This window comes from Periophthalmus magnuspinnatus, chromosome 5 (genome assembly GCF_009829125.3).
Source record: "Periophthalmus magnuspinnatus isolate fPerMag1 chromosome 5, fPerMag1.2.pri, whole genome shotgun sequence".
NCBI lineage: Eukaryota > Metazoa > Chordata > Actinopteri > Gobiiformes > Gobiidae > Periophthalmus > Periophthalmus magnuspinnatus.
Window position 1 is genome coordinate 2,128,072 of NC_047130.1, and position 62,957 is coordinate 2,191,028.

The following is a 62,957-nucleotide window of genomic DNA, read 5'->3' on the forward strand; positions in this document are numbered from 1 at the left end:
TTACAGCGTACAGTAAATCAAACAACATTCTTGATTGCTGTGATAATTACTTTTGTTGATTTTCACTGCCTTGCCAACTTTGTCACATTTATGTACAAGTCTGAATAAGAAGTGAGTGTTTTTCCAATTGCTGCAGCAAAGGGTGCCAATGTTTGTTTGTTTTTTTTTTGTTTTTTTTTCCGTATTTCTTTCAAGGAATTAAAATGTTCCAGCTCAAGTCTTCACTGTCTGTTTTTTATAATAGTGCTAATGAGAACATAGGTAGTATTGAAATGAGTTGTGATCTGCACAAGCATGCCCCTGTGCAGCTCAGGGAATTAAAAGCAGTGCTCTTCCTTCAGCTCACCTCTCACTCAGGTCTTATGCCATACCATTTCCTGCGTAGACCTAATTCTGTCAAAGGCTAAAGCCACGTGAGTGAATCAGGTCATTCTCATTCACACAATGTGATCAGTGCAATAAACAAGATTTACATTAGACACTCACAGAATATTTTGACTTCATACATTACTTTTCATTCATATTGTAATATTATGCACCCAAGAGTTGCTCTGGTAGCTTGAAACTTCAAATGTAGAATACTCAGAACAAAAAGAAGCAGAGAGCAACACCTGATTTTGTGTATATACTTACGAGGAAAGAGTAGGCGCAGGCATTTTGTTACACTTCAGTAATCTAAACTAACACTTGATAATTTGGCATTGTTTTACTTTCCTACAATCCCATTGTACTGTAGGATTATTACCAAAATTAGTGTTTAAGGCAAATAAAAGTATGATAAATCAGGTACAAGTGTGCAACACGTTTTAGGGAAAGTAATATAAACTTTAGGGAATGAAATACAAATGAAATGAATGCAGTGTTACTTTCTTATCTTTCTATTGACCTATTCTATTACAGATGTTACCTATTCCCCTGGTGCTAAGTATATAAAAAAAAGCAGGGCATTAAAATATTTATGTACATGTCTATATGTCTATGTAAAGTATATACTTTCCCTGTGTTAAGACATGTTATTGATGTTAATAAGGTTTGTATAGTGTGTCTAGTGCAATGCTGCCCTCTGGTGTAGAGGTCATATACTGCTACTGTTTCACTAAAATGTGTCATCTGCAAACAGTGCACAGAACCTTCAGGCTCAAATGCTGACAAGAACACCAAGTGACTTGAGTGGAAAGAAGGAGAAGAACTGCCTTAATGACTAAAAAGACCTCAGTGGTTATATGCTAATGTTAAACCATATTTATATTTTCAAGACTTTGATGCCATTTAGTGCAAAACAATGACTACAACCTTACTTCCATTGAACTAAAACTTTCATCACAGTTGTTCCAGGAAAAAGCATGTTTTTACTTTAAACAGATTCTCAAATGTTTAAAAAATGTATTTAAAATAGCACTGTGGGTTACACAGGTTTGTGACTAACTCATCACAACAGAAAAGATAATAATAAAAACTACCACACAATAAATTAACCAAACATCAGAACAACAAGGCAAAACATACCTGTCCATGCTCTGTTAGACAGAAGATGTACTATTGCAACTGCTGTTGTTCCATCTCTACACTGTCCCAGTCACTCAGAGCACACAGTCACTCAGAGCACACAGTCACTCAGAGCACACAGTCACTCAGCGCACACAGTCGCTCGGAGCACACAGTCGCTCAGCGCACACAGTCGCTCGGAGCACACAGTCGCCCAGAGCCCACAGTCACTCAGAGCACACAGTCACTCAGAGCACACAGTCACTCGGAGCCCACAGTCACTCAGAGCACACAGTCACTCAGAGCACACAGTCACTCAGAGCACACAGTCACTCAGAGCACACAGTCACTCGGAACCCACAGTCACTCGGAGCACACAGTCACTCAGAGCACACAGTCACTCAGAGCACACAGTCACTCAGAGCACACAGTCACTCGGAACCCACAGTCGCTCGGAGCACACAGTCACTCGGAGCACACAGTCGCTCAGCGCACACAGTCACTCAGCGCACACAGTCGCTCGGAGCACACAGTCACTCGGAGCACACAGTCGCTCAGAGCACACAGTCGCCCAGAGCCCACAGTCACTCAGAGCACACAGTCACTCGGAACCCACAGTCACTCGGAGCACACAGTCACTCAGAGCACACAGTCACTCGGAGCCCACAGTCACTCGGAGCACACAGTCACTCAGAGCACACAGACACGCAGAGCACACAGTCACCTGTAGCACACAGTCACTCAGAGCACACAGGCGGAGGTGAGAACAGTGCTCACTGCACCTTTATAGAGCATGTAGCAGTGAAGAGCTGCAGCTCTGGGACCGCGGGCCAATAACATGACAACATATGCACAGCCATCTGCAATGGAAAAACAAATCCTCAAATCCTGTCAAAGATGTAGTGGGTTTGGCCTGTTGAAGGAGTGTTTGGCCTGTCGAAGAAGTGCTCTCCAGCTGCTCGGAATCCTAGTAGATCCTTTCTCTGCTCTCTCTCACTCTGAACACTGCCTCTGTCCTCATGTTCATGCTCCTCCACAAACATTCCACCTGCAGCGACTCTCTGCCTAATACCAATGACACAAATATATGCTGACTACTAATGTGTGCATAGTAATAATCCAAGCAGCCACTATTTTACAAAAGAAAATTAGAACATTATTATCAGCATCTTTACATTACAGTGTTTATGTTCCCCAACCAGGTGCTTTCTTTTGTAGTCTAATCATTTTGTAGTGTGTAAGATAAGCCTTACTAACTTTTACCTCTCGTTCATTCACCTTTCCACCCAGTATGTTCCTGACATAGCCGTCAATGTTTATGCAATGTGAGTTAACTGTTAAAAAACTCTTAAGTAGTTGTAAATATTAACATATTTCTGGTGAAATAAGGTTGTTTAGGTTGCTGTATCCATCAAGAATAACACAAAACACACACATTTATTACGCCCCACACCATATATACCTGCCCCTGTTTTGCTGCTCACCTATAATCCACCCATTGATAAAGAGCAGCAGCTTGGACTCGGCACAATGCCACGAAGCATATGTTTCAGCATCTGCGACTCTCAGACTTTCCTGCAGGAGGATCTCAGTGTCAATCTCTCATTCACAAAAATCTGATCTAAACTCAGCCAATATGTTGTCAATGAACCAGCGCCTTCTCGGGTCACCAACTGTTCACACCCAACAGCTTTCATTGCACGACCTGCTGCAGCAAAAGGCTCTGCTTATTTTTATATTTAGAGTCAGCGTGATGAATTAATTGAACTGTTACAAAAGTGGGCTAATTGTAGGCTAAAAACACAGGATATTAGCAACTGTATGAGAACCATCTATCAAACAAGTCCTAAACTTTCTACGAGGCGCTTAGTTGTTATAGAGAAATTACTCATTAGATGTGTAAGTAATTACAGAGTTAGCATCTGTTTAAATAGTTTTATGAGGTGGTGGTGAGCTAGATTTCTGACTGGTTGTTGTGGCAAAATCTATCTTTTTTAACTTACATATTATTATAATTTAGTGTTTTATGTTGCACTTTATCAACGAAGAAAGTTCCTAGTTTGTGAGCTGTGTTCACTGACAATGACAATAAAAGTCTTCTGATTCTGAAAAGTGTAAATTAACCAGCAGAAAAGTAATTAGTAATTATTGTAGTATTACTTAATTAATTCAGTCAATGCACAATAAAGCCAAGTTATGTCTGAAAACACCTTCCCTCTCAATACTATATCTCAGTTATTAAAGATTTGTTAGAAGTTAGGCTGCAAATCTTGGATGTCATCATTTGAGCACGCTGAATTAATTGATCTGCTGCACAAGTGGGCTATTTGTAGGCGAATTAGGCATGCGCAGTTTAGTTTATGAGCAGACACATGATTTTTGGAGTCTGGTTGCATTACGGCTGCGCACAAAAAACAGTAACAATGTGCAAATTTCTAATCCAACTTGTACTGGGACAAACCTGTTGCTTTGCTCCGGGTCCAGAATAATGAAGTCCAGTCCAGGGTTTGAGTTGCACTCCACTGGCACAGCGCAGATCTGCAGCATCCACACACGTCGCAGGCAGCCACACACGCTGCTATGGAGTTACAGCATTAAAGTAAACACTGGGATTAATTGACGCATCATTTCATTCAGGAACATTTGATATAGATAGAGCCATGTCTGTGCAAGTGGGCTGTCAGCACGTGTGTAGGACGTAGTGTCTTTATGTAACTCTTTACTTCTACTAAACAAACGTGCAGGAATTTGAAACAGACAAGACAAACCTTAAAAAGATGAAGCCTTTATATTTGGTTCGCCCCGTGCGTAAAAGTTGCAATAACAATAAGAAAAGTAGCATGGACTTTTATAAGAAAAACAAAAAGTGAACTTCCTGTTTCGGGGTGGTCCACAGACTGAGGAGAAAGGGAGGAGGAGGAGGGAGGGGAGCAGGGGGTGCAGCATTCCCGCATTGGCTGAACAACTCACTCCAGGGCGCTGTGCGGGACTCCAGAGACGAACATGGGCTTCGGTTTGGTCCCGTGTGCGTAAAGTGACCAAAACGAAGCGATGGAAGAGAAACGCGCGTGAAACGAGGATAAAGCGGTGTTTTTCATCTCCATCTGACCCGAACAGGAGAAAGAAGGAGTAAGACAGAGACGAGGGGAGAGAGGGGGGCTCCTAACTGGAAACTTTCACAGCCTTTCTTGGACCCTGCTCCCCTCCACGGATTCTGGGAAACAAGTCAGAAAAGAAAGTTTAATGCACAACATCACTGCATGAAGCAAAGGTAAGCGCGTCTCTGCTGGTGTTTATTTATTTTTCTATCACACACACTGTCTCTCACGCTGATGCACAAGTTTCTGATTTACAACTAATAAAAGTAGCGACATGTTTTGCCAGTAAATAATTCCCAGTTCGTAGTTGAAATGAACCAAAATGTACTTTAAATGCGCTTCGATGATGGTAAAGTGTCTCTTTGCTGAAGGGATTGGCTGACCTTTAGTGTCAAACAGGGGTCATTAACTTGTATTAATTTAGACACATTATTTATTGACTGGGTTGTCTGTTTACTGGTGTTTTCTGGCAGAGAATGGATTATTTAAAGGTGTTAACTGCTATTGTTTATTGTACATTTACATAACAGTACATAATTTAAAGTTAGAGGAATTATTTAGATTGAAATGTTCATCAATTTCAATGTTTATTAATCTAAAAAAATAGAGCAGTTAAATAAAATGCCTGTCTAAATGTAATATGGAAATCAGAATTGACTATAGTTTTCTGTGCAGTAGTTTGTGATGATCAGATGTTGGGCTGTAGGTCAAGCTGTAGGCCTGTAGCTGTGGTCTGGTCCAGCTTGTTCACTGGTAAAACCTGGTGCTCCCGCTGCTGCTAGTAAGTTTTGAAATCATCTGGCTCAGGCAGCCCAGGGTCGCTGGGCCACCCGGGAACAGCTGTTTCTTGTAACCTGACATACTTGAGGTGCCAATATCTTTTCCAAATGTGAGTTTCAGTAGGACACCCACAAACAACATCCTCTGACTGCACTGGACAAGGAGCGGACAGCAGTGTGCAGATTTGTCTGTGAGGTTTGTGATTATAATGTTCAACGTGCCAGTGCCATTTCTATATGTGAGTTTCTAAGGTTAAAATGACAGGAAACATCTTCAATCGTTAGAAGTAAATGAGCTTTTTAGTGAAATTACCATTCTAAGACACAGGTCAAAGAATCTACTTTTGCCCACTGAGTATAAAGCAGCACATTCCTCACCATAACGCTGCAACAGTTTTGTGGATCAGTGTAAAGGTCATTGATGTTTCAGTGCTTGCCGGTCAGGGTAATATATTTTTAGCATTTCAAAATTAGGACCAACATTTTGATACATTTTGGCTGGATTGCATATCACTGTACAATTTATATACATCTTCTTGGTGTCAATATATGTAATCTAATCATCACAGGAGCGTTTTAACTAATGTGCGGAGATTAGCAGCAGCTCTTAATGCAGTGGATGTGTAGAGACTAAAGAGCGTCAACACTGGACTCAATGGACTAACCAAAGCCTTATTTCTTCCACAGTGACAGTGAGAAGTGTTGAGCACACAAACGCACAGTCTGTTTACTCAGGCTTTCACTCAGAATGAGAGCATCATCACCGGCAAACACGGGATATTAGCAACCGTATGAGAGACATCTATCAAACAAGTCCTAAACTTGCTACGGGGCGCTCAGTTGTTATAGAGAAATTACTCATTAGCTGTGTCAGTAATTAAGGAGTCAGCATCTGTTTAAATAGTTTTGTCAGACGGATGGTGAGTTGGATTTGTGGCTGATTGTTGTGGCAAAGTGGTAGTAGGATTAACCAACAGAAACAATGTAATTAGTTATTATTGTAGTGTTACTTAATTCACAGTGTCACATCAGCCAATGCACAATAATGTCAAGTTATATCTGAAAACACCTTCGCTCTCAATACTATATTTCAGTTATTAAAGATTCATTACCAGTTAGGTGGCAAATCTTGGGTGTCGTCATTGTTTTACATGTTTAATTAACTGATTATTGTTAATGATGAGGAGCAGTAGCAAATAAGAACCATCTAAAATGTCAAGAGTTCAACCAACGCAGGACCTAAAGCAATGAAACAGACGATTTAAGGCTGTAGTGGAGTAGACTAGTGTACATGGTGCTGATGACATCTCCAAGTTGTAGCCTTTGCCATGTACTTCTTAAAAATTGTGAAGCTCATAAGATTGTGTGTCATATTTTTGCTTGCACGTTAAATGTTATATTCCCATTGGCTCTCTCAGTTGCACGGGGAGAGAGGGAAGTGTACTTGTTCATTGCTGAGGTGTGAAAGACTCCGCAGGGTGCTTCCTTGCTCTGGCTGCAGCGTATAAAGTGTGGTATACGGCCAAAAGGCTCCTAATGAGAATTCTTAAACAAATAGAGCAGAGAGGGAGGGGCCAGTGTGATGTTATCAGGGCCTGTATCACCTGTGATTGGTCAGGAAGAAAACAGTGCAGGGATATGTCCTGTGTGGTGTTGGGAAATAGTTCTGCTAAAAAATGTAATGTCACAAGTAGGTAACAATATCTCATATATATTAGAACTAAATAGCATTATTTTCATAGTAAAATATATTGATTTATGGGTGGAATAGTGATCTTTATCATCTTTTAATGAAATAGATTTATTGTATTTCATAATTCAAATATAATCCAATATGCTGTTCCCCTGTGTTTTATGCATATGAACTCATAATATAATATGCAGTTTGTGGGGTTGTGTAATTAACTGGGATTAAAATTCAATCATTTCAAATCATGAATAAAATACTTAATAATATATTGGTCAAGAGGTCTACTAGGTCAAAATTCAAGATTCAAGATTTCTTTATTTGTCTCCCTTAGGAGAAATTTTTCTTGGACCAATGGGCTGCCCCATTGGTCATATGGATCCTGTGGTTTGGGGCAGAGTTCAGACTTTGGAGGAAGAAACTGGACTATTTTTATGTTAAATGCCTTTTAGGAAAGGCAATTTTATTTGTGTTGCACAATTTATGCACAATGTAATTCAAAGTGTTTTACAGAATAAGAAAGACATTAAAATCACAATAGAACAAATCAAAGCATAAATAATCATCATAAAATCAACATTAAAAGAGAAGGGGGAAAATTGTTTCTTGTCAATGTTACAGAAATTGATATTTAAAGCCATTATTTTTTGTTTTTAATAAAACAAAATATAATTCCACAGAAAATTCTGATCAATCAGTATGGGAGAAAAAATTATATCATATTCCCCAGCTCAAAATATCCTCTAAAAAAAGCCCAGTAATTAGACAGAGTTGCAAAAAGAAGGACATATGTAAAATAAAGTTAAGGCTTCTTTGTTTTCATCCTTACTTTTTACCTCTTCATTATAATATTGTATGATTAAGTCATAATAAAAAATAAAAAAAATTAAAAACACTTAACATTGATTATATCAGAGCAGGGCCACTAGCAGATCACATGATGTCAGCCGGCAGCAACAAGTGGTGTGTTTTTGTCCATATTCCATTTTGGGACGCTCAGCAAGAAACCAGTGTCACGTGACGCCCTGCAATCCTCCGCTGACCCCCCTCCCACCTTAGACCCCCCTCCCCACCTCGGACCACCCTCACTGGGATCACAGCCCCTCAATCAGGCCCTTTCACACTCGCTGAACCTGAAACAATCAGGGTTTAATAGCAGCTGTCTGTCTGTGCCGGCCTTGGCTTGCAACCAATGAGGGACAGGACAGAGAAGGCAGGACAGGGCTGAGGATGCTCCAAGGGACACACGTTTTATCCCATGTCTCCTTTCTCTGCACTTTTCTACTGTTGTAGTGCACTCTTCAGATGGGCCGCTGCGTGTCAGGGATTGGTATTCTGAGGTTATTTTGGGTTCAGTGGGCTGAGCGAGTACTGTTTTCAAACTATTGTACTATTCTATATGGATCCTTTAAACTGTTAAGTCTGTTGAGCTGTAGGTGTAATGAGCACACATTTGGTGGATGGTATTGTTGTCAAATAAAGGATAACTGTCTTTATATAATTTTTCAGTAAATGTAATCTATCCCAAAACTAAAATTCAGTAAGTATATAAATTAACAAAATACTTTTACTTGAGTACTTTGGTAGAGTCACAAGGCTGGTATTTGCAGGTAAAGTAAATGTCAATAATATGGGCCATGGTGGAGCAAAATATTAATACTTTGGATTGATTAGAACCTCACCCAAGTGTACTGCTATTGTGTCCTGGGGCAAGTCACCAGTATTCTGTATGACAGTCACATGTGGTACAGCCTGTGTGGCTGGTTAGGACAGGAAGGGCATCCAGTGCAAAACCCGAGCAAATCACCATGTACTTCTTAGTGATAACTCAGGAACGAAATGCAGACTATTCAAAATCTTTTGTGATGAGGTTGGAAGCGTTAGCAGTGACAGCAGTAGTGATGTTTATATTCTTAAGGAATAAGAATAAGAAACAAGAAACCTACTGAAGTCACTATTTTGGTTTTACTGAAGAAGCTGCTTGGATGAAACGTCTGCACTCAGAAAACTTTTGTCCAGTTGGCAGAATAGAATTTTTCTTATTATTATTTTGGATCATACCTGGACGACTGAGGGATTACACAGACATCTTTTAAATGGTTTTAAAGCTTATGGTAGTCTCTCGTCTCCATTCTAGTAATATCCGAGTGAACATGTAATGATGCTCAAAGTGGATTGGGGAGGGGCTCATACTAAGTAGTGGGTTGACACCAGAGGCCAAAGGCATTACGGCTTGAATTGAGTCAGTCAAAGGGCAAACATAATGAGGGGGAAATGTTGCAGTCATGGGAAAATCTGCAAAATCGCTTTTCACAGAGGGTTTTCTTAAAACATGCAGACCATCAGGAAATTTTATTGGATCAATAGATCAGCGGTGTACATTGATTACTGTTGTTTAGTGATTAAAATAGAATAATTGTTTTTTGTACTCATGTAACAATATTCATATTTTACTGTCTATACGTCCATGTACAAGTGTGAATGCCTGTGATCCATGGTGCTCCTCATTACATAACTTCAGAGAGAGTTGCTTGATGGGTGCGATCACAATTATTGTAATCATAACTGAAATCACAATTTATTTCAGAGGTTCTTCACACAGAAAGTGCAGTGGTGCATCAGCAAGCTTCAGGTTAAGAGAATGAACACATGAAATAAAGAGACACATTTAGCACAAGTATGTGGTTTTGTGATGTTGGATGTAACAGTCAGTTAAAAAATTGAGGCCATGCTCGATATGAAAGCTCAAAATCTGACGAATGCACTCAGTGAGCTGCAGAGGCTGCACTAGCACTGACTCATGATTGGCTGCAGGCATTTGGGTTTAGGTCGATGATTCAGAGCAACTACTTTTAGATATATTTGCAACTTGATTTGTTTGTTGGATGTGAGGCTCATGCAGCTTTCTTATCAAATAATCATCTTAGAAAAAAATTGCAACATAAACAACAGTAAAAGCAGTATTTACTTTTAACATGTTTACCTCCTATTTGGGGACACAGATTTTCATGACTTTTTAAAAATAGTCTGCATATCTTACTCTATCTCCTCTCTGTATGTATAAAACCTGTAGACCTCTATTTGATTCTTGTAATAGTTTAGCTTGTAATACTGTATATCCCTTCTGCTTCTCTGATCAATTTCTCTGACCATTTCCTGCAAAATTCAAACTACTTTTGCTTATTACTTGTGAATAATATTAACAGAATATGGCAACAAACAAAATGCCCCCCAGACCTATGAGCAATAAATCATCTGTTGCTATTTTGGCTTATTCTATAATTGCACAAACTGTTACATAACTCAGTTCATAAAAGTAGAAAAAGTACTTCTGAATGCAAAGGTTTCATTGAGATACTATGTAAATGTATGTGCAGTTTGTGAGAGCATGAGGCCTTCTGTGAGAGGCTATACTGATTACTTGACCTGTTCTTTGACTTTTTCGTACATATTTAGCAGATTTTGTAGTGGTTCTGTTGACAAAAGATCACCTGAATGACTTCATGTAACCTGTGTGAGAATTTGAACGCGTGTGCTGCAGCTTATGACTCATGGTGGGTCCAGTCGTCAGGCAGAAAGTGGCGTGGGGGCGGTGTTTATTATTGCAGCCCGTTGCCGTGGTTACGGTGCATTTGGTCGCCGCCATCATCAACAGTGTAATTACAACATAAGGTTTACAATCCGCCTCGCAACGCACTGGGAAAATGTCAGGTGACCATAGACTTTGTTCTACATGATCAAACTGAATATATTGCCTCATGAGAATACTGCAAAAATACTCAGCCATTGACATCTATTGTACTACAACTTTTAGCTGATATTACTAGAATTATGTTCGCTGTTAATGTAAGTTGTATTATTTTACTGTAACAGCCACAACAAGTTAGTCAAAAGCAAATCATCTTTTAAAGTTGCTCCGGAAAAAAAAAAAATCAGAGATTTTTCATTTGATTTTGTAGTTGTGTCTCAATAATGTTATCTGAGAGGAGATAACATCCTGCCCTGGATGGCAGATGTTCCAGGATTCTTCCACATACCGCACACCAGCTCATTAAACCAGGCCTTATCTCAGATATGGAGCACATGAGCTAAGAAAGCAAAGCAGTTCTGAAATGCATAACAACAGTGAGTATTTGGGGCATTGCTAGACAGACTGTTCTGTCAACTTAGTTTTAGTCATGTTTTTTTTTTTTTTTTTTTTTTTTTTTATACATATTGCTAACTATTTGACTAACATTATGAGTAAGCCATTGAAAGCTGTTTTACTTTGTGTGCGTGCTTGTTTTATTGTTCATTTTTCCTCATGAATTAATTGCAGTTTATTGGACATGTTCACTAAGTTGCACAAAATATTCAGTTCTACCATTTACTATGTGAGACTGAACATATACATCCATCCATCCATCCATTTTCTTCCGCTTATCCGGGGCCGGGTTGCGGGGGGAGCAGTCTAAGCAGGGACTCCCAGACTTCCCTCACCCCGGACACGTCCTCCAGCTCCTCCGGTGGGACCCCAAGGCGTTCCCAGGCCAGAGAGACATAGTCCCTCCAGCGTGTCCTGGGTCTTCCCCGGGGCCTCCTCCCGGTGGGACATGCCCAGAACACCTCCCTAGGGAGGCGTCCAGGAGGCATCCTGAGCAGATGCCCGAGCCACCTCAGCTGGTTCCTCTCAACATGTAGGAGCAGCGGCTCTACTCTGAGCTCCTCCCGTGTGACCAATCTCCTCACCCTATCCCTAAGGGTGCGCCCGGCCACTCTGCGGAGGAAACCCATTTTAGCCGCTTGTATCCGCGACCTTGTCCTTTCGGTCATTACCCAGAGCTCATGACCATAGGTCAGGGTAGGAACGTAGATTGACCGGTAAATCGAGAGCTTCGCCTTTGGGCTCAGCTCCTTCTTCACCACAACGGACGATACAGCGACCGCATCACTGCAGACGCTGCACCGATCCGCCTGTCAATCTCACGCTCCATCCTTCCCTCACTCGTGAACAAGACCCCGAGATACTTGAACTCCTCCACTTGGGGCAGAGACTCACCACCCACCCGGAGAGGGCAAGCCACCTTTTTCCGGTCGAGAACCATGGCCTCGGATTTGGAAGAGCTGATTCTCATCCCAGCCACTTCACACTCGGCTGCAAACCGCCCCAGTGCCTGTTGAAGGTCCTGGCTCGAAGAAGCCATCAGGACAACATCATCTGCAAACAGCAGAGATGAAATCCTGTGGTTCCCAAACCAGACCCCTTCCGGCCCCTGGCTGCACCTAGAAATTCTGTCCATAAATATAATGAACAGAACCGGTGACAAAGGGCAGCCCTGGCGGAGTCCAACATGCACCGGGAACAGGTCTGACTTACTGCCGGCAATGCGAACACAGCTCCTGCTCCGGTCATACAGGGACCGAACAGCCCTTAGCAAAGAGCCCCGGACCCCATACTCCCAGAGCACCCCCTGAACATATACAGCTTATTGGAAATATTAAAACATAAAAAGAAATTCTTCTTCTTTTAAAGTCAATATGATCTAAATTATTATTTTTTCCCTCTCATTAAATACATTTGGAGGGTAAAAGCTCCATAGGCTGTTTGAGGACACATATTGTGAGCAGAATATTGTCTATTGTGTGTGTACCCAAGCTGTTTTACATTCATACAATTATATAATCTGTCGATTTGTAGATTTTAATACTTTGGCACATTTTCTTGTTAGCTTTAAACAAGCTCTTTGTTCGGGTGATAGATTTATATTTCCTTGTATGACACGGTAACCATGACAATTTAAAACAATTTCTGGTCCAAACCTCACTTACCACAGTGACATTGTTGTTTCATAATGCTTGTTTATAAGAATGGACTAAAGAGGTCAGCCTTTGGGAGCCACCAGCCGAGATGAGGATTTGTTGTTATGATTCTTTTGTTCCTCTGCAGTTTTTCTCTTCTTTCATTCATATACAGATGGAGTCTGAGTGTCTCCTTGGCTTGCTTCTATTCCTGTGTGTGTGTGCTGTGTGTGTGTGAGCTGTCACATGTGAGGACTTGGAGAGGCTGGCCCATGCCACGTTAACCAGATCGGATGCCATAACAGGAAGTGGGCACATGCATAGTGACACACGTACATGACTTATTACCACTCCAGGCCAAATCTAGGCATCCTCGTCACTGATACGCTGACATGAATATCTGCTCAGGGTCAAAGGTAAAGGCGCCTTCCGTCAAACCGAGCCAATTTACAACCCAGGTTTATCAGGATGTCCTGTCTGCAGTGGACTCTGAGGGAGAGAAGGTGGAAATACTTCAAATTTGCAACAGTTTTCTAGAGGTTTAAGACAGAACTGTCTGTCTGGCAGCTACACGTGTGGATAAATGTGTTTCTCAGGGACAACAAAACTCAATACAATATTAAATCATTCAATATGATCCTCACAAAACAATACACACAACTCAATACACACATGTCACTACTCTTCTTCTATGCGTTAAACTATAGTTTAACACATAGAAGAAGAAAGCAGGTCCATAAAGGTCTAACTGCTATATTTAAACAGAGAAGCCTAATTGAATTAGATGTTATGTTTATATTACCATAAAAAGAATACTGCTTTTGTTCTTCTGAGGCTTAAAACATATTAAAATTACACTGACGTATCGAGATGCATTCTGAGAATAGTGAGTAAACTGTATGGTTGCACCTCTTGTGTTTATTAATACACCTGGCCTAATATTATTTGCATATTCTTTCAAACTTCATAATGTTCTAGTTCCACACCAAATATGAATTGCTTTAATTAGTTTCATACCCACATCCATTATTAACCTGAATAATCTATAGACCACGAAACTCTGATAATTATTATGCACTTTTATAATGTCATTTACTTGCCTTTACTTTACTTTTTTGAAAAACGAATCATGACCTTAGAAAAATAATATTACTGGCTCCCAATGAGAAAGCGCTTTGAATTTTCATTACTGGTGGAATTTAGTTGGAAAGAGGTGACTACAGTGAGTAAAAGGCTGTACCGCACAGACTGGAGCAGTGTGTGTGTGTGAGGAGAGAGATCCAGATTGTTTTAAATCCACAGCCTCTCAAATTTATGCCCATGGGCTGCTTCTTGGGTGGGCTGTAGAGGGAGGGGGAGAGGGGGCGGTGCTGCGTAGGGGAAAGTTGCCGACTCCAGTCTGCTGCTCCGCGCTTTGGCTTTTCCTGCTGGAACACATTTTCAGCTCAAAGTGCCGTCCTGCCCTGCCCTGCCGCGATTCCACTATCCACGCCACCTACTCCTCTGTGCTGCTCATTCAGTTACTTCAATGTGTCGGATACACTTTGGTTTCGCTGGTTGTAGAGAGGCTGAAGAAGAGAGTTGTGATTGTTCTAGTTGATGAAATTGAGTAAAGTTATTAGATTATTTACTCCTTCTGCAATTACTTATCACATTCTGCTCATCTTAACGTTATGTGATTATGTGACAAGTTAAAAGGCTACTTTGGCTCAGGAACTAACTTTTACAGGCACAATATCTATAAAATGAATGAATAACTGATCATAACATGCAACGGGAAAATTAAATGTGTGAATGAAATTTGGAAAATGAGAGTATTTATGTTTATCTTAGCCCATCCATTTTTGTGATTTATGATTGTTTTGTTTTTTGTTTTTTTATGTTCCTCTGCGAAATCCCTCTACACCATCTTCTTCCAGCCCACATCAGCTAGTTCCTCTGCGGGTTGTGTCCTAGTTCAGAGTTTGTTGGCATTGGTTGAGAGCACGGAGGCTTCCGGTGCCTGCGTAACAGCACAGGCCTGAATCCTCAGAGGGATGACATCAGTCGCATGTAAATCAGCCCCACACCGTCAGAGTTTGGAGGATATTTGGAGCGATAACGCAATGACGCACACATGTCCACACTCGCACATGACAACAAGGAAATGGATTACAGCACTTGTTCTGTGTCTTGCAAGTGTTTTTGTCTTGAAAATTAAAAGTACTCAACTGTTTCTTCCCAAGCAGTTCAGTCTCATTTTATTTCTGCGTAAGGCCGCTAATTCTTCCTGAAGGTATTATGGTTATTGGCGGGCTTGTAAACCATTAAGTCTTTATTTACAAGAGAAGAAGAGAGGGTCTGGTCGTGGCAGTGGCGCTGACCCCGCAGTGAACGATCAACATGAGTGCGTTTCAGTCTAAGCAGGCCCAGGGGACATCTGGCTGTGTTTGAACCCCTCTGTAGTCTAGAGACCCCCCCTCCTCCCTGATATAATTGCGCCCATTAATTACATGAGGTGGGGCATCGTTTCCTGTCCCCCAATAACAGACCAGTGCAGAGGGTCTCCAGACTCACTAGTGCTCCATGGACTCTGGTGTGGGAGGACTCGTGAGCTATTACTGTACTGTACTTATTGCCCGAATAGTAGCAGCAGCTTCATAGGACAAATAAAAAAAATGTATTGAAGGAGGCCCATGAAGGGAAAAATATAGGGCCACACTATTATTACTATTATGAATTTCCCCAGACTGCGCTACAGTTGTGTCTTGTTTTTTTCAGTGACTGGATTGTTCACATACGGTGCTTTGACACAGATATATTGGGACTGACCTATAGCCACTCACCTGTTCCATTTATAAATGACTGTGATTATGATATATTTGTATTTCTGAATGTTTCTCTTTGAACTTTACATTTCATTTGGCACACTGATTGGCTGGATCCTTTTTAACCAAAATAGTGAGTAAACATGTATTAGTTAATGCATCTCAAGCCAATTTTTTAGTACAGGTAATGCTGATATCTAGTGTAATAAAACAGAATCATGTTGTAAACTTAAATGTAATACTTTTCCATTGAAGAAAGCTGTTTGGTGATTTCTATTCATTGACACTTTAGAGAAAATAAACAAAACAAAAAAAGATGTCTGTGTAATCCCTCAGTCGTCCAGGTCTGATCCATAGCAAAAGACAAAGTTTAACAACAATTTGTCCAGTTGACAGATTTAAACTTCGTCTTTAGCTACAAAACAACACACAAAAAAATAAAAAAATAAAAAAATACATTGACTACATGACACTATTGGATGTCAGGGTAAACGATGCCTATAGATCATAGACTGTAGAAGGAGTGGACTAAGTGAGTGTGACAGTTATAGGGGCCAATTTGGACCTCCGTATTTGTAATTCTCACTGTGAGTATCATAGCAACCAAAGACCTGTCAATCAAACCTGTTGCTAACTCTAGCTGGAGCGACCTCAGGGAAAAAAGGACTTGTCTGTTATTAATGTTTATTTGTTCACGCAATAGAAAAATAAAAATACTAGGATCATGTAGAGCGTGGTAATACAAACATTTTAAGTCCAAAATGACGAGGCTCACTGCAGCAGTTACAGAGAGAGGGGGGACAGTTTTTCAATGTGAAGTGTGTTGGAGCCAAGTTGATGGAGCCGGAAGCACGCCAATGATCACGTCCTATTTGGAACACAACGGAAGCCCATTTATATATACAGCCTGTGCTATAGCTCATGAAAGTCTAATAAGATCTGAAAGATGAACCAAAGATGGCGTTGTGTTGCTTTCAATGGCCTGTGCTCATTGACGCAAAATTCTCAGAAATATTTTTTCTTCTGCATTACTTTTCAATAGGGGCAAGCATCTTCCACCCATATGACCACAGAAATGTGCAGCACAGGACCAGTTCTGACCAATTAGAGCGAGAAAAATCACTACAAAATCCAAAGTTTGTGAAAAGGCATTGTGTTCTGTGGGAGAATTCTTTGTGGGCCCAAGCTCCTGGAATCTATGGAGCAGTCACTAGTCGATCTCGTCCCAGGACAGAGGGGACAAGAGGATCTATAATATAAACTGTCTTATCCAGTTTATATTATAGATCCATGCTGTAGATGTATACGGCTGGGCTATGTCATTATGCTAGTTAAAAATAGTGATACAAATGGAGATTATATGAAATTGTGAATATTCTGTATATATTATCATTGAATAGCACATGCACTGGAGCTGATTTTCTTCTCAGTTTGGAGGCGCTATCACTAAACCATCGAGTGATTGTGGAGGCTCTTCAGAGGCTACAAACTCTTGTAACAAAAGTGACATGAGGAGTACAAATATTGCAAAAGCCACTATTAAGCCGGTTTAGATATCATAGGTATTTTAAGCAGGTTTAGGTATCAATTACATCATTATCACAAATTTTCTTTTTTTATATATTAAGGCCATGTCGCCCTACTTCATGTTTCTAGTATTTCATTGTTGTTGCACCAGTTCCCAGTTAAACAGCTCTTCTCTCTGTTAAAATATGGAGTTTGTTTGTGATTTGTCGTGGCCCACACACACACACACCTACACACACGCACGCACAGCGAAGTGTTGCAGAGGACTAGTACATAGGCCCCTAACATGTTGTGACTGTGGTCTGCAGGTGTGATGAAGCCTTTGACACCGTGACTGAGCTACTGTGAACAAGAATGTAAAGGGCACAGCGTCATTACAACATGGAGGGTGTCCAATGAGAAAGTTATGTTTGTGAGTGATAAAGTGCATTTTGGATAAGTAATTTTGGCTGTAGTTGGGTTGCATTAGTAGTCAATTGTGTTATTGATAAATATTAACTTGAAAACCATTTAGAATTTGTACGAAGCTGCAGACATGAAACGATACCTTCAGATTATGCATAGTAACATTTATTAAGATTATTCTGATTTTTCAGGACGTTTTATGTTGTTCAATTCACATAAAGTAGAAGTAGTTTATTAAGAATGATTCAAGCTTAATAACTACTTAATTAAGGGGTTGTGGTTTTGGAGTAGTTACTAAGCCTGAATCCTTCTTAATAAAGTATTTGTTCATTATTAATTAGCGCGTGTAAACCTAAAATGATATTACATAAGGTTTCCCATGCTAGGAGCTGACCTGAACTCAGCATGGGACAAATGTTTTGATGATGATGTGTTTGTGTGACAGCTGTTGTTGTTTCAGGACCTGTGCTATAGTGTCTCCTCCTCCTCACCCCCTTCCTGCCCCATCAGCAACCACACTGAGGGGTACTGGCTTCGGGACAGGAGCATTGTACACCGTCACCTGCTAGTACAAGTTTGATCAATGCATAAGAGACAAGGGCAGGTCAGGTCAAAACATTAAGCTCACTGTTGTCGATATGTGTCTGATTCGAGCTGATGTTGCACTAGTGTGTTTTGGATATTATCAAATGTCAGCCAAATTAAGTAATTTACTCCAAAGAATTGTCAGATTTTGCAAAAGATAGAAAGTCTCGCTCAAGGACACAAGTACATTTTACTGTCTCTGGATAGGGAAATTTGTCCTCTGCATTTGACCCATCCTTTAGAACTTTTGAGGCAGTATCAGGAGCAGTAGGCACCACAGAGCAGTACCCAGAAACCCATCCCAGCTTAGGACCATCGTAACTGGAGAATTGTATCTATTGCATGTTTTGATCTGAATTTTAAAAAACATATAATACTTTTGGACTCACATCTTTAAAGCCTCCTGAATTCCTAATGAGGGTTGGTGTTTGCTTAGAGATTTTGGTAGATAACAACAATAAAACTTGTTAAAGCTGATGTAAATGTTTAAAGGGACACTAACTACTTTGTCCTGTTCTTGCTCCATCAGCCCATATGCAGCGGGGGAACTATGGGACAGTTGAAGAGTGCATAAACTGAAGTAATGCACCTGCTAGCACAAGATTTGAGTCCAGCGCGGGACAGTGAGGCTGACAGGTGGAGAGACAGTGAAAGGGCTGCTCTGTGAAAGTCTATGGGACGGCGGAGGTGGGGGTTTGGGGGGGTACACAGTGAGACCATGCTGGGACATTTACACACATTTTATTGGGCTGTTCTCTGCTGAATACAGACAGGTCAGTGGAGATGTGTGTGCACTTTTCTTTGGGACTGTGTGAGACTCTGTGCGTCATCTCTTTGACGGGGAACTGGCACTTGCAGGGACGTTCCCAGACCCCAGCTGTTCACTATTAAAGAATATTTACATCAACGGATTAAAAGAAAGTGTTGGCTGCAGAAATGCCTATAGAATTCCAAAGGCGAAACCTGTAGAATTACAATTTTTTTCTGTCCTTTTTGTGGGAACTGTAGGAAGAGTAGAGTCATAACAGTGGTGCAAAGTTATTCCTCACTTACCTAATACATTTTGAGCGTCCTAATTATTAACCACAAAGAGTTTATAAGTGCTTGTCACAATTCTCAGAGACCAGAGCGGAGGTTTGCCACGACTGTAAAACTAACAACAACTACCAAGCACTTCCTGATTATCAGAAAATGCTTTATAATTAGATACAGACAGCACAAAACAGACATATTTAGATGTCTAGAGATCCTTGCACAATATATATGTACTGGGGCAAGACACATTTTGCTCAACATTTAATCTGTAATTATAGCCGCATGAAAAGAAGTTCTGCTGGACCTGGTAGATCTGGGAGCAGTGGAGGATTTGTTGTTTACCAATACTCCACTTATCTTCACTTATTAACCACAACGGTGCCAGATTAGCTCCTCTATACACTGATAAGATCGCCTTAAACTTCCTAACAGCGTGTGCCTGTAACAATCTCCCAGAATGCTTTGTGATAATCTGATGCAAGTGCAGCAGGTTGGGACCTGCTGATGTTCGACTTTCCCGGCGGGCGGCTGAAGATGGGAGCAGCACGGCCCCTGTCCGTCAGAAAGCGCTCTGTGTCCTCAGCTTTGGGTACACAGTTGTTCCACTCTTCCACTTTTATTGGTCCTGGCAGGAGTCTGTAGTCCATTAGGCCCTCTGCTTTCTCCAGTTTTGCAGATTCAGATATTTTAAGTGTGTTTGCTGCAGTTATTTACTTGTTTTCATAAAGTCAGGAGCTAAAGGAACTAAAATAACATAACTGAAAGTGAATGGTTGGTAGTAGTAGGAGGTTTTGACTCATAATGATTTAGTAATGGAGTAGTTTAGTGGTACATGTTGGGTTCACGTTGGCAGCAGCAGTGTAAGTAGCTATAATAGTAGTATTTGAAGTAATAGTATTGATGTTGAAGTTGTTATAGTTTAGCAATAGATAAAAAGGCATTATCAGCAGTGGTAATACTAGTTGTAGTAGTGGTGGCAGTAGATTTTGTTGCAGTAGTAATATTTGTCACCATTTAACAGTAGTAGTAGTAGTGGTATAGTTGCAGCAGAGCAGAGCGTAAGAGCTGCAAAAATACAATAAAATAGATACAATTCCACTTGAAAATGCTTAAACTCTGTGGTAACGGAGAGTTTCCCAGATATCTGTATTGGTCTGATATTAAAAGACAATCAAGAGTGTGTTTGTGTGTGCGTTTATGGCAAATATTTCTAATGAGTCACCCTTTAATCGTTTTAGGGATCGTTGTTCTCCTCATACTAATAAAAATGTGGTGGTGAAGTTCCCACAATGCATTTAAAGATGTTGATGCTCTGCCTTAAATGTCCCATAGTACAGGATTAATCTTATCTATAATTATTTCATTACGGGCTCAAAAGTACCTTGAAAAATACGCATTTCTATTGTGAGCAAGCACGCCTCTCCGCAGATCTGACCTGTAATTTGGGTTAATGGCATCACTTGCTTGTCTCCTTGAAGATATATTAGTTTAATGCCATATAGTGTAGCATTCCAGGCAAAAGAAAACATCTCCATGGAGACAAACAGATGGCGGACTCTCTAACAAAAAAGTTACAGAGTACTTTAACTTGTTGATTTAACTAATAACCATTGTTCTTTGTGAATTAACTTTACGATATTGGCTCGTTACCATACACAGTTTTATTAATACAAATTGACAGTGGTGTTTAGGAGTTGTGCCATTTTTTGTGGTCAGTTTAACCATTTTCACTAGCTCTTCCGTAGACCCTTGCCGTCTTCACTCTCTTGGTGGTGAGAGGAGAAACACCCCCTTTACTACCTCCCTGCAGACCCCACCCCCAGCCCCTCTCCCTGTGTGTCCCAACTCACACTCTGGGCTTCCTGTAGGATAGTCCCGAGCCCCAGGCCAGATGGATGTGTGTCTGTCTGTCTATCAGGCTGCAACTTGTCATGTAGGGATTGTACAGCGAGCTGGTTGGATGACAAACGCAGCGCTCAAGTAAGTCCCCGATACGTCTAACTATTTGTATATTTGGAGATGTTTGGAGGAGATTTCTCTACGTGGGTGCAGGAGAGAGAAGATAAAGATTTTAATTAGTTACTTGGCTGTGGTCTTGGTTCAGCTCAGGTCCCTTTACTGTTAGGGGGGAGTCTAAAACGTAGTATCTTGTTGCAGCAAAACAACAAATATTTCGTGGGAGAGCTTTTAATTTACCTTATTTGTCTAAACACATTTAAAGTGTGTTTGCTTGCTGGTGTTATTTATTAAGCAGGAGTTGAGTTGATGTGAGGACGATTCTTGTTTTTTGACTTTTGGGGGTCTCGATTTTGGTTGGATAATACAATAATTGCTTGGTTAAAGTGCTTGCTGTCTTGTGCAGAGTTGTCTTGGGTTTGTAATGTCTGCTGCTATGCTTGGTGTTCATAATTCATTAGTAGTTGTGGAAATTAGATGAAATTAGAGGGGGATATATTGACAAATTTATAATATCATCATATTTTTTTTGGAGATAATGCGAAATTTGCATATTGAGTATACTGTCATTAATTAAAACTGTTAAAAAGCACTTCAAAAAGAGATAGAAACGTCTAATATAGTCCTTCATACAAGTGTGTAAAGCGGATTTGAGGTTAGTTTTATGTTTTGTGCAAGACATTTAAAGCCACATTCTTGATGCATTGTTAAAATATCATCTGATTATTGTTGGGGATAATGCAAAAAAAAATGTAAAATAAAAAATACTGTACTCCTTTTTGTCAATATCACCCCTCTAGATGAGCTAATCCTTCAAGTAACATCATGAATGACACGTTAACGGCCGCTCTCAACCCGATATGTTAAGTCATCATAGGTGTCACAGATTTGGTAGTTCGCGTGGTCGTACCTGTCATGCTGGATTTACTCCCGTGCAGTATATTAGGAAACAGTTTGTGGTGGGCTAACGTCAACAGCTGTGTGTGCTTATGCAGCGTAAAGCAAAGCGGAGCGTCTTTAAGTCCAAGCCCTTAACACGCAGTGGTCCGGAGCCGCCCGGCCATCAGAGCCCATTGGTGGAGAGTGTGGCTTACCGCCGTGTCACTGCCTGAGGTGTCTGTCTGTGCACGGCATGTTCACCTTTCAACTAGACAGGTTTTTGGGTCACTGGCATTAGATAACATGCTAAAATGCTGTATTCTTACAAACATGGATATCAGTGATTAAGATATATAAATGTTTCCCATTCATAGAAGAGACAAATCTGGTATTTCATGGTCTTAAAACAAGTTGAACAAAAGTTTGGCCTTACAAATGAGGCTTTCTGCTTTTGATATTGCCATAAACATACAAAAGTAACTATATTTAGCCTGTGTATTTCCTCTGTTATATTGGCTCTTATAATGATTCAAATATGGATCTCATGTGCCACCATCGTCTCAGTAGAAAATTTGTCAGAAACACTGAAAAATTTTTATGTTGTAAGCCTATTTCACTTTCTATTTAATATTTTTCATTTCTTTTTACGTCAAAAGTCTGTATAGACTGAGGAATTATCTTATAGAGTATGTGAGGATAGGTTTAAAATGTGAAAACCGTAGGACTGGCATACCTTAGCTTTATGTGGGTGATGGTTAAAACAACTTCAAAAACAGGTTTGTACCACGTCAGATTGAACGCAAATACCATGACTAACTATTTTCTGTGGTTGCTATTAGTAAGATTGACGCTTTCCTGCATGTAACTGTCTGTCAATAGCTTTCACACTAGCCAACAGCACTAAAATAGCAACTGTTTTCCTATAAAGATTGAGTTACTTACACTCACTTCTCCTAAAACCTCTTATATAGACACGTGTCAACAAGGTAGCTGTTTTAACCTCCCACAAGTGGATTTTGTGAATGGGGCAAAGTCAAATTGGCAAATAGGAGATAATTCTGTGGTCCATCTCATCTTGACTCTTTTTCTCCCCGGGCTCTCAGTAAACACGTTGAAGAGCAAACGTTTTTAACTTGGAGTGTTAGCGGCAGAGCTCTTCTACTAACTGACTCAAGCCAATGAAGGGGCACACATAACAGCCGGCCACACTGGCTTTTGTGAGCACGAGGGTCTTTACATAACCCACATAACCAGGCATATTGTCTAGCAACCAGTGCGCCGCTGAAGGGCCTTGTAAATGGAGGAGGGGGTCCGCTTGAGTGGAGGCCAGTAGCCGCTCAAGAGGCTGCAGTGCTAAGGCTAGCTCCAGATCCTCTGCTTGGACCATGGAGCCAATGAGCTTCCAAACAAATGGTCAGGTTATGCTAATGTCAAAAGTATTGGAAATCAGATACTAATTGATACTAAAACTAGTTTCTATCAACACTAAAAAAGTCACATTCACATGATAAAAATTAAACTTGTCTGAATAATAATCATTTAGAATGATCTGTATCAGAAAAAGTATAAGACAACATAGACTAGTATATGATCTGAGGGATTACACAGATATAAGGCCACATTGTAACATAGAAGAAAGTTTGATTTACTGGTGAAAGTGACATTATGGGAATTGCTATTGAGTATTGAGTCTATTCCTCAGTATCGAAATTAGGTTTGACATTTTATTATTGCGACAACTGCTGAGTATAGTATGTTTTCTTATTTTTTTACAGTTTGGCTCCACGGTGCATTATGTCATTTTTTCTGATGAACGGTCCACGACTTGCTAAATGTTAGAAGATGTTATTGCTTTATCTGGATTATCCCACAAATGGTATTGACCTTTATAAAGCCAAGCCGGAGTAACAGGTCGGTAGTCGTATAGTCTTTAAGTATAGTCTTTAAGCTATTGTGAGTTTATTTGCTTGCAAGACTGGCACCAAGGTTTAAGATACCAGATTAAGTTTTCTCTATTACACTGAATTCCTTGGGCACTTTTGCACATCTCTTCTCCAGTCCAGACTCCACAAAGCCAGGCCTTCTTTGCCCTCTTCTCTCTGTTTTGGGTTTGTGCCAGAATTCCCCTGGACCTGCCCAGGATGTTGAGGTATATTTTTCCTCCCTGCTCCTGGCGATTAGTTTTTTCAAGATGTTTTGCTTATGGCTGCCGAGAAATGTTTGCATATCTCCCCTATTGCAGCATACATCATACCCCTATACCTTGATACTATGTAGCCTATGGATCTTTCTACTTAGATTAGGGTCAGAGAAATGGTGCGCTATGAGATATTGGCTTGTTATTTGACATACTGGTTGATAATGTATTGCTATTTCCTCTTTTCTGTGCATGTTATTTCAACAAATTTTGAAATTTTGCTGTACAGTTTCAGTGTTTTGTTTTTTTCAACAATCTCAACCAAAATAATACAACTTAGGACTGCAGAATGTATTGAAATTAAATCAAAATTATAATTGAAATGGTCACAGTTAGCAAATGAAGTAACATAATTTCCTCTGCAAACAACATAATATCCTATTTTACTTATTTTTTTCAAACTGTTACCTTATAGTTTAGACCTCTACAAAAATGTTCTGAAATGTATGCAATTATTGTTTAGTTTAGCAGTTCATATGTCAGTCTTCTCTCAAATTATAATGTCCATAAAATTGTTTAAATTGTTGCTCGGGACAGAATCCAACAAAAACATAAATCACATATCGCAATAAATATCTAAGTTTGATTTTTTTTTTTTTTTTTTTTTTTTCCAGAATCATGCAGCCCTAGTGCAAATTATTCAAATGTTTTCCCACTAATTGCATGTAAACTGTCTTAGTAACAGTTGAGCACGTCATCACGGTTTTTCACCTGTAACTGTGACTTGGCCCTCGCTCATTACAAGCCCCAACACTTGGTCCAAGATCAGATGATAATGACCCGTTTATCAGCTACACAGGAGTCTGCTGTCATTCCTAACAGCCTCCCGCCAGGACAGAGGAAGCTTTTACAGCTACTCCTGAGATGTCCCCCCCATTGTCCCCCAATACACAAAAACAAGGTGTCCCGACGGCCCCGGTGCTTGTTGCAACTGCTGAACTTTCTCGCTATTGTCGAGCCTGCAGCAATCAGTGTGGAGGAGGAGGGAGGGGGGAGAGGTGTTGTGTGGGTGCTTTGAAAAGATGTGTGAAATAGGAGTATGGGTATTAGGGGGCTTGCAGCGGTCGGGGGTCTATTGTCCCAAATGCTGAGCCCCCCACTGGCACCCATGATCTGTCCCATTGACAAGCCATAGTCCCTGTGTGTCTCTCTCACCAGTCCTTGTGCCGTGCTTGTTTTCTCTCAGCACTCCTTTTGCTCCATAGTCAATGCCAACACATCTGGAGTGTCAGTGAATATATAGCACCCATACTAATGCACATAATGACTTTCAATTAGCGACGTGGTGTTTTGGTAACATAGTGGTGTAGTGTGTATGCGGGATTTTAAGTTTTGATCAGTAGTTGGGCTTGGTCATCAAACATAAAGTTTATATAGTCAGCAGATTTAAAGTAAATTGTGGGAAATTGCAACAAGGCAATCAATCTGGGATGGCTCTCACTGAAAGAGATCGGAAAACACAGAACGTCATGATGATTATTTGAATCTGATTGGTCAAAGTGTTACCACAGCGAACAAGCCAAAAAATCTAACTTTTGTTGCATTCGGTTGAGAAAAAGGCATATCTTTCTTGTTCACAAAAGCAGAAAGCGCTTACCTTCTGCACATTTTTTAAACAAAATAGTCCCTGTTGGCGGTAGATTAGGCAGAAGTATGTCTTTCGGCATCACTTGGCCTATGCTGCTCTGTGATTGGTCCACCCACTCTATTATACTTACAGCGGGCGCATGCCAAGATGGATTCTCTTGAGTTTGTGAACACACGAATAACCTGATAATCTTACTGTGCAATCTTAGTAATTGTGTGTAACTGTTTCATTATGTTGGCGCAAAAGTAATAATACTCCAATGACTGTGTGTGCTCTGTTCATGTGTAAGTGTGTGTTCATCAGTGTGAATGGTTCTTTGATTTGAATTACACAAAGAGGTAGAATTTGTAAAGAACGTATATTATTAATTGCAGTCATTGCCTTGCTGCATTTAGTCTGATCAGGCTTTTGACAGATTGTGATTTGGTGTGTACATACACCTATTTGCACAGGGTTATCCAGCTTGCGCGGGGCCAACAGGAGTCGTGCAATTGCAAATAGTACAAGTCTATAAAAACCTGTCATTGACAAAGAGAGAACAAACAGCTCCAGTTTGTTCAGGATTTCCTCCCAAACAGCTCACAAGACAGGGCCGGGGTCTGACTCAAGTATATGCACTCCACTTGGGAACGCTTGTCTGCAAACAGGAGTTACATCATACATACAATGTGCAAAGTCATTGTTTGTACGTGGTCAGTAAATGGGTTTGAGATTATTTTTAAATGTAAATATAAATAAATCTCTAAAAGATTTTATTTGAACTTAAATATAATAATAACAATAATAATAATAATAATAATAATAATAATAATAATAATAATAATAATAATAATAATAATAAAAATAATAATAATAATAATAATAATAATAATAATGTTGAACCGTGTATTATTATGAACTGTTTTTACCCCAACCTTAAATGTCAAATATGCAGGAGTTATTTTATGTCTTTGAAAGTTTTAATATAACAGAATCATGAACAAATAGTTTCTTAAGAATGATTCAGACTTAGTAACTTCTTCATTAAAACTCTAACCCTTTAAATACTAGTTATTCAAGACACTGTACCTGATCTACCTGGAACTGTCTTTAAAACATGAAAAACAAAACCAGTTTGTTTTAAATGAGTTGCAGTGGTTCAGAGTTGTTCCTCAGTAAGTTTAGAGCTTTTCACAACTCTCAGAGACCACTGTGGAGTTTTGCAGTGACAGTCAAGCTAACAAAAACTAGCATGCTAACAAGTACTTCCTGCTTATCGAACAATAAAATGATGCATATGTCACGCAGCTGACTTATTTTGACCTCAAGAGCTGCTTATACAATATAGTTCCAGGGGCAAGACACATTTTGCTCAGACACATCGGGAAAACATAATAATTCTTAATAAAGTATTAAGAATTAAGTATTATTAGTCTGTTTTTATGCTTTATTAAGGGTAAGGTGTAGTTAGTATAAAGCGCTACCAAATATTTGAACTATGTGAAACTTGAATGTATTAAAACTGTATCTTGTTTAGATGCAATCCGATTTCACACATTAATGTTCCACTATTGACTGCACTCTCCATCAGATATCAGCAGCTCTCCAAAAAAAAGCCAAAATGATGTCTAGCCATCTTAAATGTGTCCCTTGTAAATGTTTTCAGCTGCAGCAGTGAGCAAGACTGGGAGTGTGGGCAGGAAATGAGAGCGGGCCGTTGTAAAAGAAGCACGCACCACAAGTGTTAGAGTTTGCCTTGTCAGGAGCTACACGCTTCTGATTTCTTTAATTTGCTAATTTCAGCCAGATATTGTCCTCTCCTCTTAACTGAGTGAACGCACTTTGTTTGACCCTAGATATAGAGCACATTTTCTTGAGTAGTTGTGAGAAATGTGAATGACAACAGTGTCCCAGGTCGCCACTGTCCCGGGTAATAAGGTCCGCACAATGGGAGCACCACACTAGAGCCCTTATGCAAACAAAGTGTTCTTCAATGAAGGAGGTATTTTAAAATGATCGCTCTTCACAGGCAGAGAAGCACCTCCTCTCTCTGTCCTGCCCTCCCCCTCCTCCAGGATTTTGTCAAACTCCATTACAGTTTGTTATGTATTTTCAGGTAAAATCATTTCATATTTAAGTCCACAACCTCATAATGATGCACAAGTCCTCATATCTAATGAGGGATTAAAATGTATTTATTTATAAGACAATCAGCATGATTTTACAGAAATTGCAACTATCGATAAGTTTAGTAAATCCAGGAAAGTAACACAGCGCCTTTTTAAAGGGATGTAGTGAGCCAAGGAATAGAGAGCTTGTTAAGCAGGAGACAAATTTAAGGCGAAAGCTACACTGAGAGCTGAGAGCATAGAAAAAACTAAATGGGGGTAAGTTCGGAGGTGGAGAGGCAGTGATTAAAATTCATCCCACGATGCAAACAAAAGGAGGAATGGAAAAGGGGAGAGCGCTGCAGAACAGAACAGGGTTGGGGTGGGTAAGAAAGATTTGGCCTGAAAAGAAGATTGTAAGCTCCCCTCCAAACCTCAACCTCTTCCCAAATGAGCGCCTTTGACTCACTGCACAATTATCCTGTGACGGACGAGAGAGGGAGTGAGGGAGAGATGGAGAGATGGAGAGAGGACAGGCTTTTGCTCCATAGGATTTCTAAAGGCATCAGAACAGGGGGTCAACAATTGACTCAATTACAAGACAAACTCCGTGAGGGCCCTACAGGCCACTCAGCCTGGACTGCAGCTCTGAGCTGCCCTCTTCTCTTTGCTCCTAAATGTTTGCCCCTCTTCAGGTGCCCCTGGCAGCAGCCGCAGCTCCAGGCCTGGCCAGACTTTCACCTTTTCACTCGCTGACAGAAGAGAGAGAGAGAGAGAGAAAGAGAGAGAGAGGTTGCTTTTATAGCCGCTCATGAATAAGAAACATCTGGTGACCCTGCCATTACACAGGTGCAGTTGGGATACTTAGGTCAAACATTTCATTTTTATATGTATTACTAAATTATATAATTATTATTAATTATAATTATTATTAATTATATAATTATTATTTTTTATTATTATTATTACTAAATTCTGTTATATGCATGTATTATGACAGTTCATTATAAGGGACCACAAAATGGAGTATTCAATTTAGTTTGTCTAACTTTGCAAAAGAAGTAATTTAGCACCTGTTTTTTCTTTAGTTTCTTGGGGACAGAGTTATGGCAGTGTGTCTCATTGTTGCTGGTGACCCTGCATTGCTAAGGTATTGCTAAGGTGGGACAATACAGTGAGGAATGGGACCTACACAATGGGTCTGCAGTGCTTCTCTCGTGGGTCAAAAGGCCTGCTCATGCATAGTGCCGCTGCTCCCTGCTCTTTTTGTCCCTCTCTCCTCTCTTGTCCGTCTCTCCTCTCTCCATCCCTGCAATCCCCCTCTCTCCTCCTTTGTCCAGCAGTACGCAGGCTCTCAATACCACACACAGACTCTGAGGCAGTGGCTGCGCACATTTTTTCCATCTTGAGTGAATCACTGTTGTTTTTTGCTTTCCCCGACTTTACAGGAAGCCGGCTCACATTACCCTCCTTTTATCTGAGAGTTATGTTAAGCTAAAAAGACAGTGGAAACTGTGTGCTTGTTTAAGGATGACCCATCTAACTCAAAAAGGCCTGAGACATTTCAAGAGTTCATATCACCGAAAAATTCCTATACAGGTTGACTGGAAAAATTAGGTCTTCCTAAATTATGCAGGATTGAAAAATATGGAGGAAATATTGGGTTACTTTTTACTGATTAGACACGTTTTGTGATTCTTTTTTCTTTTTCTTTCAAAATTACCAGAAAATTGCAATGGAATGAAGCAGTAATCACAATTAAAATGCAATGAATTGTACTGCCATGAGGTTAGAGTATATGTATATATCTTGTGATCTTATTTAACTATTAATTAAAACAATTTATTCCTATGGGTGCATATATTAAAGGTTCCTTATTACACTATTCCTGATCTATGTTATAATGTTGTTTCCTCATTAAAAACATACCTGGAGTTGTGTTACGTTACATTCACACATGTTAAACACACAAATCTTGCATATTTAGGTTGAGTTCTGCTCTCAAACAGAAAACACTCTGTTCCACCTTGTGATGTCATGTAGTAATACAGGAAGTGCTCCTCTGTATTTTTAAACTCAATACATGTTCACTAGAATCATTTGGATAATTTCAGACCTGGTATTGACAACCTCTACTGAACTAAAGGTAAAAGTTAACTGTTAATTTGAAAATTACGGCCTCATGGCATCACAAGCTGGAACAGAACATTTTGAGCTTTGGAGATGTTACAGACTAATAATAAAGGATTAGTCAAACATATGTGAATGAAACAAAACACAACTCCAGGTCTGTTACATGACTTAAAGCTCACAGGAGTCAATTTTGTGTAATATAGGACCTTTAAGTAACAACTGGTTCACAGTTTTTCTCATATGTACTGGCAGTGCTGATTATTTATGACTATTTATGTTTTGATTTGTGTGGTTTTATTGTCTTTCTTATTCTGTAAAGCACTTTGAATTACTTTGTGTACAAATTATGCTATACAAATAAACTTGCCTTGCCAGTGATGAATACAAAGTGTTCTGTTTAACTTACATCTATGTACTACACTTCAGAACCTCTTTCACTAGGTACATGTTTTTATGCAGTTTACTACTACTACTACAGGATTTCTAGAATAGACTGAATGTTTGACTGTCCTCAAATGGAAACATGTATTTGAACAACAGCAATACAGCAGTCCCCGTTTATCCAAAAAATAACCCGCAATAGGCGAAATCCACAAAGTAGTCAGCTTTATTTTTTACAATTATTATATATGTTTTAAGCCTGTTAAACGCCTTACCTTACACTTTATACACTTTTCTCAGACAGGCATTAACATTTTGTCACATTTCTCTCTTGTTTACTTAATTAACAGTGGCTCACGTGTATTTCACAGTTCCTCTGACCGTGCCTCTTCGTCCTGGCACTCGAACACTTATGTAAATTTGTCTGAGCGCATTTTGTACTGTACAAGGGACATGGCATGGAGGAGAATGATTGACAATGGTCTACAGTTCCTTAGCCAATCAGGACGCAGAACACAATGCACGTTCAAATGCTGTAAAAAAAAGCATGTAAAATTGCACTGGGTAATATTTTTCCCCCAAAATATAAACCACAAATATCTATGCAATCTATACAAACCTTAAAAGCATTTGTGATAGTTTGAGCACACGTACATCTCTTGTGCGTCTGTATACAGATACTTAAAGGCTGTCCATAGCTAACAGTTGTGTACATAAGTTTACCTTGGGATGAGTGTTGGAGGAGTACATGTTTGGGTCTACATCACTGAGCACTGCACAGAGACACAGGAATGCAGGGCCCGAGCTGACAGGCCTCGCCCTAAGCTGCAGATAGCATCAGTGTTTACATGCACAAATACATCACTGCTCATTGCAAGCTAACTGCTCATGTTAGGAATGGGTAGCCCTGTCACGATAGCGCATATTGAAGTTTAATATATGGCTGAAGTAAATATAGACAATAAACGATTATATTGAAACGGATTTATGCCACTGACACAACTATAGAGCCGATCTAAATCACAAAAACTATTCTAAATCTACAATATTGTTAAAAAAATATGAGCTGCAATAAATAAACAGCAGAACTAAACACTTAAGTTCTTAGTTTGTATCTGCAATGAGTCATGGCGAAAAAATCTCATCATCCAGCCAAAAAATAAACAAAAATTTCCCAGTAGTACAAAGACAATGTGCAGTGGTTCCTCCTTTATCACGGGGGTAAAAAAAATAGGCAAATCCGCAATTATTATATATGTTTTAAAGCTGTAAAACCCCTCACCACACACTTTATACACTTTTCTCAGTCAGGCATTAACATTTTCTCACATTTCTCTCTTGTTTAATTAATTAATAATGACTCACGTGTATTTCACAGTTCCTCCACGTTTCATATATTGAACGATAAGTCAATTTTGTAATTTTGTAAGTGTTTATTAAGTGAGAGGGTGTCACTATTGTACATGTTTTTACGGTAAGAGCGACTGGAGCACCTTGAGAATACCACATGAAGGGAGAACACGGACTGAGCACCTTCTAGCCATGAGGCGTTAGCTCTAACCACTACACCACTGAGCCGCCAATCATATTTGCTGATAAAACCAAGAATGGGACGGCAAACTATGTCAGCACTACCCCCGAACTATCTGAGCTATTTGATATTATCTTTGTCCATATAAAAGAAACACAAACCGACAAAGTAAAAGTCCTTGAAAGTTACATGATGAATCAAGCAGCTGTAATAAACCAATTTATTGTAGAGACAGTGCAAAAGTGCGACTATTTACGAGGTACTGCTAAAAACTATGATACACTTCCATTATAATCTGAGTTTGAATTCTTCTCAGATCATTTTACTAACAAATGCTCAAGCCCAAACTTCATAAAACGCTCAAATATAAAAAACATAATAAAATAGATGACTTATTGTATGTTTTTATACAGTATCAATGCTTGCGTTTGTGTTGCTGTTGTGCTACTGTGTTATTTTCGCAACTATTATTATACTGTCAGTGTAAAAGTAGTGTGTACGCTGTTTTATATATGCTAATGTGTAATGTAAAGTATATTATTTATATGTACATGACTCCCGCTTACAAATGTTCTGACAATAGTTGCGTCTGCGTGTTGTTTATTGGATTCCGCCTGGCCCCTTCCCTCCTCCTCCACTCATCACAGCCAATCATTAGCAGATTTGTTACCTTTTAGTCATGGTAATGCCCCTTAATTACAGTCACGGGGGGGTCAGCGCATACAGCTCCAGAGCTCCAAATGTAGCGAGGCAGTCCCATTGTTTTGTGAAGCGAAATCCCCGAGCAGGCCAGCAGCCACCTGTTCTTGTATCAGTCTGCCTGTCCGCACCTTCTTTCACACTGTAATAAATAAGACGAGGCGGACAAAGATCAGGGCTTCTTCCCTCAGCTCCTCGTTGTGCCGTGAGGGTTAAAATACTAAAACTAGCATCGAAACTAGACACTCATTTAAGCAAGTTGCGATACTGAACAAAAAATAACCTCAAACAGTTTTATCTTGAGTTTTATCAGAACTATTGTAAGACTACTGTATGTTACTATGTCAGTTTTCTCCTATTTTTATATAGTGTGTATGAAGTCATTTGCAGATGTCGTCAGTTGGACATTTAAAAGCTTTCACACACTTAACCACTGAGTCACTGATCAAAAGTTAGATTTTTGGTTCATTTCTACCTACTACGTTTTGGTGGGGGGGAATACTATGCTAGAAATAATATATAAAATGCTGTTTCATTAAATAACAAAGTGGCAGTTTTATTACATTTTCATTACATAATATTGTACAGAGCTGAGTTTTCTTTAAAGTTCTCAAGATTCAAGATTCCAAAAGGCTGTTGTGCTATTATTTGTATAGCACAATTCGTATACAAGGTAATTCAAAGTGCTTTACAGAATACAAAAGTCACAAATCACAATACAACAAATCGAAACATAAATAATCACAAATAATCATCATAGGATTAACGTTAAAGGAGAAAAGTGCAGAATAAAAACCTTTCAGTCATATGCACAGCTAAACAGAACTTTTTTGAGCCTGGATTGAAACATTGTCAAAGTAGAGGCCTGTCTCACATCTTCAGCAAGACTGTTTCAGGTTTTAGCTGCATAAAACTGAAACACAGGTTCTCCATCTTTAGTCCTGACTCTGGGCATCAGCAGGAGGCTGGTCCCTGAAGTCCTCAGAGTGTGAGATGGTTCATGTGGGAGATGTACTTTGATGCTAGGCCATGGAGAGCAGCTTTAAAGTCTATTCTCTGAGCCACAGGAGCCAGTGCAGAGACCTGAGCACAGGACGCATGTGTGAAGTACTTCCTGGTTCTAGTCAGGACCCGAGCAGCAGTGTTCTGGATGTACTCTTCTGTCTTAAGGCGCCTTTGAAGAGGTCAGTGAGCAGGACGTTACAGTAGTCTAACCTATTGGAGACAAATGCATGGATAAGTCTCTCTAAGCCTGGTTTTGACGGTACACCTTTGATTTTTGATTAATCTGCAGATGTTATTGAAAAAGCACATAACTTGAATGACGGGGGAAAGGGAGAATCCAGGGATAGAAAATCTTGGCCAGATCAGTTTTCATGTCTCTTTTTGGCCATATAAAAACTATAACTTTCTGTCTTTTGATCGTCTATTGGACCCTCCTTTTCTGTTGTGTGCAGTGCATGTGTGTTTTGTGTGCGTCTCCTGAGTCACATGCTAAGCCCCACACCAGCCAATTAAAAGCTAATGCTAGCCCGGATGCCTCGGCCCTTACTAACATCTGGGTATTAAACTAAACGCCTGTAATATATTAGTTATGAAGTCAGCAGCTCGAAGGAGGACCACACACTGTACAATACTGTGAGATCCCAATAGTCTGTAATTTGTCTACACGTAATTGATGACATTGGGTTATATAAATGGAGTTAAAAAGCTGAAAGTCACGCCAGGTTCTCTAACAACGATTTCGTCATAAAATGGAAGATCTTATTTTGAAATGATGTATTCAGATCAGGGCTTTGAACACGGCATTTTTGAAGATTACATTTTCCCTTAGGTATAAAGGAGGATTAGAACAGAACCGAGCCAAGTCCACATCAGGCCTAAACGGTACTTTAATGTGTTTTTTATTCAATTGTTTTGTGATGTTAGTAGTGGGAGTTGTGGTTACACTGGCACAAGCGTACAATAAAAGTTAATAGCACCACTCTCACACTTTTATTCTGAAGGTCAAATAAATTATACTCCGCTTTATGCTACATTTATTTATTTCAATCTGCTTTGGATTTGGATCTAATTTTGAGTTTAAGTTTTAACAATAGGATTCTGTTCAGAGTGCACATTTTAATCATGTCCAGACTGAAATATGAACGCACAAACCAACACAACAATGCAATTCATAACATGTTTGTGCACATCTTAATTACAGGGTTAGTAGCTGTTTATGCAGGTTACGATTTTAAATGATGGTACTTGAAAAATTGCCTTGACGATTTGCTAATTGCGTCCATTAAACTTCCGATTGCGATGAATCTTGCAGCCTTACGTTGGATTAAAAAACAATAAAGTGACATTTTATTGCAACAGCTCAAAAAACACAGTAGCAAGTGATGACATAACGTGGTGTAACAATGACCTACGCACAGCCACACAGCAAGAGAGGGAGGGAAAAAGGAAGAGGCCGAGAGAGACGTGCACACGTGAAGGGAAAGAAAGAGAGAGAGGGAGACATACGCACACAAAGGGAGAGATAGAGTACGTCAAACTGGTTAAGACAAGTTTTCACAAGTGTCCTCAGCTGCTGGAGCCCGTTTAACTACAGTTTACATCTCGCGCACAAAGGCCATCTCAGAGCAGCGCGTTTGCTCATCTCAAGTTCGACTAATTTCATAATGATTATTCAGGATGTTCTGAGCCTAAACTGGAGAATTCAGAGCTACAATTATAGATTACTGCCATGTGGGGTTCAAAGAAGGAAGAAAAAGCCTATATGACTCATTATAATAAAGGTTTATAGACGTGTGCGCACTGTTTGGTTTGTTTCATTCGTTCATTTACGTTTGAAAGACAATTGTTTTAGTTCATGAGTTAACTACAGATGTGCAACTATGATTCACCAACCAGAAGTGGGCAGAAGGTAAATGTGGGAGTGAAATGATGACCTGAGGAAGACTGTACTGTGCTGATTATTCTGATCTGTACTTTACTCTTGAAAAATACCTGAGTAATTTACACACAGTTTGTAGTTTTTTACTGAAGTTGTTTTAATATCTCGTCATTATCAAAGAATGCTACATAACACAGAGTCATAGTGTAAAACTTCTCTTCCCTCTCTAAATCAGGTCCTGTCTCGTGTCTCTCTCTCACTCTCTCTCCCTCTGTCTTTCTCTGTTTCTTTCTCTCACATCCCTCTCTTCCTCTGTCACTCCCTCTTCCTCTTCTTTCTCTCTCTTTCTCTCTCTCTCTCTCTCTCTCAGTCTCTCTCTCTGTCTGATCCTTCTCTTCCTCTAGTGCTCCCTCTTCCTCTTCATCTCTCTCTCTCCCTCTGTCTCTCTCATCTCTCTTCCTCTATCACTCTTTCTTCCTCTCACTCTCTCTCTCTTTTTCTCTGTCTCTCTCACCTTCTTTCCCTTTCCTTGTTTCTCTCTGTCTTTCACTTCCTCTTCCGCCCTCTCTCTCTGTCTCTCTCTCTCTCTGTCTTCCTTTCTCTGTCCCTGCATGTCTTTCTCTGTCTTTCTCCTTTTCTGTCTCTCTCTCTGTCCCTGTATGTCTCTCCCTTTACCCTCTCTCTCTCTCTCTCTCTCTCTCTCTCTCCGTCTCTCCCTCTCTCCCTCTCTCCAGCTGCGTTATACACACCAGGAGTATGAGCAGAGGCAGAGCTGCTATAAATATCCCTGCCCACCCAAGACTGTTAGGATTATTATTTTTCTTATAATCACAGTGGTGGCTCTATAAAGGCAGCCGATTATTATCAGGTTTTTGTTCTCTAAAAGTGTCGGGCATCAGCGGTTACTGCCCCAGCTGTGACAGACTCAGAATTGGCTCTACATAATAGAATGAAACAACTGAAATATTATAAGCAAAGACTGTTAATGCTTTACTTTTACTGTTTTTGTATATACTTTTTTGTACTTCAACTCTTGTTTGAAGCTGTTCTATTTTGGAGCCGTTACTGTCGAGGAAAACAGCCTTTTCCTCTCATGTTCGTTAGTTTCTGCTAAGATGAAGAATAAACTTGAGACAGAAATAAAGTCCAGAGAATTTACTGAATCAGATATCTGATTCAAGGAGTCTGTGCTGACATTCCCATGCAGACACTGAATGTTTACGTCCATACAACAAGTTTAATGGGAGGCTGCCATGCTTTAGACTTGGCGCCTGTTCGTTGATGCACAGGGCAGCCGGCACTTTGCACCGACCAATCAGACTGTGACGAGCATCCTTCCAGGGTGTTGTCTGGGTAACACCATCAACATCAGTAGTTCTTGCCTTATTTAGTTAGTTTACTATTAGATAGATTAGAATGTCATGTATTTGTCTTGTTATCTATAACTCACAGTCCTTATCTTCACATGACCTCAGTGCAATAATGGACTAAAGCAGTGGTTATAGAAAATAGCAAAGCGCAGTTATTTATCCGAACATTACCCACACATCTCATTGTGCTTTGGGTGTCAACACTTCAGCTGTGATAGTTATTAAGATACAATATATTGGAGATAGACTGATATATCCATTGGCTGCTATTTGTACTTTTTAGTGTATCAACTATCAGCCTTGAAGTTCCAACATTGGCCAATATTTTGTTGGGGCTGACCACCTGACCACAAGAAAAACATGAAACCTTGACTCATTAACCACTTCAGTTCAAGGAGGGTATTGCACAAAATGAGATCACTCTTGTCTTTTATACACTGCCTGGCCAAAAAAAAAGTTCACACACTCTAATATTTCATTGGATCGCATTGTTTCGATAACCTTTTGCAACGTCACATGATTTATTTGCATCCAGTGTTGCATTAATTTTCACCAAGATGTTGCATTGATGATGGTTGAGTCTGACGCTGCACAAAGCTTCTCCAGCACATCCCAAAGATTCTCAATGGGGTTAAGGTCTGGACTCTGTGGTGGACAATCCATGTGTGAAAATGATGTCTCATGCTCCCTGAATCACTCTTTCACAATTTGAGCCCGATGAATCCTGGCATTGTCATCTTGGAATATGCCCGTCCCATCAGGGAAGAAAAAATCCATTAATGGAATAACCTGGTCATTCAGTATATTCAGGTGTCAGCTGACCTCATTCTTTGCTGAACCTAGACCGGACCAACTGAAGGAGACTCGTACTTATTTGCTTAGTTAAATCCAGGTGGCGACTTTTTTTTTCTGGCCAGGCAGTGTATGTTTATAATGATAGTGGGGGTTGTGGATGAAATAGTAGTTGTAATGTCCATCAAATGTACATTGATAAGTCTGAATCCTTTTTATAAAGTATTCTCTCTATAATGTTGAACTGTGGTGCTGTTGTGCTGAGGTGAAGAGGAGCGCTGTGTCCTGTCAGGGCCCTGTTGTTTGTACGTAAAAAAAGCGGGGGCTGGGTTTCAGGCTGTTTATTGACGGAGCATTTGTGCAGTCGCCTCCAGCTGCAGACCAGCTGTGTGAATCAGCTTCTCCTCATCTCCTCATCTGCTTTTGCCATCCCCCTCTCTCTCCCCCTCTCCCCTTTCTCCCCCCCCCCCTCCCTCTACGCACTCAATTTCCTCCAGTTCTCTTCTACATCAGTTCAAAGACATTTTTGTGGTCTGGAGCGACACTTACCTGGTGCTAATACTTACAGGAGGCTATAGGCAGAGGGGACAAAGTGAGAGTTTGGGGCAGACAGACAGTGCAGGACACTGGAGAGGGAGGGCTATGGCAGGAAACCACAGGTATGTCCTGGATGGAGGGTGGGTGGCCCGAGACAGGAGACACTGAAGAAACACGCTTAAGTGAATGGGATTTTATGTTTGGTGAAATGCTGTTTTTTTTATTTTTTGTACAAACACAATGATGCCATACTTTGCAAAACTAGATTTTTTATTATTTCAAGCCTTTTTGATGTAATGGCTAAAACATAATCAAAGTTCTAGCCCTTGTTTCAAGGTCTAAAAACAAATCAATCTTTTTATCTTTATGATTCAACAGTTATTTATCCAGGCTTGGGCCAGCACAGGCCATTAGAGTACACAACAGAAGAGAAAAAACATCCATTTAACAGCAGTGCAGTGCAAACCTTGTATGGCCAAAGGAAGTAAAACATGAGGAGCTGAAGTGAAATACTATTAGACTCAGACTTACTGTTGTTAAAACAATCATCGCGATGGTGCTGCTCAGATACAGACAATGACTAAAACAGTTAACTTTTCCAGTGTTAAAACTTTTAACTCTGATCCTTATTACATTGTTTAGTTTTATAGTTTTATATTTCAAAGGACTCAGCAAGACAGAAATGACAAAGAAGGGTTAAACTTGCTGCATTCAGGTTACAAATATTTAATTAATGGACATGGCTGTTTTTTTGGCAGATTATTATTTCTACACTATCAGAGTTGAGAGACGTTTTACAGTGCATACTCTGCTGCTTGTTGGCCCAGTGTCTCACTGCTCTGTAGCCTGCGTCTGTCATCGGTCTCTCTCCCAGTGTAGCAACAAGGGATCAAGGTTTCATTCTGTCATTTTGACAAGGTGAGAAGCCAGTGCACAGTTTGCAGCACAGGGATATGTGAGGTGTGAACCAGGAGGGCTCATCTGAGGTTTGTGTGTTGACTGTACTGAACCACAGTACCAGTAGTAAACAGGTGTGGAGTGAGGAGGAAGAGGTCTTCATCTTATGCAATGCTGATGTCAGATGATGAGGTGGAGTTAAACAAATTGAAACCATACAGTTACATCAGTCTTTCTGTCTGTGTAAAGCCGGTGTATATTGGGTTAAATACTCAAGTTATCGACAATGAATTATACAAGACAGTAAGCAGAATGAAATGGTAGTTGAGAGTGAGGAGAGACATTCAGCAAAGTGTTAGAGCCAGTAATCTTTCCTCTCCTCAGATCTCCTGCTTGTGTGCTGTGACAAAGCCTCTTGCAGCAGCACCTTTGTATAATACATTCTACACAGTCAGAATAACTACGCAAACTACATAATATGTATTTGGAAGTGGACAATATGCCAAAAAAATGTGTATTACGATCTTCTTGGAGCCATATTACGATTTTGAGTTTGTCATGATTCATGTTGGTATCTTTATGTTGTGTGAAGAGTCATCTGCTTCTTCTGAAAGTTGGTTAAATCCATCTGTCACTCACTTTTATTGCTGAGGCTGACGAATAGGAGAAGGGAGCGGAGTATAGCTGCATTCAAGAGAAAATTAGTGAATCACAATAGGTCGATATTACCAAAATAACATATTCTGTCACTGGATCGCACAGCCCTATATGTATTTGATTTGATTTGAATTAATGATTTAATTTGGACACATCTTACCGCAACCATACCAAAAGCAATAGGGTTACATTAGCAATAAGTTGTAACTCTCCTGGTGACTACATTTCTCCACAAAGGCAAATGAAATTGCACTGATGTAAAAGTTGAGTGGATGTGACAGTAATCTTGGGTATACAGCAGCTTATTGTACAGTACAGTGATGTCTCCAATCTGGTCTTAGCACCGGTCGCACCACGAGCTTCCATCACATTACTGCAGCCGCCTGGAATTCACCCCGTCTGGGCAAAAAGGGTAAAAACACAGGGGCAGCATGGGAGGAGGGGGAAGTCTGCTCAGGGTGGAGGGGACCGAGGAGGGGGAGTTACAAAAACAAAACCCGAATTTAAAAACAAAATTTACCACTGAGGCAAAACAACAGCGCTAGAAAACGTCAGCGGGTGAGCAAAGGAGAAGAAGAGGAGAAGGCGGGAGAAAAAAAAGTTTAGGATCCGAGCCGCAATTGGACGGAACGCACGAGGCCCCGCCCATTCTGCACCCTCTCCTGCCCTAACACAACAGAATCCCCCACAAGCCCAGCCACATCAGGAACGGCTGGCTACATTATAGCTGCCATTATCGTGTCTCAAGTCATAACAGCCCGAGAACACCCACCACGACTGCTGCGCAACGGGCGGGGGAGGGGCGAGGGAGAGGACGCAGGAATGAGCCCACAGAGAGAGAGAGAGAAAGAAAGAAAGAAAGGGAGGAAGGGAGAGGAAAAGCTGGAAAGAGTTCTACACTAAGAAACATGTACACTTTTTCTATTTTTTTTTTTATTAAAGTTGTCCAATTTCAGAAATAAATCACATTTTCAGATAAGAATTGAGATTACATGTGCGAGATATGTTTAAAAGTTGGATTCTGTTCAGAGTGTTCATTGTCCAGGAGCAATAACATTTGATAGATTAGTGAAATTTTGAATGCTAAACTAATACAGGAAACCCGTGCATTTCTAAACTACAGGTACAACCAGACGTTTCTATAAAAAGGATATTTTTACAGAGGACTTTCTATTTTCTACAAATTACAGCCTTTGCGATTTGACAATTGTGTCGACTCAAATTGTGATTTTGATTTTGACAGAATGTGCAGCCCAAGTTTTTAAATAGAACTTTTAGGCAAATATTTGTGCCCCTTGAACGTGTTTGATATAATTTTCTTCCTAACATTGTCACTTGCTTTCTCATTTTTTTGACTAAAGAACAAACCACGTAGAATAAAAGTGTCAAATTTGTGCAAATCAAAACACAGATCATTTTCAGTACCTAATGCATCCATGGGTTTCAGTGCGATAGATAAACGTTGGAATGGTCAAAAGTCCGTAATATGGCCCCTAAAACATTCTTTTTACATGAAGTGTTCTGATATACATTACTTGGGTCGTAAGTTTTCCCAGTGTACTTTAAGAATTGTTCTCGGCACACCCTGACTATAGTGCACTCTGGAGTCCAGCGCTGCATTGGTCACTCCTAAATGAAGTTATGAAGAGGCTGGGTGGCTCCGGTGGGAGTGGGGGGTTACATGTTTGAGCCGAGTTTAATGTTACACTGGGAAGAGAGAGAGGGAAAGACAGAGGAGGAGAGAGAGAAAGAAAGAGAGGAGCAGATCCCAGACCAGCCGTATTGCCTGACATGAGCAGTGACCTGTGGAAAAGTCTGCCCCCCTGGAGACCCCAGCGCACAGAGCAGAAGAAGTGATGCTTTATGGGAATGTCACAAATGGCCAAACCGCATCACAACTCAACAATGTTTGTCTTTGTGTAACGCCAACACAAACTTATCACCTAAGCAGTGAGTTTGGGCCAGTAAAGACGCCAGAGAATGATGAGTCTATGTGAAATCCGTGAAGCAAAACTATATAAATAAGAACATGCATTTGATCCTGTTTCAAGTGATTCGTTTAGGTCTGTCACTGTAAGTACTATTTTGTAGAGCTGCGACGATTAATAAACTGAATGTGGTTAGTGCACCGTGAAAGATAATCATAGTCGTATTTTGCTAATGGTAATCATTATCTTGACTATACAGACACTAAAACAAATATGAAAAGACTTTTTATAGCAAAGACAGCGGCATGAATAACTAAAAATGTCAAAAGGATTAAACAACTTTCATCAATACACTTTTAAAAGTCTCAGTGAACACTAGAAATAATGTTTTAACTATTTGACTAATCAAAAAAATAAATGCTGACATGTTGAATGCTGAAATAATTGTCAGTCCTATTATTTTGGTCCAAATATCAGAGATGGACAATATTATTTTGGGTCAGTATTTATTGTTTGCCTTTTATTTACACTAGTGGGAAACTGGTTAACGTGTATTGTAGATTGTACAAAAATCTACATATGCATGATTCATTTTAAATAAAAAACATACATTTGGGCTTAATTAATTGTGCTATTTATTCCTTGCAGCTTGTGTTATTTTCAATATGCAAAAGAAACAAATATAAAATCTGTTAACTGGACAAAACACTGTAGGAGTGTCTAGTTGACAGATTTTATATATTTTTTCTTTTGCTATGGATCAGAGCTACTAAGGGATTACACAGATATGATTTCAATATGATTAATTAAAAAAAAAAAAAGGTTTACTCTGGGATTATCATCGCTCTAGAAATGAGTGTCTAGTGTCATTTGTATAAAGTCAATATTACAGTTTTTATCTCAATATTTTTGCACCTATATTGACATGATCGTAGTTAGGCCTTGATGAATTCTTAACAGATCAGCGCTGATTTTATTTTGTAAGTATCTCACTCCTTATTTAAATTAAAAATGTAATTTAAAGTCAAAGGTTTCATGTCTGACAGAGCATATATAATATACTTAGGGGAAGTAATTTTATTTATTGGTGGTTTGAGATTTGGGTTTTGTAAGTAAGCTAAGCCTGGATGGAAACTTATGGAGCTAGACCACAGTCAGACGTGTTTAAGAGTCCGGCGATTCCAGTAGATTTTTCCAAGGCCTTTCTTTTGCTTATAACTGTTCCGTGTTGTGTTAGTCACTTTAAATGTGCCCTCAGATTTCAGATAATTGTATGATAGATTTGATAAAACTTGCTTTGAATAATACAATAAAGTCAAGAGAAAATTTTATTGTGCATGCATCACGCACAAAAAAGGAAGAAAAGAAGTAGACATATTGGTACTTTTTGCAGTTACTGACAGTATCGCTGTGGCTACAACTCATACTTGTACTTAGATTTTTTTTTTTTTTTTTACTTGAATCCATATGTTGATATTGTTTTGCATTATATTTATGTGGCAAAAATACTTGAGCAGACAAATAATGAAGAAATGTTGGGTTTTTTTTTGCTTGTTTTTTCTATATAGACTTAACTGCACTACCCTCTCTTCTCTTTTTACTGTTGCAAAAGTACTGCACTTAATAGTAAGTTCAGAGTGTCAAGACGTCCCATATACATCCCTGGACTCTGTTCCCTGCCCTGCCCTGGTCCTCACTGGGGCAGAGCGGGCTTGTTTAGTTAGCCATGTGATTTATGACCTTGGGGTTTTTAATTTGCTGTTACACTGGTCCTCTCAAAGCCAGCACCACAAAAATACACCAGGGACCAGGCTGCCTTGGAGTTTCTCACCAAATATTGACCTAAAATAGCACTATGCCACTACACCTGTGTCAGTGGGCTGAGCAGCCTACACACTAGTGGTCATACAAATGTACATGTTACTTGTACTGCGAAAGGGGGCGTTAGGTAATACAGACCTTAATGGCCAGTTTGTTAAAAGAAACAACACACTTATTTTGCGTTTCTTCAACTCAATGTAGTTTTAATATAGCCGACATAGACCAACTTTTATTGCTGGGTTGGATAGCATTTGTTTAATCAAAAGTTCAAAAGAAATTCACTTCTAAAGCTAAGAAATTGCGTCACCGTTTCTACATTTCTGAGCTGCGGCTAATAGAGACAGTTGCACATGCTGACAGACATTTCACTTTATAATGTTTCCAGTGCACACATAGTTAGTTACACCTTTACACAAACTCAGTCAGTCCTGGGCCTGCAGAAGCTGAGATTTTAAGACCAAGTACGCATTTAAACAGCCTCATATACATACTTTCTCTTACATGTACACACTCCCACTGCTTTTTATTCACCATCTAGTACAGTTCCACTCGTTCTTTCGGTGTTGCAAACTAGGTGGCCGTTGCCCTGTTGTGTTGCCCCCTGGTGAGACTGACAGGTGCATCAAGATCTTTGTACATGTGCAAAGAGCCAACCCTCCTTTTTGGGATTTATTAGTCCGAGGCAGCTGAGGTGTGGACTCTATTTAGCACTTCCTGGTGATTAATGCACACATTGCTAAAGCTAGCTCTGAATGTGTACAATTAGCCTGAGACTGCCCCTGTCATTTTGCTACTCGCTAACTTTACGTACCAAATCCCTGTGGTGGCCTGTGGGCTTAAATAGGTCCCCACTGCCCTTTTAACACTTGTGCTACTGCATAACAGTCATGGCAGCCGCTCCAGCAGACCACAGGGCTTTCATCTTCTCCACACCAGCGCTCAGTTTGGAGATAGACATTTGTCACATGAACAGTAGCTATGAGGGACTATCATTGGATATGCACACTGAGCTCTGGCTTTAAGGCTGGACATATTCTTATCAGCTTGAAATTTAAAAGGATAATAATTCAGAAAGCTATGGCAAAAAAATTAAGTCAAGTGGAATTTTTTAGAATGAAAAAATCTGCTTCTTTAAAACTGGCAAAGCTTTTTTCATGAGATACGTAGTGTTTTCAGTCTAAGTCAGTCATGCCCAAACTGTGGCCCGGGGACCAAATGCGGCCCTCAGACTAGTTTTTTTTGTCCCTCAAGCTTCCAGGTGAATTGCCCCATATTACTTTAAACCATACTTTTTTACTGTACATTTCTGAAAATGTACTTTAACAAGCCCATACCAAATATTTAATGTGTCCCACTGAGGATATAAGTATGAACAAAGGTCTAGTGTTTCAGTCTAACTTGTAATAATAACACAGATTTGAAGTATTCACTGTACTGGCGACGAGTCTATGGCCCTCAATCGGCCCTCAGCTTTGTCTGTGTTTTATATGTGGCCCTTAATGAGAAAAGTTTGGACATCTCTGGTCTAAGTGAACCTAAGTTGACTGAAGTTAACCTTATTTTTCTATGGATTTACTTTACGAAATCTATGGATTTCGTAAAGTCTATGAATTTCGTAAAGTCTTCAAAAAAACTCAAAATCGTGTCATAAAAGCAATGCGTTCTATCACTGCGTTGATGAAGTTATGAGTTATGAGCATTAGCACTGAATGGAAGTGCTGAAAAAGACAGAGTTCTTCTATCTCCATAAAGGAAAAATCTGATAATGCGTTTTTGTTAATGGCTGCCAACTATTTAGCTCAACCGCCAACACAGCAACTCAATGGTCCTTAAAGTCTCAAGAAGTAGTTTTTATTGTCAATAGTTAAGTTTAAAGAGACAAATGTAGAGTACAGATAGACAGATAAGGTTTTAACATGAATACGTGCTATCTTAGGCCGATCAGACCTTTAGCCACAAATATGGGGGTAGATTTTGTTTTAGGATTACTTTAGCCTATGTGGAAAATGTCTGAATAAAACGAAATAAACTGAACAGACGCTGAACAGTTTCGTAAATGATGGTGCGTATAATTTAAATGCCATGACAAAAGAAGTAGTGTTAAAATACCAATGATTTTTCAATAATAAATAAAAAATATATTGGTTTAAATTGGAATAATTGGGATCTGTGCCACTATAACAACATTTATCAACATATTTTCTAAATGACACACGTTTACTAGTGTACTTTTCACTACAATAGTACAAGTATCGTAGTTATGAGTATAATTCAGGCCATTACATGTTACCATTACTCAGTCTTATTAACAGCTGGACTGATGTGGTGGGGCGTAATGAGCAGGTGTTTGTGCTCCTAATGTCTCTGCTCCAATTACTACACACAGGCCGTAGTGTTGAAAGAAAGCCCCCTTAATATGACCGTGCTACAAAAGACACCTCTGTTACCTTGTCTTTTGACTTTTACTCAGAAATTTCAGCTTTAAGGTTGATCTCCTCTTTTTTCGCACATCAATAGTCACTTTTGAGGATCTGGTGGTCCTGCAGGTTTTCTGTCAGCAGCAATTGTGCACTATAATAATCACAGACGTAACTATATGTAAACCTTGAAGCCACCTGTTGTATGCTGTTTAGCTTTTCCATCTTTACTTTTAATGGACCATTTTTACTATGTGTGGGATTGACTGTTATTTTTTCCTATAAGCATTGGATTAGTAATATACATAGACCAGCTAAGAATGTCTCCAACCTCTCTCAGATTGCTTGTTCTACCCTTGAACTGTTTTGCTTGGTTTGCGTTGGTCTGTTATTAAAGTCCAATGTGCTCTTTTTGCCCAGCCACAATTGTTTTTGTGTCTTTGGTGTATTCCTTCTCATTGCTTCTAAGTTTTTGTTCAGCAGGGCAGGGTTTGTTTGGTTTTGCTCTAACAGCGTCCCTTTTCTGTGCACTTCAGGTCCGGGGTGACTGTGAGGGGAGTGCCGGTCTTGGGGTTCTGATGCCAGTGGACATGCAGCCGCACCAGGGGCTGTATCAGTACGAGAGCTCAGCCAACCAGCCCACCAGAGGGTAAGACGTCGCTCAACACATGCTCTGGCAACGCTTATGTATTTCTAGGTTTCATGAGTGATTTATGAAGGACAACAATTACAGAAAGTTTAAAAGTTAAGACACTTTTCTCAAAATCTGTTCACTCCATTTTATACAGGTGTACTTTGCATGGTTATGGGCGATAGGTGCAGCCCAAATTTATACACTGATGATGAAAAATGCAGCCTAAAGTAACTACGGCTTTCTACCCTGTTCTATATGATACTTTATTTAGTTCAACCATTTAAAGGGTAATTTTAGCTAATCTCTCCCCAAAACCATGTCAAACCCAAACTCCTATTTTCTAGTTGTATTAGTTGTATTGTGGACATAGTTCTGCCCTTTGCTCCGCCCCCGTCCGCCCCCGGCCCGCCCCTTTGCCACCCAGGTTGTGGGGTGGACTCGGCCTCTCTCTGACAGCTGCTAATTACAGGCTGACCAGGCCCCGCTGCGCTCTGCATGACTGCCCCGTGCTGTGCTCAGGTTACCCACAACCACCGACGCACTACACGGCTTCCACCAGGACAGGCCCAATGGTGGAGGGAGGAAGAGCAGGCAGGCAGAAGGGATGAATGAGAACAGTGTGAGTGGGAGGGGGCTCAACTCAGGGGGAATCATGGATTAGGGAGGACAGATTAAGCTCCTGTGTGGAATACACGTTGAGCTGAATGGTGTAAAGAAGTGAAAGGAAGACTTAGGAGCTACTGCACAGTTGTGTTATTTGGAATGGCTGCATAAAAAGAGTCTCAAATCTGCAGCTAAAACCAATGACAGGTATGACTGTCAGAAAATGTGTTCAAATTAGGCAAGAAGTTTGAGTGAAACTGCCCTGCTGTAGGTTGAAGAGGAAACCTCAAAGAGCATACAGAGGCCATCAATATAAGACTTTCTTGCCATCTAGTGGTAAAACATATGCATTACAACAACATAATGTAAATATGAGTTACTTTCCAGATGCTATATATATGCTGTGTCTTCTCTGTAGTCTAGTCCCATCAGATCAGTACTCTGAAGTGTCGCCGATGCGTGCTCCACCCCAGAACGGCCCGCCCCAAGACTGCCACACTATGTTCAACCCCATGACTCCCAGTATGACGCATGGCTCAGCACCAGGACAAGGATTTGGTCCCTGCATAGATCCATACATGAGACCCCCTCAAGCCCCACCTCCACATAATATGATGGGTCACCGGGGGATGCCACCACCAGAGAGTGAGTCATCCTCTCACTGCTTATATTGGTCTGCACCACAGCCTACCTGAATATTGCCTGTTTAACTGTGTTATTGCTGCTTTGTCTTTCAGGTGGCAATAGCACCCCCTACTGTAACCAAAATAACATGATGTCCTCCCATCACAACTTCTGTCAGCTGCCCCCTGGCTCGGACCCTAATGGTGGAGATGGTAGGAGAAGTTCTGTGTTTCATAATACACATGTTTGCTGTTGTTTTTGTTCATGTTATTTCTCTGTGTGTTGTTTAGGGTCACGGTACTCCACACCTCGCTCCATGCTGAAGCTGGGTAAGAAGAGAGCCTTGTCCATCTCTCCTCTGTCTGACGCCAGTGTGGATCTACAGACTGTGATCCGAACCTCACCCAACTCTTTGGTGGCCTTCGTCAATTCACGCTGCAACACCAATGGATCCAGTTCTTATGGGCATCTATCTGTGAGCGCCATGAGGTAAGCAATAAGGCGATATCATTATATTAGGATACAACTGTGTAATTATAACTCTTGGCAATCACAGGTTAAATGAAAGATGTTTAAATGCAAATATTTATTCATTAGCAATGGTTAATTATAAGTTCAAGTTTTCTTTATTAAGTCATATAAACTATTGCAACTTTACCAATACAATCCTTGTGAACACTATGCACAAATATTATCTTGTTTAAGCAACATCCACATTATCTGTCGTTCTTGGTAGAGTCTTTTTAGCTTGTGTCTTAAAATAATAAAAAATGTAAACAATTATTTGCATCCACAACATCATTGACTCATCCCAATTTCCTTCTTCACGTAAAATTTGATTCACCATTTTAATATATTGTTTGATTCTGATTGTTCTTCCTCACAGTCCATCCCTCAACTACAACAACAACATGAACTGCCAGTCGCGTCAGCACAGCTCCCTTTATGGAGGAGGTGGTGTGACACCTTTGGGTGGGCACACACCAGGACCATGTCAAGCTTCCCGTTTACCCCCCCATAATCCCCGGCTGCATGCTCCCCCCAAGCACGGACATGTAAGACCACTCACACATGTAAGACTTCTGCTCAAGACGGCTCAAAGAGGAGCATCGGGTGTGTGTCTGTACAGGCTGATTTGTAATGATTGTCTTTTGTAGCTAAAGACTGAGCCAGGCCTGGGAAGTGGGATGGATGGTATTAATGTGAAGAGCTTGGAGGAGCGGTCAGACGGAGATGTGGCCAGTCCCTCCTCCACTGGTACTCAGGTAAATGAATAATGTAATATTTCAGGCCTATAGTTCTTTGAGTACACCTGCTAAAATCATTTAAACTCTTAATTTTTCTCTTGTTAATCTTAATTATGTTTGTAAACTCCATGTTTCAGGATCCTCTTCTTGGTCTCCTGGATGGTAGAGATGATCTGGACAAAGAGGATGGGAAGCCTGAACCAGAAGCTGTCTACGAAACCAACTGTCGCTGGGAAAGTTGCAACAAGGAGTTTGACACCCAGGACCAGCTTGTCCATGTATGTTCTTAAATATGTATTATCTATTTTAAACCAATAACATCATGTAAAGTATACCAGTCTGACATGACACTGTGAACTACTACAGCATATCAACAACGAGCACATCCACGGAGAGAAGAAGGAGTTTGTGTGTCACTGGCAGGAGTGTTCCCGGGAGCAGAGGCCGTTCAAAGCGCAGTACATGCTGGTGGTTCACATGCGCCGGCACACGGGAGAGAAGCCCCATAAGTGCACTGTTAGTCTGTGTTTACTGTCTGTCTCAGCCCAGATCTGTCTGTTTGCACTGCAGCCCAGATACAGTACAAATACATGTCAAAGTTCTGAAGGGATGCGGTCCTATCAAATGTCACATATGACTGCACAGTAAGATAAGGCAGTGGAGATATTCATGTGTAACAGCTAGTGAAGTGCAGGTAGCCACAATAATACATAAAGTTTAGATATTAATGCTTAGTCTGGAATATTCAACAATATGGCATTTAACTTACATTCCTCCATAGAGACAAGCCATTCGGTCAGGATACAGTTTAGATCTGTGGAGATGTGATGCTGTTCACAGTTAGAATGTGTGTTTTAAGGTATTTTTGAGCTATAAAAATTCCAGAGGTTTACATACATCACATAAAAAGACACATACGCTTTTTTTTCTCACTGTCTGACATGAAATGAGACTAAACCTTTCTTGTTTTAGGGCAATTAAAATGACCAAAATTATTTCTATTTGCTAAATGCTAGAATAATTAGAGAAGGGTTTTTTTTAAAGACATTTTTTTATGACTTTCTTCAAAGTCAGAAGTTTACATACATTTTATTAGTATTTGGTACCATTGCCTTTAAACTGTATGACTTGGGTTCAACGTTTTGACTTCTACAAGCTTCTTACAGTAGATGGCAGGAATTTTGGCTCATTCCTCCAGACAGAACTGGTGTAACTGAGCCAAGTTTGTGGCCCGCCTTGCTCATACCTGCCTTTTCAGGTCTGCCTATACATTTTCAATAGGACTGAAATCAGAGCTTTGTGACGGCCACTCCAAAACACTGATTTTGTTATCCTTACACCACTTTCTAACCGATTTGGCAGTATTTTTAGCTCATTGTCCATTTGGAAGACCCATTTGCGCCCAAGCTTTAATTTCCTGGATGATGTCTTGAGATGTTGCTTCAGTATTTCCACATAATGCTCTTTCTATTTTGTGAAGTGCACCAGTTCGTCCTGCAGCAAAACAACCCCACAACATGATGCTACCACCCCGTATTTCACACTTGGGATGATGTTCTCAGGCTTGAAGGCTTCCCCCCTTTTCCTCCAAATGTAACAATGCTCATTATGGTCAAACAGTTCAATTTTTGTTAGGTCAAACCACCATAATATTAAGGTTTTTGTCCCTGTTTGCATTTGCAAACTGTAATCTGACTTTTTTATCTTTCTTTTGGAGTAATGGCTTCTTCCTGCAGAGTGGCCCTTCAGCCCATGTCGGTACAGTACTTGTTTAACTGTAGACTCTTTCCAGCTTCATCTAGCATCTTCACAAAGTCTTTTGCTTTTGTTCTTGGGTATACATATTTCGGACCAATTCACATTCATCTCTGGGACACAGAACCTGTCTCCTTCCTGAGCGGTGTGATGGCTGGACATTCCTATGGGGTTTATACTTACATATAATTGTTTGAACAGATGAACATGGCACCTTTAGGCATCTGGAAATTGCACCCAATGATGATCCAGACTTGTGCAAGTCCACTATTCTCTTCCTGATATCTTGACTTTCCCATGATGTTACACAAAGAAGCAGTGTGTTTCAGGTGTGCCTTCAAATACATCCAGAGGTGTGTCTCTAAGTAACTTAGATGTTGTCCGGTGCTTCATGTCATCATCATTAGTTTTTTTCCCAAATTGTTTAAATGCATAGTTATCTACTGTATGTAAACTTGATTTTGATGTTGAAGAAAGTAATGAAAAATTGTCTAAAAAATGTCATTATTTTGGCATTTAGCAAATACAAATAAATTTAGTAATCCTAATTGACCTAAAATAAGAAAAGTTTAGTCTGATTTCATGTCAAACAGTGAGAAAAAAAAAGCTTGTGTGTTTTTTTATGTAGTGTATGTGAACTTCTGGTTTCAACTGTGTCAAGCTATGCCAAAACTATACTACAACTACAGCTGTGACTGTTCTAGTTTGTTAATGTTTATGGTATGTTGTGTTAATATTCTTCTGTAGTTTGAGGGATGCAACAAGGCATACTCTCGTCTGGAAAACCTGAAAACTCACTTGCGCTCTCACACCGGAGAAAAACCATATGTGTGTGAACATGAAGGATGCAATAAAGCCTTTTCCAATGCCTCTGACCGGGCCAAGCATCAAAACAGGACCCACTCTAATGAGGTATAGATCAGAACAATGAACACAATGCAGTACATGGCAATAGATGTCATACGTATTACATAATTTTGTATTTTTACAGAAACCATATGTGTGCAAGATCCCTGGCTGCACTAAACGCTACACAGACCCAAGCTCACTGCGTAAACATGTGAAAACCGTGCACGGCCCTGAGGCTCACATCACCAAGAAGCACAGAGGAGACACCGGCCCTCGTCCCCCTAACTCAGCTATGACTCCTGGTGGCCAGAACACAGAACTGCTGCTAGAGAAAGAGGAACCACGCAGGGATGACTGCAAACTGTTGGCTCCTGAAACTGCCCTTGTAAGTAAAATAAATAAATAAACATTTTAGTGTGGTATCTAAAAGTGTCTAGACCTTCATACAAAAATCACAAAGCTTTATTTTTGGGTGAAAAACCTAACCTTTGAACCTTATGCTTCTTTCAGAAATCACAGCCAAGTCCTGGAGGTCAATCTTCCTGCAGTAGTGAGCGGTCTCCACTAGGGAGCGGTAATAACAATGACAGTGGGGTAGAGATGAACCTGAATGCAGCAGGCAGCCTGGAGGACCTCACAGCGCTGGAAGATGGGGTGACAGGAGCAGGAGGGGAGCCAGGAAGTGTGGGGATGTCGGCACAAGCTCTGAAGAGGCTGGAGAACCTCAAGATTGACAAACTGAAGCAAATCCGAAGGCCAACTCCCCCCTCACGCTGCAACAATAACAAGCTGCCAGCCATTCCTGGTAAGTTTAAGTGTAAACTGGGGATAGAACAAGACACCCTGTTCCCTAAACACAAGATGAGACACAAAGGATTGGGTCCATCAGAATGGACCCATTTTGTCTTATATTTTTACATTTTCATTGTAGAACTGCTTTCTACAACTTTGACATCTCATTAGACGTAACTGACCAGTGCATGATCCTTTTTTGTCTCTGCCAAATGTATGCAAAAAAAAAAAAAGAATATAATTTTCCACATGTGTGCACAATCTTGTGTCAATTTTGTCTTGCGCAATCCTGTGGCACAAGATCTTGTGAGTCTGACAAAACAAAACTATCGATTTATTATAATTTGTTTTTTTATTCATTTGATGATTCAACAATAAATATGTTGCTGTAACTTTCTGCATTATTTACAACTGTATTTGCCAGTAACATTTTAAACAGTATTTTTATTTACCACAGGTGCTGGTGAGAACATGGGGATTTGTGCACCATCTCCCCTCCTCTCAAACCGGCGGGTGATGGAGCTCTCCAGTCATGAGGTTGGTGGAGGCGCGTCCATGGGCTGCTCTTCTGACCGGCGAGGCAGTGGCACCAGCAGCCTCAGCTCCGCCTACACTGTGAGCCGCAGGTCCTCCATGGTGTCTCCGTACCTGTCCAGCCGGCGGTCCAGCGAGGTGTCCCAGATGGGAGGGGGCACGGCACACCTCACGGGCCCGGAGCAGAGCGCAGGAGGAGACGCGCTTTCCCCGGAAATTAATCGAAGAGGTCCTCCTTGTCCATCGGGTGGACTACCAGGATTAGCCAATTTCACCCCAGCTCAACAGTACAACCTGAAAGCCAAATACGCAGCAGCAACAGGTGGCCCCCCTCCCACTCCTCTACCCAACATGGAGCAGCCCGGGACGCCAGCAAGAAGAGCTGGCATGCTTGGTGACTATCAGGGGCAGCCTTTGCCTGCTTTCCTTCAACATGGTGGTCCAAGAAGGCACAGTGCTAACACAGAGTATGGTACTGGCATAATCTACCCTCACCAGGCTCCAGGGAACAACACCAGGAGGGCCAGTGATCCGGTTCGGTCTGCAGCAGACCCACAAGCCCTTCCTAAGCGCTTCAACAGCCTCACTAATGTGTCCCTGATGAGCCGGAGGAACGCTCTCCAGCACCGCGGCAACGACTCAAGCATGGGCAGACACATATACTCTCCTCGCCCGCCCAGCATTACTGAAAATGTTATGATGGAGTCTATGGGAATGGAGCATCACATGGGTCCTGAGAGGAATTACATGGGATACCAGCAACAGGGCCTTGGTGGTCCGGTGTCGAACCAGTTGTCACCGGGTCATGATCCTCTGGGCTGCACTGACCAGGGTTATAATCAGGGGCATTACCAGCAGGCCAGAGAGGTCTCATCCAACACCCTTCTCCAACAGGCAGAGTACGGGATGAGCAACTGTCAGCTCAGCCCATCAGGTCCTCATTATCCAGCTTTAGGCCAGGGAGGTGACACTGGTGCGGGGCCTTGGAGCCAGGACCAGAGAGGCATGCCTTATGCAGATCCCAGCATGCAGTCTCAGCCACACTACAACAACAATCAGCCTACCATGTACAACAGTGCAGAGGGCACTCACAAACTCACCATTAAACCAGAGCAGTTCCACCCCGGTATGGGGGCCGGGGAAGCTTGTCAGAGTGCAAAGCTCCAACAACAGCAGCGTATGCATTTACAGCCAGGCCAGAGCTACCCCACGGGACAGGCCATGATGAGAAACACCAACAACATGGGCTGTGATTTCCAAAACCAAAGCCCCTTTCCCAGTGGAGGCAGCATGAGCCTGGGTTGCGCTGGTAATGCACTTTCTGAGGGGCAAAGGTCAGAGACGCCTATGATGCAGGTAAAGGAGATGATGGTGAGGAACTATGTACAATCTCAGCAAGCTCTCATGTGGGAACAGCAGAATGAACACTCAATCAAAGGCCCTCCTCTCTCTGACAACATGGATATGAGTGGACAAATGATGCAGCACAGTCCACAGCACCAAAATCAGAATCTCTACCCTAATCAATCCTATCCTGCTTACTCCAACCAAAACATGGTCCTGAGTCCTCCAGCCCACAGCAGAGGTGCAATGACTCCTAAAGACCAGCAAATGGCAGGTCTCCAAGCTGCCTGCTACAATCAGGACATGGTCCCTAGGCCCCCCCCTGGCAGGAAGCCTCTGAGCCGCCAGAACAGCCTGTCCCAAATGGGAGGGGCATATCTAAACAGCCCACCCCACCTCAGCCCTGTCCACTCCACTTCCAGCCCAAGACGAGGAGTCCGACTTCCCCCAGTCCAACACCCACAGGGGCCTCAAAATGAGATGTTTTCTCCTACAAACAATAACATGTATTACTCGGGTCAGATTAGCATGGACATGGAGAAACATATAGACCCACAGAATGCTCCCCTCGCTCCTTTCTCTGAGCCTGGCCCCATGTCCAACACTTTAGAGAACCTGGACTTGGACAATGCTCGAATAGACTTCACCTCTATCATTGATGACACAGACTCTCCTTCATTCACCTCGGGGAACGCTGCCCCAGGACAGTTAGGCTCCTCCTCCCAGGCCTCATCCCGCCTCACGACCCCCCAGACCTCTGTGAGCCTGGCTGCAGGTTCAGGACTCTCCAACATGGCGGTGGGGGACATGACGTCGATGCTCACCTCACTGGCTGGAGAAAACAAATACCTGAACACAATGTCCTGAAGACTGTTACACTTTGTTTATATGTATCCACCAGCTGGACATGCTATGTAGTGTTGTCTTTTTCAGCTGATTTTACTATCTTTGGGTCAATACTTTGAATAGCCAATGATTCTGCACAATAATGGTACAACAATAATCATGTGTACTCAGTTTTTGGTTACCAGGGGTGTGTTAATAATCCCATTAGAAACCAAAGGTGCCTGACCAGTTTGCCTTGCTGTTTTGATAATTTTGGTACTTATAGTTGCCTTAATGTAAGACACAGAGCCTCATGCCTGACTCATGTTGAATTGTTGTTTACAGGCATTCCCACCACACTTGGCTTTGGAGCTACGAAGGACCTGTACATAGATTTTATATACATTATATCTGTTATAACATATTTGTGTGTCGTAAATGTACATGACATTGGGGCAGTAGATAATCATGCTCTGTGCTGTCATAAATGTTTAAAAGCTCTCCCAATGGAGCGTTTTAAAGCTGAGCTAAACATGTGCTTGTAGTAAGAGAGCTTTTCTCGGTGCTAGTAAATAATATTTTGTAATCATGTTTTGCTTATCACAGCAAGTCTTCACCAGAGGCATATCAGTATTTCCACAGTATGCACATTTACTTAGTATATTGTACACAGAGACACTCAGGACTTTTGTGGTCTGACGACATGTTTGTTCAAATTGCCTTCTCGAGACAAACCGATTGCACTCCATTTTTACTGTAAGCCTTTCTAGAGCAGCTTTGAATTTATATATTATATTTTTTTCTCTTTTATACAAAATTGAAATAGCTAAGGTACATACAAACGAGTAAATTCATATAGTAATAATTGGGCTGCTGACCTTTCCTCTACATTTTGTCATTCACACTCCTCTGCAGTGATAAATTGTAATAAAAAAGGTATCATTGTATTACCTTGTCAAACGTTTTTCCTTAATTCCGAAAAAGGACATGTATGGAAACTAATCCTTTGTCAGTTGTAGGAAATACTATGATTCCTTAGGTACTTTTATTGCTGCCTCATGGTGAATCCAACAAGAACAAAAACAGTATTTGTATTGTCATGCTGAGAGTTACAAAAGTATTATGACCTTTCTATTCGGACTGTTAGAGCCAACCAAAGACGCCTTATATGACTGAGGAATCGACACACAGGTGGAATTTAACACTAAACCTTAATAGGACATTGAACTTTGACTGACATTGCAGGTTTAGAATGTAAGAGATTTTGTATAAATGTTTTATAATAATGAACTTTATGGATGTTTCTTCTCTGTGTGTGTTTTATAACTGTCATCCTCCATTCGGACTTTTTGCTGGCAAAAGAATATCACCATAGTAACAAAAAGCTATCATGATAGCGTTAACTATACTAGAAAAGTGTTATATTTTATGTACAATTTTCTACATTTTTATACAAATGTCCTATATTTTACCAGTTTATGAATAAACATTTTCTGTTTGGATGCAAAACTAATAATATTTTTTATGTATTGTCTTTTGTAACTATTAATGCAATGACAGTGGTCTTCCAATAGAGTGCAGTGCAGCCTGGGGACAAGCAGGGCTAAATCTTTTTTTCTGCTCATAAATGGAAAAACATAATTATATTCCTGTACTTCTCATATGACAAAGGGTAATTAACATGTCGCTGAAAAGATAGGTCCAAAACATATGTTACCACATTCACCCGGGTAGCAGTATTAATTATACCCCCACAGTCTCATTAGGAAAGTTTGTTTTGGATGACCCATGTCTGTCACTTGTGTAGAGAATTGAATGAAGACTGAAATAGACTGTGGTTTCTCATGGTGACATAAGGCCCTGGACAAATTTTCTGGAGCGACTGTGGTCTGTTCTGGGGCCAGAAGTACTGTGGAAAGAATTGAATTATCAATACATCTTGATCCTCTGCTTCATAGACACATAACCCCCAATTTTGAAAAGCAAAGATATGTAAATAAATGAAAAACCAAATGTGTTGAACTTTTTCAATTTGACACAAAAAAGTTGAGAACCGAAGGAACAAGAAGCAGGAATAAACATTGACACTGAAAATTACAGTAAGATGTCCGTCTTGCTTCAAATCGTAAGGACTTTCAAAGATACTGCACTGAAAACATCATGATTTCAATTGACTTTAGTTTATTTTCAAAATGCTCCGCAGCTGTTTTTATTGTTGTTCCTGAATTTCCAAATGTTGCTGTAATCACGAACTGACAAAATATTTGTATGTTATTTTAGCATTATTTTTAAAATGGTAAGATGATGCCACTGGGTTTGATGATTTCACTCATCCACAGCCCCGTAACATGTTCCCTCTAAACTGCCCAGTATGTCTTCCTCCATTCACATGTTAAAATAACTAGTGGTGTGTGGTCACTAAAAGCTACCTGTCATTTATTCCGCCTAATTTAACATGCTCATAATGTGCCCTTCTTGTGCTTTTGTTGTATTTTTAAAATTGTTAAGTCATTACTTTTTACAGTGTTGGCTGCTTCGAGCTCCGGGGGCCCCAGACTATATTGGCGTTGTGGTGTTGTGGCATGGCACAGTCGGCTCGCGGCGGCCGCTCCAGCCTGGCACACCGCTGGGGTTGACTCATACGCTCCGAGCAGAAAAGGGAAGTTTTCTCCTGATGGACGGAGGCCGCAGGCTGCTACTCCAAACAATAGCAGTGACTCCACAGCAGGGTCAGTGGTGGGACTATGGCTGTGCTGTGTATGAGCTCACAATCACAGTTTGTTTAAATCCTGCTATTTATTACTTTTACGAAAAAAAGTAATAAATAGCTAGTTTTTTTTATGAAAAAACACTTATTGTTTTGATCCGAATCAAGAAGGTTGTCTTACGATGTCACTTCTGCAACTCGAGTAGAATAGACAAAGGGATGTATGATTTATGATGTATTCATGGGTTTCAGCTTGTTGGTATTTGCAATATTACGAGGACTTTTTCCTGTTCAAAAAATACAATATTTAATTAAATTGTTAACATATGTGGCAACTGTCCTGATCTTTTATCATTCTGAAACCCAGTGATAGAATTTACAACAATGAGCAGATGTTTGCATTGATACATATTTTATGATGAGAGTTGGACTGAAAGAAACTACCAAGATCATTTACAAAAATATAATGTGGCCACAGTGTTGCTTTACTTAATAATAGAATACAGTTGAATTAATTTATAAAGACAATGACTTATTTTTTTTTAATAAAAGTGACAACTGAAATTATCTAAATGAGTAGCTTTATTTTTAAATTGTGTGTCAATTATCATTTATCACTCACCAAAAGATTAATTTTCTGAATTACTGTCTAGAATATGTACTGGATTTGATTCTATATTAATCTCAGGTGATTTTAATATTTATGATGATAAACCCAATGACAAAAAATCTAAATCTTTTAGTGACTTGCTAGATGCATTTGAATTTATACAACATGTTTTGGTGCCCACTCACAATCAGGGTCTTACTCTGGACTTGACTCTTACAAAGAGCCTCAACCTGTCAATATATTTCCGGATCTCACTGTGTCAGATAATGTTTTGTATTTTCTATGATGTTTCAGTGTAGCCCCTAACATTTATTCACCGATACACTGTTTCTGCAAAATCCTTTATTGACCTTCACTGTAAAACTGTTAAAAACATCGCCCGAGTAGAGAACACTATATCTTCCACTGATACTCTCGCTAAAGAAATATTTTCAGATCTGGACTCAATTAGTAAAACAATTTCTAGAAAACAAAAGGCTCGCTAGCTTAATGATGAACACTTAAGAAAAACAAAAAGACAAGCTGAACGTAAATGGAGGAAAAAGAAACATACGCTCTAAATCCATCTTGGCATTTTTAAGGAGACTCGCATGAACTACCACAAATGTTTCTTTTACAATATAATAAACAATAATATTAATAATCCTAATGTATTGTTCCCCACTGTTCACAGACTCAATAATCCACCAGTTTCAACTCAACCTGCCGCCTTTCAATGAATCGGCAAAAAAATATTAGTAAAATTGCGACAGAGACAATATAAATGTATCTTATCCTGATGGTCATGAATGTTCCTCCTTCAATCCAAAGTTGTCCTCTAGTATGTCATATTTCTCCTTGGTGGATAAAGAGCAAATGAAGATGTTATTCTCAAACTGAAGCCCTCTACTTTCTGTCTCAATCCCCTCCCACCACTTTCTTTAAATCTATTTTTAGCTGTCTTCATTCACAAATATTCCACTTTATTAAAACATAAATAATTCTCTTCCATCTGGTGTTTTTCCCAGTGCTTTTAAAACTGCAGTGGTAAAATCCTTGTTGAAAAAATATATCCTGGACCCCTCAGTCATTGGCATTCAAATTTACTTTTCTTCAGCAAAATCCTACGAAAGTTATTCCTCAGTCACATCAGTAGTAGTTATAAACAAATGATCTTTTTGATGTTTTCCAGTCTGGTTTCAGAACATGTCCTAGCACCGAGACAGCACTGGTTTTGTTTTAAATGATTTTCAAACAAACATAGACTTGAAAAAAATATCCGTGTGCTTCTGGATCTCAGTTCACCATTTGATACTGTAGCTCATGGGACTAGATTTGTCCAAAAAAAGTGTGTGGGACTATCCAGGCCAGTCCTAAAATGAGAGTTTATGAGATACCTTGACTTGAAAACAGAGACATTTTTTGTTTCTTTTGGCCAATCAGATCCCATATATTTAACACGACCTGCGGTGTCCCACAAGGCTCCATTCTAGGTCTTTTGTTGTTCATCTTATACCTACTCCATCTAGGGCAAAACATAAACCAGCACAAATTACGTGATCATAAATATACAGATGATACACAAATCTTTATCCGTTATTCAACCGATGACATGAACCCCACTGGAACAATTACCAAGCGTATAAAAGATATTAACAATTGGATGAGCAATAATGAATAATAATAAAACGTAATATATTTTTATTGGACCTAAAGACAAAAGGCAAAAAGCACTCAAACAACCAGACCCTTTCAATATCACGCCAAAAGAATTTCTTAGAGATCTTGGCGTCATCATATGTGCAGATTTAAATTTAAACCATTTGTTTTGTTTTTTGTTGCTAAAAACAGAATTTATGCATTAGTTACAAACAGATTCGATTTTTGTTATAGCCTTTTTTCTGGTCTTACTCAAAAATCAATTTAAAAGTTGTAATTAATCCAAAATGCTGCTGCACATATTCTTACTCAGGTCAAAACTGATTCCCCAGTCTTAAAAAAAAAAAAAAAAAAAAACTCCATTAGCTTCTTTTTCAAGCTCGAACTGACTTCAAAATATTACTGCATGTTTGCAAAGGTCTAAATGATTTTGCTCCTCACTATTTTAATGAAGTACTTGTACCTTATCCCCAGTACAACTCTTAAATCCTCAACCAACAGCCGTCTCGTTGTGCGCTGTGTTCTGTCCAAATCTGGTGTGGCAGCGGTCTGTCACTGTGCTCCCCTCATGTGGAATACTCTACCTAATGATATTAAATCTGCACAAACAATCAGCTCTTTCAGAAGCAAACACTCATTATACTGTTTGTAAATGATTTTTGTGGTGAAAGTAGGCTGCTTTTATCATTTTTTAACGCACGTAGTTATATTTCTTATGTATATTTTGTCTGTAAAGCACATTGTCTTGCATTTTTTAACGAAATGTGCTCTATAAATACATGTACTTCTTCTTCTTCTATGTATAATATCTTGGATTAAAATCATGTAGGTACTTTTTAACTTGCTGACTAGGTAAAGTACTTCTTCTTCAAGTATTCAGCACTCATCTACCAAGCACAAATGTATAGTAGACGCATACTTCCAGATTGTTTTGTGGGTCAGTTGGAGAGGTACTACTAATTTCAGTCAAATGTGCTTTTATTTACTTAATGTTTTAGTAGTACTTTAGTTACACCTCTCAGCACGTTATTACTTCCAAACCCATCCAAATCCGATCTTAAACATGTGCTTGTTAGTGCTTTCCACATCTGTATCCCTTATCCTGTTTATATTGTCATAAAAGTGTGTGCGCAGAGGCCCCGCTACACGACACTATCTGCGTTTTTTAGTATAGCGTCACAAATGAAAATATCCAAATAAGACGGGGCACTTTTTTAGATGCAAACAAGTGGGCAGCATAATGACTTTTCCCTTTTCTTGTCCTGCCATTGAGGGTAAAGCCTTTCTCTCCCCTTTGTCACTTAGGTTGGCATATAATTAACTCCTGCTTAATATGCTGTTTAAGAGCTCTCCTCCCCATGCGAGATGCTTTGAACCCATAGACCACAGACAGGGACAAAACCCCAGTGGGACAGCTTCCTCAGTACTCCTCCTTTTGCACGGGACTTATATTTGTGGAAGGAGTTGCTTTAACAAGACAGTAAAAGTTATACTGTTGCCGCTGCATTTTTTAAAACTCTTTATCTGCCTCCTAAAATTAAACATTTGTAGGGGATAAAAAAGATGCATGTGTGAATTTATGTAAGCTTTTATCTTTTTATTAGACTCATTTAAGCAGGTGCAATAAAATTCTCCGCACAGTTGTCTATGTAATTTAAGAAACCACTTCTGATGAGTGCCAAAAGCGCTATACAGGCAGGGGCACATTTGATTTGCAGTGATTGAAGGTATAATGAGTATAATGCTTAGCCCGTAGCTCCCAGGACCTCTGCTGCACCTCTGCACCTTGGTGACCTCCATCGGCAGCTGAGTTTACGGCCCCCTCCCCTGCTCTCCTCTGCCCGCCACAAAAGGCCCGGGATGACCCCTCTGTCCCCACCGAGCACCCCCAACAACCCCCACCACCCCACCTTCAGATCAGGATGCTTTCTCTTCCACAATCCATTAAAAAGGCACAAACCCCTGGCTGTCACTGACATGGCAGAGCTGGAGGGGGGTGGACTATGTTGTTTTTCACAGTTTGCTAATATAACTAAACAACTACTGACAACTGATATGTGCGTCGCTTGAGGAGATACTTTGGGAAAGGTTAAGTGTTCCTCAATCTACTCTGAATATGTTAGAGCTGTAGGTTTCATTCATTTGGCATCACAGCATTGAAGTGGTTGGCTGTTTAGTGTCTTTTCTATCAGCATAAACAGACAAAACATATTTACAATAACTTCAGATAGTGGTGCTTACATTCTACACCAAATAACATGATCGTTCCCGGTTGAAAGCACTTGAGTTTGCTGATCCAGGACCAACCGATACCAATAACAACTAACTAATGATAAGGTTCAACATTTGTGGATCATAGGTTGGGATATTTCTTGCAAAAACTGTGAATCAAAATCAAAATTTAAGTCAAATTCTAGTGCATTACATATACAATGGTGATATACGTAAGTTGCTCTTTCTTGTTCATACATGTCATAATATTTTTGCAGAGTGCACTGAAATATTGAAAAAAAAAAAAAACAAAAAAAAGTGTAATAATAGGTTACATTTTAATTATTTTTTTTAACTTTATGACAAAATGGGTGAACACTTACTTTGCCTAACGACTAGAGAATTGTACGTGTGCTGTGAGAGTTGGTGGTTTTCAAAATCTAGACATTTTTAGTCATTAAACAAACAGAAATCTGCATTTTAACAATATTCATTTTAGTTGCCCATGTCTGTATTACATAGTATTGTCCTATACAGTATGTGGTGATAACAATAACAATATTTGGCTATTGCAGTTTTGTCTTGTCTAGTTATTACAGATAACTATTTTTTGCAATTTATCAAGAATCAGAATCAGACTTTTA

The 62,957-nt window shown here is 40.2% G+C and overlaps 1 protein-coding gene across 3 annotated transcripts; it reads left to right on the forward strand.

Annotated features, from left to right (window-relative positions):
- Nucleotides 1–4,456: 4,456 nt before the first annotated feature.
- On the forward strand, nt 4,457–56,031 carry gli1 (GLI family zinc finger 1). 3 transcript variants are annotated; one of them, XM_055221914.1, is made up of 13 exons: nt 4,457–4,756; nt 46,477–46,589; nt 47,596–47,822; nt 47,915–48,013; nt 48,092–48,290; nt 48,688–48,874; nt 48,959–49,066; nt 49,186–49,326; nt 49,415–49,564; nt 51,551–51,715; nt 51,795–52,037; nt 52,163–52,457; nt 52,902–56,031. In XM_055221914.1, exons 2-13 carry the CDS (start codon nt 46,519–46,521, stop codon nt 55,187–55,189), a joined length of 4,173 nt encoding a protein of 1,390 aa, XP_055077889.1. In that variant the 5' UTR covers nt 4,457–4,756; nt 46,477–46,518; the 3' UTR covers nt 55,190–56,031. The 3 variants fall into 3 exon arrangements, with proteins under 3 accessions (XP_055077889.1, XP_033822488.1, XP_055077890.1); XM_033966597.2 differs by having other exon boundaries at nt 48,688–48,856; XM_055221915.1 differs by lacking the exon at nt 4,457–4,756 and adding an exon at nt 21,138–21,166.
- Nucleotides 56,032–62,957: the final 6,926 nt, after the last annotated feature.

Bases quoted from the DNA above. Each gene is read 5' to 3' on its own strand.
- gli1 (XM_055221914.1), top strand. From the start codon at position 46,519: ATGCCAGTGGACATGCAGCCGCACCAGGGGCTGTATCAGTACGAGAGC. The intron at 48,875-48,958 runs GTAAGACTTCTG...TGTCTTTTGTAG, and splicing joins ATGTAAGACCACTCACACAT to CTAAAGACTGAGCCAGGCCT. The intron at 49,067-49,185 runs GTAAATGAATAA...TCCATGTTTCAG, and splicing joins CCTCCTCCACTGGTACTCAG to GATCCTCTTCTTGGTCTCCT.